The 72,089-nt window shown below is 39.3% G+C and overlaps 3 protein-coding genes across 4 annotated transcripts in view; all 3 read left to right on the top strand.

The window, feature by feature from the left end:
* Positions 1-7,624, top strand: part of LOC307148210 (NLR family CARD domain-containing protein 3-like) — a 22,056-nt gene extending 14,432 nt beyond the window's left edge. Inside the window, exons 4-6 of the mRNA XM_079853564.1 lie at positions 4,169-4,330; positions 6,397-6,443; positions 6,580-7,624. Of these exons, the coding sequence (XP_079709690.1) occupies positions 4,169-4,330; positions 6,397-6,443; positions 6,580-7,109 (739 nt within the window). The 3' untranslated portion in view covers positions 7,110-7,624. The remainder of the gene's footprint in view (positions 1-4,168; positions 4,331-6,396; positions 6,444-6,579) is intronic.
* Positions 7,625-13,964: 6,340 nt separating this feature from the next.
* grm1b (glutamate receptor, metabotropic 1b) lies at positions 13,965-47,981 on the top strand. 2 transcript variants are annotated; one of them, XM_079853241.1, is made up of 9 exons: positions 13,965-14,106; positions 14,632-15,452; positions 17,238-17,487; positions 25,317-25,552; positions 29,692-29,938; positions 30,124-30,292; positions 30,419-30,545; positions 35,013-35,943; positions 46,879-47,981. In XM_079853241.1, exons 2-9 carry the CDS (start codon positions 14,732-14,734, stop codon positions 47,702-47,704), a joined length of 3,507 nt encoding a protein of 1,168 aa, XP_079709367.1. In that variant the 5' UTR covers positions 13,965-14,106; positions 14,632-14,731; the 3' UTR covers positions 47,705-47,981. The 2 variants fall into 2 exon arrangements, with proteins under 2 accessions (XP_079709367.1, XP_079709368.1); XM_079853242.1 differs by having other exon boundaries at positions 46,914-47,102.
* Positions 47,982-50,378: 2,397 nt separating this feature from the next.
* Positions 50,379-56,588, top strand: rab32b (RAB32b, member RAS oncogene family; the record flags this gene model as incomplete). Its single annotated transcript, XM_079854276.1, has 3 exons — positions 50,379-50,592; positions 52,013-52,290; positions 56,104-56,588. 3 exons carry the CDS (start codon positions 50,379-50,381, stop codon positions 56,239-56,241), a joined length of 630 nt encoding a protein of 209 aa, XP_079710402.1. The 3' UTR covers positions 56,242-56,588.
* Positions 56,589-72,089: the final 15,501 nt, after the last annotated feature.

Here is a 72,089-nt window from a genome sequence, read left to right as displayed (position 1 = left end):
GCGTCATGGTTGCGGTCTATCTCTTCCAGCCCTGAGTGTTCTCTGTATGTTACCCATAACCGTTCAGCATACATTTCAAATGATTCGTTACCTGTTTGTTTTATTTCTAAGATTTTGCTCCAATCAATATGCGTCGGTCCCCTAACGTTTAATAATGCTTGTTTTAGACGCTCGTAGATAGCTTCGTTGGTTTCATTTTCGACTCGGTTCATTATGTCGCCAGATTTCATGTTTGCGGTAAGCTTTGATCTAATCTCATCAGGTATAGTGAGTAGAGCGATTTGCCACACATCTCGAGTTTCTAATTTGTACACGCTGGCCTGTAACATCAATGCTTCCCAGTAGGGTTGAAACGGCCCTTTTCGCGGCAGCATTCCTACAACCTGTTTATGTCTTGAACATTCTTCGCATGTTAACGGCCGGCTGATTGTTGTGATTTCATCATCCGCGTTTGTCATGGTTTTAAGCACAGCGACTCTAACTGATTTTTTTGGCAAATCAATCGATTTTGTTCGAGTCTTAACTGGGCTTCGCAAGTTTGATTGTTCGGGCCACAGACTCACAAGAGCTCGGTTACGAGTTTCTCTCTGTGGCTTGTGAAACGTTAGTAACGCGTCGTCATCGCTATCATGGTTAGTATTTAGCTCAAAGGTTTCTTCCAGTGCTGCTTGTTTAACCGCGGCTACTGGGAAACCTGATTTGTCGCAGCAGTCTTCGAGAGCAGATATGTAATTACTGCCGTTTTGAAGTTTTCTTTGAATTTGATCAATTTGTGTTGCCATTTCTTCGCGCTGTCTAGCCCACCCCTGTTGTTCGTAAGCAAACGCTTCGACTTGTGTTCTTAACTTGTACAGTTCGTCAGAACGCGATCTTTTGATTTCTTTAATTTCTGATATTGTTCGTTCGTTCTCGGCTATGGTCTCTAAGTCGTTACGACGAAGCAAATAAACAATTGCAGCGGGAATCTTTTTGTATTTTGATTTTGATTTTAGCTTCGCACCCTCGGCAGAATACCAGGACAATATTTCGTTGTTACTCCAGCTTAGTTGTAATCCCTTGTCGCTTAGCCGAACAAGGAGTTTTTTTAACTGCACGCCTAGAATCTCCATTATCTCCACATCTACGCTGTTGTGATTTCCCTGAAAAGACATGTTTCCCGTCTAATTCTTTTGCCCACCGGATTTTTCGGTTCCGGTCTAAAGGGTATACCGACCCGTACTACAAATGTGTCTATATGTGATGTACAAAACAGTTTCCCTCAGCGCTAAAAGACAAAGAAATCAACTTACCATAGCAGCTGGAGATAGATGGAAAGGAGTTCAAACCTCATGTTCCGGGCAGAGTTCAAGTTGAATGTTGCGCTGGAAAGACGTTGCTCGTCTGTTGCGAGATCACGTCGAGGTCACCACTTTGTAAGCCCGTCTATTGGTCCAATGGAGGTCTCCAATAATACGGGGAAGGTTTCTCTGCGCGTTACTGTCTTTCCTTTTACGTAACACAACAAGATTAAATGCAATATATTTTCTCATATGCAATAGCTCGTTTCATCTGACTCCATAAATGAAAAAGGTTTTAATGATATCTGTGCATCATTAAACGTGAACGAATATCTGATTATTCTTTTAACTCTGATTATAGTTTACCCATCTAGATTCGGAAACTATATCGCTCAGCAGTCCTTCGGATGCACGACACAATCTCGCCAGTCTGGCTTAACAAAACAGAGGTAATTGGCTAAATGTTTGAGATTTGCCGTATTCACACGTACAAAATAACAGACACTTAAATAGCCCCCTTGAATGCCACCTCAGGAACTTAATTCAATTGTTTCAATTAGTAGAGGTCAAGACCACCATTAAAAGACGTTAGCCGATCAACTCACTTTTCTTAAAATGGCTTTGGTGTAGTCAAGCCCGTGGGATATCCACGTACACTTATCTAAAAGAACATTAAATTAGAACAGAGGTTATGGAACGCACCCGAATCCAGGTTGATCAAACAGCTTTAGCTGATTCTGGACGGAAATTAACTCACCCCCCTCATTCAAGTACACTTGAATTTGATATCCAGTATTAGTCGTCACTAATGTCTGACGCAAACTTGTGGAAATATACGAATCCTATAATCTATAAGAGTAAAAACAATCTCAGAGTCAGTCAGAATAAAATCAAACGTTTACAATTTATTAACCAGGTAATGAAGCAATAATTCAAATCCAATTCGCAAGAATAAATCATCAGTTAATCATAACATATCAACAATTCAGGAATCGCAGAATTTGTAAAGATTATTACCTGGCAGCGAAAGATTACACACATGCGGTTGTGTGGGCAGTCAACCTACAGACTCCTCGAACTTTCTGCACCTTTTCCTTATATACCCAGAATTCAATATGCTCACCAAATGGTGGGGTCTGTCATTATAATTAGATTTTGGCTCCCTATTCAGGGATTCACACTGTGAGATCAGAATTTGTATTTGAATAGGTTCTTGTTTTGCATACAGGAGGTACAGTCTGAATGGAGGATCTGGGGGAGGGAAACACCTTTAAGGGACACATCACTTTTCTCATATTTTATAACTTCTTTTAACTTTTCATTATGGTTGGGAGAATGAGACCATTTTACCAGGCGCACTGAGACACTTTAAATGATATCAAACATGCATAGATACTTCTTGTACATACTTTACATTGCATAGGTTTTCAGTGTATTTCAGGTGAGGAGGAGGGGGGATGAGGGGGAGATAGTGTGTGTGGAGTGTGAACTGCACTATGTGCTGCACCTCGAAATCCCTGTTACATATGCAGGAGATAGTTCAAGTGTTAATGTCCAGGGGGGCCTTTTGTTCTATCGGGGGGTCGGCCAGACATACTGGCAGCAGCCTTACAACATTGATTCGTTTTATGTACATTTGCTCACCTGTCTATAAAGTGCATGCAAGAGCGGCGTCTCTCTGTCAAGTCGTGAAGCTCTGTCAAGTCCAAGTTTGACGCGGAGCTCTCTGCATCTCGAAAATGCCATGCCGATATTGATCCTCGTTTTATTTCTACTTTTGTCCCAAAGTCTGCTTGTCATGGTCCGTAATGTTTGAACGAAACAACAACAGCGTGAGCGTGTTGCTACCGCTAGACGTAATGCAGTTGTCCATGTCTATTGCCATGGTTACAATGGCGGTACAAGCGGAAACCAGGGATAACGTGGATATTACGTCATTGGTAGGTGACAAGTGACAAGGGACGGGCACTATTTAAAATTGTGAATTTCTCTGAATTTACAAATTCTTGGAAACATTTAGGATAATGTAAGTACACAATTGAAAGAAATATATAACACTGTGCAAGTGGTTTTTGGATATTTTGATACAAAAATCTTACATATTGTACCTTTAATTCATAAAGAAGGTGCATGTGCATGCTCATTGACAATAAGCTCACCTATGAATTACAGCTACATAAATTATGTGTACTGGAACGCTGTGGGATCTTCTGGACTCCCTTCTCAGGTTTGGCTCCATTATATTGCATAAATGCAATTGGCCATATGCCTAACAAAAATTATTAAATGAAAGTGGACTACTGGTGCTCAGAATAATAAACAAGGAAAACAGGCTACACAGCTGCAAGTTTATTTTCACATTTAGCTCATTGTTTAATTCATTTTTTTATTATATTAAATTCCTAAACTCTACTTCGGGAGGAGTGAAAATGATCTAATCTGGCAAGTAACTGCTGGAGTATATTAGCATTTGCTCACCTTGCTTCGGCATCCCTCCACCTCTCCAACTCCACCAACATAATTTAAGTATCTGTCACATTTGGTTTTGGGGGTTAATTATCACATTTAGGTTTTTATGTCTTTCATTTTCTATTTCACAGTTATGTTTTGTCAAGTGTTTCCCTGACCCCATCACGTGATCCTGACATGTGCCCCTTCTATAAGCTGAAATGTATGCACAAAAAAGACTGCAAGTAATATTAAGAAAAAAAATTGATATCTGAATAACACTTCTGTGTTTTTTTCCCATATCTATTATACTAACAAAACATCGCCAAATAACTAAAGGTCACTAAAACAGATATAAATATATTTGCATGTTGAGGGCTTGAACTTGATCATTTGTAATGTCACAATCATGTTATCTTAATGTTGTGTGTGTGTGTGTGTAGATTATCTCGCTGTATGGTGACAGAGGAAGGCTGTTGTTATCTGGCTTCAGCTCTGAGTTCAAACCCCTCACACCTGAGAGAGCTGGATCTGAGCTTCAATCACCCAGGACAATCACTAGTCAAGCTGCTCTTTGATCCAAACTACAGACTGGACAAACTTAAGTATGTTTAACATGAACAATCATCCTGTCATGTGTGTTTGGACATGTGTGCATTATAAAGTAATTGAAAATATGTACATAGATCATAGATCATAGAAAAAAAGAAAAAAAAAGCACGTCTTGAACTCTGTGACTGAAGATGATCTTGATTCAGCTCAACAGCAGCATCTGAGCAACATAATCAAGTCTCTTATCCCAAAACATCAATTCAAAGGTTGTTGCTGCTTTAGAAAGTAAATTGTCATTGCTGTCAGAGAGGCTGAAAGAAAAACAGATCCCAAATACAGGCTAAGAGATCACAGTCTAAATGACAACCCGTTCTCATACCCAAGGCGTCACTTTCAACCATGCTTCAATATCTGACGCTCAAAGCACCCTTTAGCGTCCATATGAGACGCATAACCCTACCACAGACCTAAACCTACCCAACCGAAGCGTCACATATTGACGCTAAAGGGTGCTTTGAGCGTCAGATATTGACGCTTCCGAAAGCGTCAGTTACATGACGCCTAAACCTACCCATAACCGAAGCGTCACATATGGACGCTAAAGGGTGCTTTGAGCGTCAGATATTGAAGCATGGTTGAAAGTGACAAAAAGTGACGCCTTAGGTATGAGAATGTGTTGTAAATGAGCAGAAATTATGTTTTACCTCATGATACTCATTAAAGCAGATCAGCACAGTGGAGCTGAACAACAGTTCCCTTTCAATCAGTTACATTCGACGTTACGTCGGATCTTAACTGGTGAATTGGGATCTCGCCTGAGAGCCCAATCACTTTTGAGTGTAAACTAAACGAGCCAATGGACATTGGCATGTGAGATTTGCATCCCGCACCCCGCCCCGCAAAGCGGGGTGCATAAATGGTAGCGCGCTTGCATTGCACAATCAAGCTATAGCTTCGGAGCCAAGCGTTTCTCACAATTCTGCTCTGCAATCATCATTAGAGTGTGTACAACGAACCAGGAAGAAGCTCTTCAGAGAGTTTCCCCTGTTTGCTTCAGCACTAAAAGAGCCTTTTCCCTAAAAGAGCAAGTGGATAGTGAGAGTCTTTTTATAGATGCTTCTCTGTCCGTGCATTTCTGGATGCGGTCGTTTCCGTGGGCCCCCCACTCATCTAGTGCATCACAAGCTGTGAAGCTTCCGGATGGGATTGCTGGTCCTTCTCATGGGGGACATAGCATTTCATTCGGGGCTCCAGCGGAGGATCAGATGTCAATCGCTGAGAGGGATCGAAGAGAGGGAAATTATGCTCTGGAAATGAAGATGATGCTGAGCTACCCACTATAATGGTGTGCTCATGTTGAATCAGATTCAGAGCTGACAACCCTGCTTTCCAGGGCTGATACGCGCTCGGTGTCATTCTGAGCTTTCATACTGGTGTCTGGGGAGCGCAGCGCGTAAATCGCCTTGCCCCACCCCCTAGCCTTTCTTCCTGGATGTGCATGAAGGACTTTGGCAGTAAAGAAGCATATTGGCGCCAATATGGAACTTCAAAGATGCCGAAATCTGCATAAAAAGCTTTTCTTCTCTCGCTACCGTTGATGGTGGGGTGGTCAGGGGGTTCATGGGGATTCCCCAGGTGGAGTGTGCAGTTGCGGTGCATGCCACCTGGTGGGTTCATCCACAGCTCCTGTCCAGCACCTGTGAGACAACAGCTGCTCTCGCCACTGGGGCTTACAATGCTGGTCAGGCCACCTCAGCCTTGCATGTGATGGCACCCGGCAAGACTACTAAGCCAAAGCAAAAGAGCTCATATGCACGAGGGTAGTTCTTTGTTATGAATGTACCAAAGATAGGCTCAGGTGAACTAGTTGAAAACTGTATGATGGGTGATAATACAAATGCCCATGAACCATATAAACAGAAGGAAGAGTACTAGCACTAAACTACTAGTGCAAACATGCAACACACTAGCTGATCTTCTGACACTGACAAAGTGTACATTTATCATTGTCAACCACAATAGATCATGTAAAATATAAGCATGAACAACCATCTACTTATATTCTATTATATGGCAATCATTTTATATAAAATTATTGTGACATCTTTTGTTTTTATAGTGTGGATCATGCAGGAGAGTTCAGGATTACAACAGGACCACTGAAATGTAGGTCACACACACACACACACACACACACACACACACACACACACACACACACACACACACACACACACACACACACACACCTTAATAGTGGTTGTTTTGTTGTTATTAATGTTACAATTTATCTTGTGTTCAGATGCATGTGATCTCACATTGGATTTAAACACAGCAAACTCTCTTCTCACTCTGTCTGAGGAGAACAGAAAGATGACACATGTTTCAGAGGATCAGCTGTATCCTGATAATTCAGAGAGATTTGAAGAATGGTGTCAGGTTTTGTGTAGAGAGAGTCTGACTGGACTCTGTTACTGGGAGGCTGAATGGAGTGAGCGAGCTGATATATCAGTGGCATATAAAGGAATCAGCAGGAAAGGATGGAGTTATGACAGTTTATTTGGATACAATGAAAAGTCCTGGAGTCTGAACTGTTTTGAAAACAGATTCACTGTCAGACACAATAATAAGAGAAAAGTCATACCTGCCCCTTCACATCCTTCTAACAGAGTAGGAGTTTATCTGAACTGGCCAGCTGGAATTCTATCCTTCTACAGTGTCTCTGACACACACACACTCACACACTTACACACATTCAACACCAAATTCACTGAACCGCTCTATGCTGGATTTGGGGTTTATTTTAATTGTTCAGTGTCTCTACTAGATTAAATGGCTTCTAGTGAGTCACACATGCAGTTGAGAGAAAGAAATACACTCACATTATCTCTGTATTAACTCACATGAATTTGAATAAGTGATCCAGTTTGTGGAGTTCTTTTTCCTGCTTTTGACATTTATGTCACACTGGTTGTAATAATATATACCTTTTTGTTATTTTTATTTTTTTATCATTTTGTGATTAAAACACTGAAATATAGAGAGAATGTTAAAATGAAAATTAAATAAAAAATATATAAGGTAAAATATTGTTATTCTTAGGCATTAACTCAGCTTAATGTGTTTTACTTAATAATGCACTGAGGTAGAATTTTTGTTAACTCGCTACACTGTAAGGACGAAATAATAATTTGGTGGATGGTTTAAAAATATTCCTTCATCACCTGTAGTGTATTCATACTCTTCATGCTTCATGTAATCATAATGGGTTGCTGATGGCGCTATGCACAAGATCCTGCTTAGCTCGAGCTTCAAGATACAAAAAATAAATACATAAAATTATGTACACTTTTTATCATGTGGTATTCTTCTTCTCGGTTTTAAATATTAATTTAATGGTTATGAACACAAATTAAGCAAGTGTCACAGATTCAGCCAGCATGCCATCAGCCACAGGTCCTTCACCTTCACCCAGTCATTCACAATCACCAGAATACTAACCTGGCACACCTCACAGTGTCAATCCCTCATCAAGCACCCTGTCAGCAAGCTGTGCAGGAACAGAATGAAGAGGCAGATAATGAAGATCACAAGTAATATTTCATAATAATCCATAAGAGAATCCAAAGAAGAGGAAAAACAGAAGGACGAACTTAAATAGTAGACAGAATAAGGCTAAACAGGGTAATTTAACTAAAATCACCAAAAGCAATCAAACAAAACAAAACAAAACAAAACAAAACAACAGCATCGAGACCATGTCGCGATCAAATGCCCAATTTACAGGCTGACCAGCGGGACTTCCCGTCAAATATCCAGCAAACCAATCCTTTGTTGAGCCGAATTTCGACCCCCTGCCAAATTATTACCCCCCTCGTTGAAGTCAGTACCTGATTGCCTAATCCTAACCCCACCCCTAATCCTAACCCCTCCCCCACAACTAATCCTAAACCTACCAATACTAGGGGGGTAATAATTTAGTGGGGGTCGAAATTCGGCACTACACCGGCAACCATGACGCCCAAATAAAGCAATAATGACGCGGTATCCCGCTGACCTAGGGATGCCCTTTATATTCTCTAAATACAGCTCGGTTAATAATCATGTGGCGGAGCTAACCGTAAACGGCACTTCACCACATTTGGAATTCTCATTTCAACATACTACGATTTGGGACGTACTAATTCTATTTTCAAATACTATTTAGGATGGATAGTATGCGTATTGGGATGCACCGTCAGTGATGGAGCAGTGACCTCTGATCCTGAGTGAGTATAATGTGGTTTCACTGTACTGGACTGCAATCCACTTTCACTTATGCCCTTCCAACTCTTATTTCCATACTTTCCATCTTCCACCTATGACTATAAAAAACACAGTCTTAAGGTACAGTAGCAAGAAGTATAATAATAATTCATATAGCATTCACTAGAGTTGTGTGGGGTGGAGGTAAGTTAAACACAATCTTCTGTGACGTTGCATTTTGGGAGAATGTCACGGTTGGTTGCAAATCAAGTTGAATGCAGGATCTAAACACAAGCAATTTTTAGTTTATTTTAACAAAGAACTCAGGATACATAGAACTCAGGACAGAAAAAACTCTTAAACGCAACAATAACAGACAACTGAACAGGACTTATCAAAGGACTTAAGCAAACAAAGGAGCTAGTTAACTAGATACACCTGCACAGAATACGAAATCAATCAGTAACCATAGAAATAAACAAGCAGGGAACGGAGGAAGCCAGAACTGATTAACACATTAGAAAACTAACCAAACTCAGACATGAACAGAAAAACAGATAAAAAAAACATATTCTAAACATGAACAAACAAACTCAAAACATGCCAGACAGAGCTGCCTAAAGAGTACATGAGTCGACTCGCTTTCTCTGTCAAAATCGAGTAGTTGAGGGTCTGTCCACATAAACTGTCCTCACCCACTTGACGAAATGGATTGTACCTCATAATGGCTGCAGGGATTCCTCCAAAGGGAAGTGCTTAGGGAAAGTCATGTGTGTTTGCTTTATTTGTGTTGTGCTCTTTGCAGTATATATTATTTAACAGTCTCTTTACATAAAAAATATACCTTTACAACTCCCAGTGACAAGCCAAAGGTGGTGACTTCAGTAAAAAGTGTTTGTTCAATCAAGCAGCAAAAATCTATCCATGCTTATCTATACGTTTTTATAGTATGAAGAGGAAAAGAAGCATAAAATCTGGTTGTCACAAGCCTGGTTGAAAACAACTCTGAATTTCTGAATTAAAATGAGATTGTTCAGACCAGGCCCAATAAAAACAGTCAAAATGGATGTATTTTTCGTTATCCATTTTGTACTGTACGTCAGGCAGGTTGCATCAAGACTTGATTAATGCATTGATGACAATGAACACAGGTTATCAGTGGCTTGTACAGGGGCCTGGAGCGATGTAGAAGTCCTGTCTCATGTCTCTGTGGGGGTTACCTCTAAATACTGCCCTCGAGATGACGGACAATGTAGATATGCTTACAAAAAAGCAACTGCAGTCGGTAACACTTTATATTGATGGTCCTTTTAGAACATTCTGTTGACTATAAGTAACTTAGCAACTACATGTCAACTAACTCTTATTAGAGTATCAGTAAACTTTCTGCATAATATCTTCTAACTCTTTACTGTGATGGTCCTCCAACAGTCATTCTACTGACTATACTGTAAGTAACTATGTCAACTTATTCTAACCCGAACCCTACCACCGAACACTCTAATGAGAGTTAGAAGACATGTACTGTAGGTGTAATCTCACTTACAGTCAACAGAATGTGTTAAAGAGACCACCAAAATAAAGTGAAACCCTGCAGTCTAAACAGAAAAATCTAATCGGGTCACCTTTGACTTGGAGTTTGAAAATATCTCATTTCCCCTGCAGTTTAAACTAAACCATAGATGTCTGACTGAGTAAGTTATAAAGGACCCATACTCAATTTCATTTTGGCAATGTCAAACGCTGATTTAACACTCCACTTCTTATCGTCCATGTGTTAATGTTAATTATTCACAATTATATTAAGTGCCCAAAATACTAATGCAAATGGAACAATTTGAACCATGTCATAATGTAATTCTGCTGGATCAGTCTTATTGCTGTCGTTGGATTTCTGCTGTCCATCTGCTGATTTAAAGTGCTGGAGAAGATTCACACAAATGCAAGCTGTTAAAAGACACAGAGACTAAATAACTAAAAATGGTCTTGAATTATAAAGTTTAATTAGCATTTACAAGCAACAAACAAACCTCAAACCTCTGAGTAATGACTCCTTTGTCTATTATTATCTTCTTCGACGTGCGTCACCTCACAACCCGTGACAGTTAAACTCTTCCTAAAGTAATGTATAGTCTAAAGAAATATGATGTTTACCTTTATTTAAGCTGGTGTGTGGTGGGCGTTCTGGCGCAATATGGCTGCCGTCGCATCATCCAAGTGGATGCTGCACATTGGTGGTGGTTGAGGAGATTCCCCCATCTATGTAAAGCGCTTTGAGGTCTCAGAAAAAGCGCTATATAAATGTAACGAATTAATTTATTGGTCCAATTACACAGCCTTCAAATCTGAGCTTTCAGGAGTTTCTAGCTGCTTTCTTTCTGATTTACTCACATGTAAAAAATAAAAAATAAAAATTTGTTTCTGAATAAAGAATATCAGTGGAAAAAATCTCTGTCTGAGCTTATAGCAGTTAAGAAATGCTTGTGGAGGAAAAATGCACACCTGGATGTTTTCCTGCGGTTCCTGCTGGGCGTCTCACTGGAGTCCAATCAGAGAATCTTACAGGATCTACTGACACAGACAGTGTGAACAGAGACCATGCAGAGTGGCACACAATATACATCAAAGACATAATCATAAATGAACATCTCTCAGCTGACAGGTGCATCAGTCTGTTCCACTTTCTGCTGGAAATAAAGGATCAGACTCTGTTCAGAGAGATTCAGGAGTTTTTGAAATCAGAGAATCACTTTCTCAGTCTCACTGCTCAACAATAGCCTATGCTTCAGATATCAGAGGGGCTGGATGAGTTTAATCGGAAGAAACACAACACAACAGATAATGATCTGTAATCATATCATTTACAATAAGTGCTTTTGAAGAAAGGGCTCGTATATTCACCAGCCCGAGCTTTATCATTTATACATCTATTATATCTGTTTTTTTTATTTTTGTTTTTCCTCTCACAAATTCTCACAAATCATGCTCACTAATGCTCACAGATCCGTGTTTTTAAAACAGTAAAAGCTCTTTTCATGTAATTGTAATGTTATATGCGTCATGTTTAACAAAATAAAACTGATCAAAAAATAGATCCCACTAAATACAATTTGTTGAACTTTATTATTGTACAAACAGATGCTGTATTAAGCAGTACAAATATTGCATTTATTTCACTTCATGATAACTCTTTATTTTGATGGTCCCCCTATACAGTGTGTGCAGAATTATTAGGCACGTTGAGTTTCTGATCATATTTTTTTCCAGGCACATTTTACCAATTCCAAACCACATTAATCTTAATAACAACTATTCATTTTGTATTTAATCATTTATAAGTGATATATAATTGTTCATGAAGGCTGGAAATGAAAAACACCTTATATTCGGGTGTGCATGATTATTAGGCACATTTTCTTTTATGGATAAAATAAGCCAAAAAAGAGATTTAACTCAGAGTGAAAAGTCAAAAATTATGAAATGCCCATGAGAAGGATGCAATACTAATGCAATACTAGAAATTGCAGTTAAGGCATGACCATTGGACAGTGAAATGCTCATTAGGTCAGCAGGGTCAGACAAAAACAGGTGGAGAAGAAAAGACACATGTTAACTGCAAAATAATTAAGAATTAAGGAGAAGAATTAAGTGTGAAACTATCAGGAACCCTTTAGTTCCCATGACGTCACTATTTTCCAGAACTGCAACCTACGTTTTGAGTCTCCAGAAGTACAAGGTGTCAGAATCTCAGAGACTTGGGTTAGGTAAAGAAACCTAAAAAATGACCCCCACTTAATAAGAATCTCAAGCTGAAGTGTAGTAAAATTCATGAAGACTGGTTTTTATAGGCTTTATAGACAGACAGATTGAGAATGACTCTTGAAGGACTAGCACCACATCCTCTTGTACCACTGTTTGAAGAATACATCTCAATAATCAACAACTAACAGCTATAATCTCTTTATTTTTTGTACTATAGAACACACACATTGACTTCTGTCTAGATGACACACCACAGTCTTCTACTGTGTTTTATTAAGACGTTTGAATGCAGCTGAACAAGAGTTTTGTCTTTCTGATTCTCTGAGCGCCACCTGGAGGAATATTAAGGAATTAAGTTGATTAAAGATGAAGGTGTCTGAAATCGCCCCCCATATCTTTAAATAGGACACTATTTGAGGGGACAGCCATTTGAAGAGGTGTCTGAAACCATAGTGGACATTATTGAGTGCACTCATTCAATCCCATAATGCACTGCAATAACGAGTGTACAACTGATGCAAAGCCACTTAAAGGCAGGCCTGCAACCTTAGCCGAAAAAAGCTGATTGTTCTTGTCTCCATTTAACAATGCTTGGCCCGACCTTTGCGGCCTTTGAAGGATGCAGCCTCTGAATTGGGACACAGATACAAAGCCACTTGAAGGCAAGCCTGCAACCTTAGCTGAAATAAGCGTCAAGTCTGTGGTACGCATGGGAGACAAGGCCTTTTTTTTTATTGATGTAAATGGAGGAGAGGCTTCACTATGCTGAATAAACTGCTTTTGTAAGGAAATAGCTTATTGTTTAATTAATTGATAGTCCATTGGCTAATCTTCAACATATTTGCTCTAAAACATTCGGTTTGGAATCTATTTTTAGAGTTTATACCAACAAAAAAAATAAAAAAAAATGCTGCTTTATAAGAGAAGTCATGGACAATATTGCACAACAGGTATTATTCAGAGCACTTCTCAAAATGTAGAGACACGGCTGTGAAACCTTTAAAATGAACCTTCTTCTGTCAAGATATATATACAGTAACAGTGTTATTGAATTGTGGTCTGAAGACAGAAGGTTTTGGGGTAGTGAGTGATTATGTAATATATCAATATATCAAATATCACTATAAAATCAAATAAAATGGTACATTTGTGTTAAGAAAATTCTTGTGATCATCTGATTAATTTCAAAGTGGACATTTTGTTTTAAATGTTGTTGTTGTCTCCATGTTTTGTCTCATGTCTCCAGAATCAGTGACGGGAAATGGTTTGATGCTTCAAGGTCAAATGAATGTGGCATTCAGTGCATTACGTTCATATCACCACTAGGGGTCTCTGTCACCCGCTTAATGAAATGGAGTGTCTGAATGTCTGTACATTCTGCACACTGTAATATGTAATATATCTCCTCCTGTTCTGCATCATTAGTGTCTCCTTACAAAACCTAATTGTGTTACTTCTGTGCATTTCTGAGTGTATCTGTTTCTTTTTGAAGTGAGTTATCTGGAAATGAGATCTAGATAATCTTGCAGTATAGCCTACTTTTCTGGCTGCCTTCATATAGCCTAATATAACTGAAGTAAACATAATAGAAACACATTTTTGTTTAATTTTCTTCTTTGCAACAAGATACTCATATAGATATCATACTTGATAAAAAAAATTCTCTGTATTTGTGTCTGTGTCTGGTGTTTGACCTGCTTTCACATGAAGTGATGCTAAAGGAGGAGGTTCCTGCGCTCATGTTGGAGGATGAAAACGGGAGGCTCAGTTTGTGCTCCAGCAGCTCAGGAGAGAGATGTGACGACACACGCTGTGATTTCAGGTGAGAATGAGCAGATTAAATGAGCACTGAATGCATGACACAGATATACATCAGTCAGATCACTAAACTAATGTCCTGTTTGCATTTATTGCATGCCGGCTGTTATACCAGGTATTATATTTTTGTTAAATTATAACACAGAACAGCTACAGGCACATGGTGCAATTTTGAGGAAACTCTGACCTGTTCAGATCGAAACTTCCTTTTTCCTCCAGCTGTTTCAATATATATATTTGATTCAGAAATGTCATGGCCATGGCAGACATTTAGGATAATGTGCATTTATATTGTTTATGAATATCAACTATCTGTATCAGAAATAATCTACAAAGCATCAGGATATACTTTCACTATGATTGAATCGCTCTTGACAAAATGAATTTCTGGTTCAACGCAGTCCACAATTCAGTGACTTTAATCTACTGGCATGAATTATAAAAGAACAAACCATTTACAATTAATTTCATCTGTATGATGCTGCAAGAATGCGATATGAAGTGATTCATTCTCATCTTTATTCTGCAGGGAAGCTGTTTGGATTGTCATGGCTGGACTGGAATGCAACAAATATCTATGTCTCTTACCAGCAAGATGGAGCTGATTTGAAGTGAAGACATCTGACACCATGACGACGATGATGCTGAGAATCAATGTCATTATTATTTTGTGTCTTTCAGTCTTATTGTTCTGTACCCGTCCCATCTCATCAGCTGATGTAAATCAGATGTCAGTGATACCCAGGGCAGCGTCCCGCTCGGTGGCGAGGATGGATGGCGATATCATCATCGGCGCTCTGTTTTCTGTCCATCATCAACCGGCGGCAGAGAAGGTCTCGGAGAGAAAGTGCGGTGAGATCAGGGAACAGTACGGGATCCAAAGAGTGGAAGCGATGTTCCACACGCTGGATAGAATAAACGCTGATCCCAACCTTCTTCCCAACATCACTCTGGGTTGTGAGATCAGGGACTCCTGCTGGTACTCATCAGTGGCTTTGGAACAGAGCATTGAGTTCATAAGAGACTCTCTCATTTCCATTCGTGATGACAGAGACGGGCTGAAGTGGTGTGTTGAGGGAAATCTTTCTGCTCAGCCGCCGGCCACCAAAAAGCCCATCGCTGGGGTGATCGGACCTGGATCCAGCTCAGTGGCCATTCAAGTTCAGAACCTGCTGCAGCTCTTCAACATCCCTCAGATTGCGTACTCGGCTACAAGCATTGATCTGAGTGATAAAACCCTCTTTAAGTACTTCCTTAGGGTCGTGCCCTCTGACACTCTTCAGGCCAGAGCGCTCTTGGACATTGTGAAACGCTACAACTGGACGTATGTGTCAGCCGTTCACACTGAGGGTGAGTTATAGCTCTTCTGAAGCTCAGGATACTGTATGACCTGAAGTATCAAGATGTTTCTCCTGATAAATCAAATAGACACATTTTAAAACAAGAGTATATAACTATCAAATTAATGTGTGAAGTAGCTTAGATCATTGGATTTTGGAAGAATTTAATAAGAAATGTTTTGTAAACCAAATCGGAGCATGGTTTGACATGTTAAGATCTATTCTGAAACTTTTGTGAATTTAACTTTCTATTTGCTTTCCATAGTCTCATTGGTGTCCACATTTAAATAGCATGAAATGATCTGATCAAATATCACTGGAACCATGCAGGGTCAAACTGCAAGACATTTTTTAACAGACTTTTTAATCACCATATCATTATCAAGAGATTGATATTGGTCTCATATCAAGCACATTATTCCAAATATAACCCAATCTGTGATTAAAAAGTAAAACTGTAATCTTCTTAACAGCATTTGAAAGCACAATCAGGGTCACAAGCTGAGCTCTCAAATCATTCAATTAAATAAATGCCTGTGTCATAATCTGTAGTTTCATTCATTCATTTGCTTAATTCCTTCAGTCATTATTTTGTTAGTTTGTTCATTCATTCATTGTTAATTTGTTCTTTCAGTTGTTCATTCGTCATTCATTCACTCAAGTCAGTCGTTCATTATTTGTGTTGTGCGTTGGTTCGTTCATTAATTTGTTTGTTTATTCTTTCATTCTTTTTAATCATTAATATTTTTCACTCACCCTTGGCATGATATTGTACTTTTTAAGTAACAGTCATGCTTTTTTAATTGAATTGTGAATTGTGAATATGGATGTTGTTTTCAATTCACATAATACACATATTTTGTCATTTCAATTCAATATCCTGATTTGAAAAGAGACAATTCTTACATTCTGAATACTAATAGACAACTCTGGGTCTGTTTTTTTGTGTAATATTCAAGGTAGGACATGAAAGTTTAAGGCACAGTTTCACAGACAGAGTTTAGATTGAGCCAGGATTAGGCCTTAGTTTAATTAGGACATTAAATGTGACCCTGGACCACAAAACCAGTCACATGTGTCAATTTTTATGAATTGAGATTTATACATCAACTGAAAGCTGAATAAATAAGCTTTCCTTTGAAGTATGGTTTGTTAGGATAGGACAATATTTGGCCAAGATTAAATCTGAATCTGAGGGTGCAAAAAAATCGAAACATTGAGAAAATCACCTTTAAAGTTGTCCATTTATGTTGGCTGGTTTATGAGTGCTGCATTCACTCACAAAAATAAATGTTTTATATATTTACGGTAGGAAATTTACAAAATTTCTTAATGAAACATGATCTTTACTCCTAATGATTTTTGGCATAAAAGAAAAATCGATAATTTTGACCCTTACAATGTATTGTTGGCTATTGCCACAAATATACCCGTGCGACTCGTGACCCAGGGTCACGAATTAGCTTTTATAAATGTACCTTAGAAAAAGAAACATGACTGGTGTGCATCTTGAGACAAAACTATGGCACTGATTTAAGATTAACTCAGTGCAAGTTGCTTTCCGTTAAAACAGCTCAAATATGCATTTTAATCTGGGACTAGCCTTGTCTGTGAAACCGGGTGTTAATAAGTTAAGCTAAAGTCAGTTTGCATTGTTCATCTGATTTTAAGACCTTTGAAGATGCTGTTAAGTTGTCCATCTCACTGCATTTTCACTGCAGTCCCAGGTGAGCTGGATCGAGGTAATGAGAGAAGCTCTGATGCAGATGCTCTTGTGTTGGTGTTCGTTCCTCAGGGAACTATGGTGAGAGTGGGATGGAGGCCTTTAAGGAACTGGTATCTCAGGAGGGTCTGTGTATCGCACACTCTGACAAGATCTACAGCAACGCCGGGGAGAAACACTTCGACCGGCTGCTGAGGAAACTTCGAGAGCGTCTGCCCAAAGCTCGCGTGGTTGTCTGTTTCTGCGAGGGAATGACTGTTCGTGGTCTCCTCATGGCCATGAGACGCCTTGGTGTAGCTGGAGAATTCCTCCTCATCGGAAGGTGACTATATGTTTAGTTTTTAATTTAATGAAATGTGTAGGGACATTAAGGACATTTAAAGGAATTAAAGCATAATCCTTGATAGTTTCATAAAGTACCAGATCTATTCTGCTTAGAAATGATGATTTCCTGATGCTGCAGGTTTCTGTTAATGAGATATTAAAATGATGGATGGCTGTCCCATAGGGTTTTTTTTTTTTTTTTTTTTGCTCTCTTGTTGATGTAAAGTATTTCAAACCTCTGTCTTGATGCCAGTGCAGTCTCTATGAAGTGAAAAGAGGAACATCAATTGGCCAAGGCTGCTTTATTCTGGGTCAAGGAGACAGTTTTAAAGGAGGCTAGTTCAAAGCCATATACTTTAGTTATTTACTGAAAGACATACTAGTCACACCAGGCTGATTTGACTATTCAAAAGTGTGTACACAGCATCAATTAAAATGATTCAGTTTTAATGTTATGTAGGCTATTTGAGATGAATGATGGATTTGAGACACTTTTAGAAACCCCCTGAAACTAAAAATGACGAAAATATTTCAATTTAGTAAATTCTAATTTAAGACATATGACATGTCTAATTTTTTAACGGTAAAATTAGATGTAAATATTTAGGTTATAAAACTATAGTTGAGTATTCAAATTAAGAAGCACCACTTGAATCAGAGAGCTACTACAGTTCTCTTTGGTGTGGTTTATCAGAGTATTTTTATTTCAGGAAAACTGGTTTTACCTCACTACATATCAAAGAGACAAAAACACATATTTTTCTATAACGTTGTACAGTGAAAGAGAGCCGCTCTTTTCTGAACACGGGTTTGGTAACTTACAAAAAGCGTAGATACAATCTGCGTGTCATCTGAAGGTTTTAGATCCAGTCACTGTCTTCCACCAGAGTTGTTTCATATTATGGTATTTTTATTCTTTAGTATAGTCAAAAACATACATACAGCACATTTAAGAGATATAACCCGTTTAGATTGAAAGGATCTCAAGCTAACAAGCTGAAGACGTTACTGTAGCTATACCCATTAATAGACACTGTACTTCCTTGAAAAGAAATTACCCAACACCACAACATCCATAATGAAATGACCCTTTACAATAGATAATGCTTTACAATGAACTCTACATATTGGAATTTATCTGTTCAATAAAATACCTCACTCACCTGTTGAGTAATAAATATGCCATCTCTGTGTCGCTTTTACATTTCAAATCCCATCTCCAAAAATGCCAAGCCAATGTTGATTCTTGTTTTATTACAAGCTCTGTTGCATTCTTCCTCTGTTCGGTGCTTGTTTAAAATGGGTGATTCCCTGTTCGAGGTTTGAGAATTATCTGCTTTTAACCTTTCTCACTCGTTGTGACAGCTTACATATCACTGTAAAAAGTGGTAACCTGAAATTGTCCACCTTAAAGAGATGTTTTTTTTTTTTTTTTTACTTGATTTAACCCATAAAAATGAATTTTGTTGGTATAAACTAATGTATTTAGGTTGATACAACAATATCAAATAATATTTTTGACTTGGAATAAATTATTAAATAAATTAATTTAGATGTTATCATTTTAGGTTACCTTTGTCAGTGTACGCCACTCCTACTCCATGAGACATGCACGGGCGAGTGACGTATGTATGCAATTTCCCGCAAAAACATCCCAAGTCTAAAATCTAAACACATATAATAAGCTTACCTTAGTGACTCACGTTTTGGAAGAAAGGTTGATGATGTATTGACTCATTATTTAAATTTTGTTATTTTTGTCAAGTCAAGTCAAGTCACCTTCATTTATATAGCGCTTTTAACAATATAGATTGTTTCAAAGCAGCTTTACAGTGATAATAGAAAATTAAAGTAACAGAGATTGTTTTGGCTTTACAGCAGCTCTAGAATAAAGATGTTGCCCAGCTAAAGTTAGTTTTGATCGATTCACTTCCGTTGCAAAGATCATTAGTTATTAACTTAGGGGGCGCTTACACGACACTATTCTAACAGAAAACCCTTAATGCGCTCCGGCCTGCTCATTCGCAGAATTATTTATTGCTTCCAAGTAGCCATGTGAACCGGAACTATTTTGACAACGTTTTATCTGTACAGAGGTAAAGAGAAGGAGAAGGGGCCTTCACAGGGGAGAGACTAGTTGACACTTCAGGACTGCGTTGTAGTTGTGTCCAGGCACAGGTCCTCCATCAGATCTGGATACGGCCTGGATACAGCGGACTGTGGTAAACCTCGGGATAAACAGAGAGACTAATATTAGCATAGACACCATTCTTCTTATAATGTAATGAGTACATCAGGATTTATGGGGAGTGTTCCCGGTTCCGGCTGACCTAATCTATGCAGCCTAACATTGACTTATAGAAGTTTATAATATGTTATGTGTATGCTAGGTCAAAGAGATTTGAACTGACAGAGTGTGTCTGCTTCCTGGACAATGTTAGGAAGATTGTTCCAGAGTTTTGGAGCTAAATAGGAAAAGGATCTACTGCCAGCAGTCGATTTTGATATTCTAGGCATTATCAGCTGGCCAGAATTTTGAGATCGCAATAGACGTGAAGGACTATAATGCGTTAAGAGCTCGCTCAAGTACTGGGGAGCAAAACCATTTAGTGATTTGTAAGTAATCAGCAATATTTTAAAATGTATACGATGTTTAATAGGGAGCCAATGCAGTGTTGACAGAACGGGGCTAATATGGTCATACTTTCTGGTTCTAGTAAGAACTCGAGCTGTTGCGTTTTGGACCAGCTGTAGTTTATTTATTAAGCGTGCAGGGCAACCACCCAGTAGAGCATTACAATAATCTAGCCTTGATGAACAAACTAATTGTTCCGCATTTGTCATTGAGATCATATGGCATAATTTAGATATATTTTTAAGATGGAAGAATGCGGTTTTACAGATACTAGAAACGTGACTTTCAAATGAAAGATTGGTATCAAAGAGCACACCCAGGTTCCTCACTGACAACGAAGGTTTGACAGAGCAGCCATCAAGTGTTAGACAGTATTCTAGGTTATTACGTGAGGAAGTTTTTTGTCCAATAATTAGAATCTCTGTTTTTTCAGAGTTACTAGTTACTAGGGAATTACTAGTCATCCAGTTGTATATATCAGCTATGCATTCTGTTGATTTTGTGAATTGGTAAGTTTCGTCACGGCGAGAGGAAATATATAGCTGCGTATCATCAGCATAACAGTGAAAACTAATTCCATGTTTCCTAATGATATCTCCTAATGGTAGCATGTACAGAGTGAACAGCAGCGGTCCTAGTACTGAGCCTTGTGGTACGCCATACTGAACTTTTGATCGATAAGACATCTCTTCATTTACTGCTACAAACTGATAACGGTCAGATAATATGATTTAAACCATGCTAGTGCAATTCCACTAATGCCAACATCATTTTTGAGTCTATTTAAAAGAATGTTGTGGTCAATAGTATCAAATGCAGCACTAAGATCGAGTAACACTAATAGAGAGATACAACCACAATCGAATGATAAGGGCAAATCATTTGTGACTCTAATGAGAGCTGTCTCAGTACTATGGTATGGTCTAAATCCTGACTGGAAATCCTCGCAGATATAATTTCTTTCTAAAAAGGAACACAGTTGTGAGGATACTGATTTTTCTAGTATCTTTGACAGAAAAGGTAGATTCGAGATCGGCCTGTAATTGACTAATTCTGTAGGATCAAGTTGCGTTTTTTTAACAAGCGGTTTAATCATTAAAAGTTTTAGGTATGTATCCTAATGACAAAGATGAATTAATGATATTAAGAAGAGGATCTATGACCTCTGAAAGCATCTCTTTCAATTGCTTAGTCGGTAGAGGGTCTAACATACATGTTGTCGATTTAGATGATTTAACGAGTTCAGTTTAAATTTAATATAATTTAAATTCTTCCTCTCCTATAGCATTGAATGAATCAATTTTTTCCTCAGGGAGAGACTATAATGCCTGATGCCATACTGTAGTAGATGGTTGCATAGTTATAATTTTCTCCCTGATATTATCAATCTTGTAAGTAAAGTGCATAAAGTCATTACTGCTGTGCTGCTTGGAAACTTCTGGGCTTGAAGCTTTATTTTTCGTTAATTTAGCCACTGTTTCAAATAAATACCTAGGGTTTTGTTTATTTTCTTCTTATAGGGTTGAAAAATAAGCAGATCTAGCAGCTTTTAAGGCCTCTCTGTATACAATCGAGCTCTCTTTCCATGAAATGCGAAATACCTCTAGTTTTGTTTTCTTCCAGTTGCGCTCCATTTTTCTGGCGGCTCTCTTAAGGGCCCGAGTGTGTTCATTGTACAATGGCGTTGGACTATTTCCTTTAATCTTCTTTAAGCACAAAGGAGCAACTGTGTCTAAAGTGCTGGAAAAGAGAGAGTCAAAAGTTTCTGTCGCAATATCGAGTTCTAAGCTATCTGGGATGCTGAAACTAATCAGGAATGTTATTAATAAAGCAATCTTTAGTAGCAGAAGTGATAGGTCTAATATATTTGTAACACAGAGTCGGCTTTGCAACCTTGGCTAAATTAAGTATACATGAGATTAAATAATGATCTGAGATGTCATCGCTCTGCTGCAGAATTTCAACGGCATCAACATTGATTCCATGTGACAATATTAGATCTAGAGTATGATCAGTGGTGGCTGCTGGTCTTTCAAAGAGGGGAAGCTCATTTTCGGCCTACATCATAAAAATTGTCCATTTATTTATACGTAAATTCTGCCCAATGTTCCTTTTCAAGAAAATGCTCTGTGACCCTGTCGTTCCAACTAGGCGTCTTTTCCAGTGACTTGACCAGTGTCCTCTCAATGGCCAGCAGAGTTAGGTATAATTGTATAAATGTAATAATATAATAAAGGTATAAATAATAATATAATAAAACTACTAATAATATATTTTGAATTATTTTAATAATTATGTTTTAATTATTACTAATAATAATATAAAAAATATAATAAGTAATAATAAAATAAATGTATAATTGTGTGAAATGTATTATGAAAATTGGCTAGCAATTTCGACAAGCAAATACCAAGAAATAGGTTGCAGCAGTTTGTCTTTTGACTACACTTGAAAAATCCGTGATGGGACTGAGCTCGAATAGCTTCAGCGTCAGCGACTTTTTATTGTATGAAATCACTGTCAATCAAAAGGAGATGCAGCCTTTCGACAGACCCTCCAATCATGTCAAGTCAAGTCAAGTATATTTGTATAGCGCTTTTCTGTCACGAAACAGTTAACGTGAGACGAGGATACAGATGCAGAGGAAATTTATTAGTAACATGCAGACAAGGTACAAAAACTCAAGCTCAGGACTCCAGGAACGGGAAACTCGGACAACGAACCAGCACCAGACTACAAACACAAGGAGGCTAAATAGGGGAAAAAACAAAGGAGGGTAACGAGACAGACAGGTGGGACAAATTAACCAATAATCAGATAACAAGATGGGAGGGGCTAGACCATAGACACGAGCACATGGCCCAAAATAACAAAACACCCATGTGCAGCACAAGACAGGACAGGCATGTGATATTTTCACAATACAGATTGTATCAAAGCAGCTTCACAGTATTAAATTAAAATAATACAACAAGGTTTGTTTCTAGTGGAATTTATTGATTGATAAAATTAAAATTAAAATTAAAATTAAAATTAAATATCCCCAAAATATCCCCAACTGAGCAAGCCAAAGGCAATCATCACGCAGAAGCCTGGAGTCCAGGCCAGCCCACTGAGAGCGTCCGTGGGTGGGACATAATTCAAAGCAGCCCCATTGAAGTCAATGGACGCTGGGCTTCAACAGGGAAATGCACTGTGACGCTATGGGAATGTATGAGAAGGAAATCAAGTCAGCCGACCTGCTATATGTAACTGATTCTGAACGAACTCGTCTTTGAGATGAACGTTTTCTAACGCATATTTAGTCAATAAAATGTTAACACAATAGTACATATTTGACCATTAATTTTTTTACATTATAGGGGAAGTCGAGCTTCCCTTGCAGTCTTAAAGAAATCCCAACTGAGTATGATTACAACGAGTAGGTCCTGACACGTGTTGTCTAACTCCAATAGAGTTCAGAATGTCTTTAAATGCCAATCCCAATGCATCTTTTGCATCTACATGTATATTAAAATCACCAACAATTAGGACTTTATCTGCAGCCAGTACTAACTCTGATAGAAAGTCAGCAAATTCTTTGATAAAGTCTGTATGGTGCCCTGGTGGCCTGTATACAGTAGCCAGCACAAATCTCAAACGTGATTTATCATTTACACTAGATAGTGTTACATTAAGCACTTCAAAAGAATTATATTTGAAACTATAGACTTCTGAGTAATTCTGAAGATATTACTATAAATTACAGCAACACCTCCCCCTTTGCCTTTCAGATGAGGCTCATGTTTATAACAGTAATCTTGCGGGGTGGACTCATTTAAAGTAATGTAATCATCTGGTTTTAGCCAGGTTTCTGTCAAACACAGCACTAGGTTACAATCTGTGATCATATCATTAACAATAAGTGCTTTTGAAGTAAGGGATTGAATATTCAGCAACCCGAGCTTTATCATTTGTTCATTTGTATTATATCTGTTTTTTATTTGTTGAACATCAATTACATTTTTTTTTAGTTTGGGAGTTTTTTGTATTTCCTAATTCGGGGAACAGACACAGTCTCTATATGATGATATCTAGGTGAAAGAGGCTCTATGTGACGGGATTTATCTGACCTCAGTGACATGAGACAGCTAGCAGACGGTCGGTTTAGCCAGTCTGTCTGCTTCCTGACCTGAACCCCAATTAATGTTTGAGCTCTATAAGACTATGTGCCATAATACTAGAGAGAAGAGCAGCACCATCCCATCCCATTTTGAACAAAAAAAAGTTACATAGTGTAGCTTTAAAATCTTCCATGATGTTTCAAATTATATAATATATATAAAACTGTAGTGTTTGCAGTTATTCTTAAAATGGTAAAACATGAGGTCAGTTTATATTGTATTTTTATTCAGTGTTAAACTAACTTCAATTTATATAGAAAGTTAGCTGTTACAGTAGATTTATCTGTAAGAATTGAGAAAAATAAAGTTTTTCACACAATGACATGTCAAAAACTTTCCAAGACAGATTTAATTTGACCTAAAAATCTAAATTAAAATCATCCCCTGGGACATAAAAGTGCCTGAAGTTGAAGAAACACTTGATTATGGTATTTTTTATTTATTTTTTTGGTAATACATTGAGAAGACACAATGCTTGTCAGCTGCTGGTAAATTGTTGTCATCTGTGAAATATGAAGTGTCAACTAATAATAGTCAGTCTTTGGCATTCTGCCAGGAAGATGCTGAGAGGCAGATGGTGCTGATATTGCCATGACCACAGAAAGATACCTTCATTATGAACTCAAGCGCAACACACGTTCACGGTTCAAGCAAGAATGGACTGGGACAAAAAAAACAAAAAACATGGACCAATGCTGGCCTAATGTAGACTACCGCCTGCTATGTAAACGTTTTAATGCTATTTTGATATGCCAGCATTTTATGCATTGCAGAGGCATCTAGTTGCACACTATTTAACTTATTACCTCTTAGCATTTTTTTCAGAGAATATTACACCAATCTGCTGGCAGCCATCATCTTATCACTTATGCTCTAATGATGAAACTTATAACACAGAGTAAGCACTGTAAGCATTACTGAGTCTATGCCAAAGTAGGTCAATGCACTCGAGCATCAGTGTTATTTAGGCATTGTAGGTGAGAGATTGAAAAGGAAGTTGGTGGTAATTTTGTGACGGGTTTCCTTCAGTGATGGCTGGGCAGACCGAGATGAGGTCGTGGAGGGCTACGAGCAGGAAGCTGTTGGCGGCATCACTATAAAGCTTCAGTCGGCCGAGGTCACGTCCTTTGATGACTACTACCTGAAGTTACGCCTCAACACCAACAATAGAAACCCCTGGTTTGCTGAATTCTGGCAGTATCGTTTCCAGTGTCGCCTCCCGGGACACCCACAAGAAAACACGAATTATAAGAAGAACTGCTCAGGTATGAGGAGTGAGAGAGAGGCTGTATATGGGTCATTCCTATGCAGTACATTTCCATGTACCCATCATAGATGACCTAATATATTAGATAAAATATTAATGAATTCATATGAGTTAGTTTTCTTTTATTAAAGTATCACAATTAAAGACTTATATGTACTAATTTCTCAAATGGGGAAAAAAATCATTTAGAAATATTCCAGGTATTTCTTCATATTTTCCTTTCTCTAATTGAACTGTGTCAAGCTTCTAGGTACAGTTTTAATTTGTATTCAGTTAGGTTTTTTTCCCCCTATCCTTTATCCTTTGCCCTCTATAATTTTCTGTGAATAAAACAATTTTCACTATTATAACCATGTGATCCTCTTTAGGGCTGTGTGGTATGGACAAAAAAATTTAAAAATAAAAAAATTCATATCTCTGTATTTTTGGCCTTAATGGTGATAGTGAATGGTGAAACTTTTAACTGGTATGAGGAACACATCTAAGTTTAGTAATTATATTAGCCTACATTTGATTACCCCATTACAATAGTCACTTTACAGTTACTGCTATAATGAAAATGCACTACTTGTAGGCTTAAAAATGTACATGCGGCACATTTAATGTCCAACAAAACATATTTACCAAAATTATTGTACTATTCTATTGCAAATGAGGAGACTCGTCCACTCCTGATAGCAAAATTTAAATATCTGCATGACTTTCTACAGATAGAGAATATACCTGTAAAATGTATGTTATGCACTGAGGAAAACACTGCATTAAACAGCACAAGTATCTGTCAGAGCATCTGACAGGGCGAGCCACGTTAACTATATCTTAACAATTATTTTGAAGTTCTTAATATAAAGCATGGCTCATGTTTAGGACAAACTGGATTATGCACTATTTTCAGACGCACTCATAATATCAAACTAATGTGGGCTCCGTACTCGTTATTGCCTATTATATAGTCTAAAAATTATCTATATATTGTACAAACTCGATATCCCACCCAGAGCTAATCATCTTAAATGGCCTTACTCTTGCACCCAGTTATTATAAAAACCTGCCCAACAATTTACCTGGTCGTTTCTACTATATTTCTTAAATATCGTGTTTTGTTTTTCATCCTGTTTGATTAAATTACGGTCCATGTTTACTAGTCAGTACTTCACTGAGCAATCTTAGTCATGCTGTTAATTTTCTAGTTATTAAAGTGTCTGACCAGAGTATGTTTTATAAACATATCTTAAATTACAATTGCAACAAGCATATAGATTTGAAAGAAAAGTTAAAAAACTGTACTGCAGAACAGGAATGACCCATTTTGCATGCTGCAGTCTAGCTGTTAATTCCCAAAACAGAAGAAAATAAAATATTTGCTTATTAGGTTTATACAAATTTAAAGACATATTTTTGTGTTTTTTGCTCTTTTTGTATCTTTGAAACATTCTCTGCTGACTGAAAAAGGTGATCTAGGTAAATTAACTCTTTTTATGGCACATTTCTGGCTGGCTTGGTTGATATTTAAACATAAGTTATTTATTTATTTAAAGACAACACTCAGCATGTTGTCAAAATGATACCTGACTTTCTTTTCTGCATTTGCAGCCACATCTTGTTTCACAATGCAATAAATATTTTAACGTGATAAATAATAAATTTTTTGAACCTTTATACAACTTATTTAAGTGCCATTATATTTACAGGGAAGCATGCCACTCACTTTATTTTCTGATTTTATGCTATTTTCATGTTAGTTGTCCATATATGTCTGTGTTTTTTTACAGCATTGCTTTGCTTTATAATTTTTTACTTATTTATTTTCTTTTTTTAGTTGTTTTAGGCAAGAGGTGAACTTGGTCAAATGATTTTGAAGCAAAAATGATCATTTTAACTCTGTTCATTTTGGCTTTATGTTCGTTGCACAGAGAAATTGTCATAGTGTGTTGTTCTGTTATTATTTCTTTGTCTAGAACTCCAAGATGGTAAGTGAATATTTTTCTGAAGAGCTAACGTGGAGACACCTCACTTCAGAAATATAGATAGAGGTCGACTGATATTGTACAACCATATGAAAGTAAATTATGCTGTGTGATTCTGTGTCTGTATAAAACATAAGTCTTTTTTCTACTATTTCGGATCACTAGTAAAGGTTATTAAAAAAGAATGTCCTTTACTATTGCCAATAAGGTCACAAAGCAGCACTGTATATCGGTTGACCTCTAATATATGAAGTTATTGGGATGTTTTATCCCCAAAATATTGGCATCTGTAAGGGCACTTTGGTTTTAACTTTACTGTATATCCCAATAACATTAACTAGATCTCTCATGCCAGTTGGCTATGCTGCATGGGGAACTTTTTTAAGCTCCAAGCATTTTTAGTTGCTTGTGCTAATATTAATCAGAGCCTTCAGAGAGAAGAAATAAAGAGGTCACGCTTCTTATTTCTATATATTTGGCTCCACTTACAACATGCATCTGCTAAATATGCACACAAAAAAACAAAAAAAACAAAACAAAACAAAAAAACACTGTATCGATGTCATACTGTGACTGTGGTGGAAGAATTTTAGAGTGTTAGGTGTTTTGTTGTTCACTATATTTTTCACAAATAATAGTGGGACACATTATTATCCAGCAAAATTTACACAGAATTTTAAACATGGTAAATGGGGCCATAATAGTATATGCAGACTATTTCTTACTCCTAAAAAGTAAAATATTACAAAATGTCAAAAATGTGTTAGAAACTTAACACATTTCAAACATTTTATCTGATTATCGTAATAATTTTGATGGGATTTTTTATGAGATATGATGATGCATTTTTATATGATGGGAGGATATTTGAGTTGAAATATCATAGCACAGTATCATATCTTTACTGAGACTTTCTGTCCTAAATATTTCTCTTTGCATGAAAACAAACCTTTGACATACCATAGAAAATGTGTTTTTTTTGCACATAAATGATTGAATAGAGAGCGAGGGTGTAAGAAACACTGAGAAATCCTTCTCGCAATCTGCCTCTATCATTAATAAAACATGGATTTAATGTTTCAGTTTGTCCTCAAAGTGTCACTGCTTTCTTATGGTTTGTGCCCATTTAAAATGAGGGATCAACCAAGACAGCATTTTCAGCGAAGCATGCCTAGGTTTTAGCTTTCGCCTGTTGCTTGCTGCAATGCCCTTTATTTTACACATGTGTAATGTGAGAGCCATGTTATGATGAGAGTTTTCTTTGAAAATGTGTTTCTTAATCTTCAAAATCATCATATATATCAGCTACGGTGCCTGATAGATACTGCTTCCTGCTGGCTTGTTACAGATCACCAGATAATGATCCGATAGGGTGTCCTTTGACATTGCCTGTTCCTTTGAATTAATACTGCGACCTTTTTTTTCAATTGTCAGCCACATTTACATTTGCTTGAGGGAGACGGGCAAGAATGAGAACATGGATGAATAATTAATTTCCTTGCTCAATTAATAATAATGTCAACATCATGACCATTACTAATTAAATGCTGAGTTTGGTTACATAAATGGTTTGCTTCGCCATGGCAACAAGCATTTCCTTTGATCTTCTGTTTTAATGCTGCTGTCTTTTCACTGTCCAATGGAAATAGAAAGAACTTACTGTCCTGTCGCCCGTGGCTTCGGAATAATAATGTGTCTCTGGACACCCTATCGTTCCCTTTCAAGTGCTCAAAAATTATATTTAAAATGTGGTCGGAAAATATGGCTGAACTGTTACAGTGGGGTTTTTTTGTAACAGTGATTTTCATTTCAGTAAAAGTGGAATAATTATTTTGTAGAATTTGCAGGTATTGCTAAATGATTTAGTGTAGTCAATATGAAATCAAAATGGACCCTATTTACTTTCTTAACGCATGTTTCTGGTTTTACTGTGCACGATATTCCAAAGAAAAACTATTTGTCTTCATTGTCTGTATAAAAAGACTTTCCTTTTCAGCTAACATCTCTTAGGCCATGCAGGCTGTTGGACAATGTTAACCAATAGTCAAAAAGGTGTTTAGATATATAAGGAAGTAAATTGGGTTGCAAATGTTGTTTTATGTTGACTAAGACGCTCAATTTGTCGCAGTGATGCTCTAATAATTGCTGTTTGGTTTGCTGATTCTCTCAGGTTATGAAAGCCTTGAGGATAACTATGTCCAGGACAGTAAGATGGGGTTCGTCATTAATGCCATCTATGCCATGGCTCACGGCCTTCATGATATGCATGAGTACTTGTGCCCGGGTTACAAGGGACTTTGTGAGGCGATGGACCCCATTGATGGCAGCAAACTGCTAGACTTTCTCCTCAAGACCTCCTTTACTGGTGTGTCTGGAGAAGATGTGTGGTTCGATGAAAACGGGGACTCGCCAGGCAGGTCAGTCTTACTTACTGGCCTACATAAAGCTACATTTTATGCACTAAATGAATAACACAAAAATAGCTATTAATTAATTTTTAAACCACAGTGGAGTTGCATCCAATACGTCCAATGGCCTGGCTTCAGCAAACACTCACTTGCAGGAATTTCTGGAAATAACTTTGTGTCTTTCTTTTTTGAAGGTATGACATTATGAACCTGCAGCATGTAGAGCCTGGAGTCTACGACTATATAAACGTCGGCTCGTGGCATGAAGGCATTCTGAGTATTGATGATTATATGATCCAGATGAACCGCAGTGAGATGGTCCGATCTGTCTGCAGTGAGCCCTGCTCCAAAGGAGAGATCAAGGTAAGTTTGTATATTTATTAGCATTTAGCAAAAACCCTCATGCAGATGCATTTGTATTGTTGCCGTTATTTTTAAGTTGCTTCTTCTTAAAGAAACTGGGGAAATGTGTGTAATGTGTCCTCACAGGTGATCAGGAAAGGTGAGGTGAGCTGTTGTTGGATCTGTACAGCCTGCAAGGACAATGAATATGTCCAGGATGAGTTCACCTGCAAAGCCTGTGAGCTGGGATGGTGGCCAGACGAAGAACTGCACGGTACTTCATTTGCAATAGTCATCATTTTATTGCAATAATTACTTTGTTTAATGTGGTCAGATTTCACTCTGTCAGATGTTTCTCCTAAAATTCCTCAGGAGAAGTAAAAATAGATACTAATAGTGACTATAGTGGACCAAGTAGAAGTATAAATCTACTGTATAAAGTGAATCTGCATAGTATAGCTGAGAAAATTTGATCTTGGAAGAATTTGATGAGAAATGTATGAGGTTGAATTGAAGAGTGAGATTAAAAGCTTAAGTATCGTAGTTTCTTGTTGAGGTTGAGATCTTTTTTCAAGCTGTTGAAGAGACATGAGATTACTGAGGTCTTTTTCTTAGCAATAAATAAATAAATGCAAATCTGAGAGTCTCCAAAAGTTCTCTGTTTAGTCTCGTAGTTGTCTTAGAGAAATAATGGAGATACTAAAGGGAAATTATGTGACAATCAACCGGTCTTCATTTGAATGTTTTTTGTAAAACTAAATATTCAAACATATAAGCTAGTCTGCATCTTAAAACAATCCATTGTCTGTCAGCATTTATTCTATCAGGCTTGTTGAGGAGAGGTGTAATATTATTTTTCTAAGCAATCAGTCTTACTGTGGTGACTTTTGAATGGACAAGCACAGAAAATTTCTTCAGAAAATGTCAAAATCCAGTACTTAAAGATTTACCTATGGTGCTTTTGCCCAGAGTTTTGGTAATTCACTTTAATCGGTTTTGAGTTTTGAAGTCAAAAGAAAATGTCTGAATCAAAGCATCAAACACCCATGCAGAGGATTATTCTCCAAGTCTTGCATTATTACTGATTTGGCTCTTTAAGAGACCTTCACTGTCCTATTTTCAAAAGGTTTCCCATGACTCCTGAAGGCCATTTATCATTTTTACAGATTGCTTGTGCCGTACAACTTATCGCCTGTGACAGCCCTACTTCACTGCCTACTTCTCTGGCCTATTTTCATACACTATGATGGTCAATGTCAATGCAGCAGCTTAGAGTGTCCTAGCAATGTATTTTTCATTAGTTCTCTCTATAGTTCCATATATGTTTCTGCCGTAATGCACAGATTCACCATAGCTCAAGAAAAACCCATGCGGCAATGTCAGGAATGCTGAAAAATATGAATTTTATTTATCTTTTAGGAAGTTTTTCATATCCTGCTAGATGTAAATGGTTGTGTCCTTGAGTTTTAATCTTTCGTAAAAGGGTCTGGCTTTCATGAATTCTGGTGTTGGTAATGAGGAAGCATTCATTTCCTCTCTCCTGCTGCAGTCTCTCAAGTCTCCTTTGGCTTGGTTCTTTCTTATGGCCGGTCCCTTAGTGGAGGTGCTGTTTATTTTTAGGTGAGCTGGAAACCTACTTTAGCACTTGGTGCATAAGCGAGCTGGCCACACTCAGATGGCCAGTCCTACAAAGACACGCAGCAATGCGAAGTGAACGCTTTTGCCATTTTTATTTCATATTCAACAATGTACGCTTTGATCTCAATCCCCTGTTGGCCTCTTAAAGTGTTTGCATATTGGTGGAGGCATACATTCATAATGCATCACATCTTATGAATAATTTGAGTCCACAGTAAAATGGGAAAAAGCTCTGCAGGTGTGTTGGCCCAATTTTTAAAAGAAAACAGCCCCAATTTTTTTTAGAGGTTGCCAGGGCATTGCTATGTGGTTAAAAGGTGTTCAGAAACATTTAAGTGTGTTGTTATGCAGTTGCCAGGGCATTGCTATTGTCACGGTCACCAGCTAGTCACCACCTCCTCACTACATTTCCCATCATCCTCCCTGGCCCTCACCTGCATGCACTTCCCAATCACAGAGATTGCTGTCACCTGTCACCAATCTTCACTGATCATCATCCAGCACTATATAACTCTTCCCACTGCAGTTCACCATTGTCTGGTCTTGTTGTTCCCTCAAAGAACAGATACCCGCGAGAACGATTTGTCTTCAGCCATCCGCTTCCTTCGTCCGTCTTCAGCCATCCGCTTCCTTCGTCCGTCTTCAGCCATCCGCTTTCCTTCGTCCGTCTTCAGCCATCCGCTTTCCTTCGTCCGTCTTCAGCCATCCGCTTCCTTCGTCCGTCTTCAGCCATCCGCTTCCTTCGTCCGTCTTCAGCCATCCGCTTCCTTCGTCCGTCTTCAGCCATCCGCTTCCTTCGTCCGTCTTCAGCCATCCGCTTCCTTCGTCCGTCTTCAGCCATCCGCTTCCTTCGTCCGTCTTCAGGCATCTGCCTCGATCTCCATTTCTTTACACCATTACTCATCCAAATATCCATCCTGAACACTATATTCATCAGTTACTCACCTGCTTCCATCGTTGCGATCACATACTTCTACAAATAAACCTGTTGATTACTTCACCTGTGTGAATCCTTCTGTTTCATGACAGAAGACCAGACCATAAACATAAAATATGGGCATTTCCCGCATCCATCAAAAACCAATCAATCGTCTGATAATTTGTTTCCAGGATGGCTGTCCGATCGAAGTATGTGAAAGATTTCCTAGAAATTTCACACCACATCAACTGGACAGCTGATGTCCTAAAGAACGTGTTCGGGCTTAGACTGGACGATCCTCTGCACCAGCCAGCTTCAGCCGCAAAACCAGGGATCATGTGCTGTTGTGGAGCGGTTCAGCCTTCACCGTTGGGTTTACATCGCCACTCAACCACCATCACCAGCCATCTTCCTCGCCACACCGCCTGAATGTCTTCACGTCATACCTGCCGAGCCAGAGACTGTTCACGCCATGTCAGCCGTGCCTGAGAATTCGCCGCCGGTTCCTGAGCCCGCTTCAGCCCACAAGCCACCCTTCCAGGGTCTCATCCCGCCGAGGCCACCCTTCCAGGGACTCGTCCTGCCGAGGCCACCCTTCCAGGGACTCGTCCTGCCGAGACCACCCTTCCAGAGTCTCGTCCCGTCCAGCCGCCCTTCAAGATCTTCTTCACGTTGAGACCACCCTTCCAGAGCTTCTTCACGTCAAGCCTGAGCTTCTTCACGTCCTGCAGACTCCGTCCTGGCCGCCCGAACGGAAGGCTCCATCCTGGAGGCCTCTGGTCCCTCCTAACCACGTCCTCGTCAGTCTCCAGGACCCTTCCTCCCTCCCTCCCTCCCTCCGGGTAGACTTCTTGAATTTCTGCCCGCCTTCTCCAGTCCTTCACCCACTCCTGTTGCCAGCCTTCAGCCTGCTCCACTTCCTCCTCCTTCATCCATCTTCATTCATCTGCCTCAATCTCCTTTTCTGAACCTGCAACAGATAAGACCATTACTCATCCAGATTTCTATCCTGAACACTATATTCATCAGTTACCTGCTTCCATCGTTGTGATCACATACTTCTGCAAATAAACCTGTTGATTACTTTACCTGTGTGAATCCTTCTGTTTCATGACAGCTATGTGGTTAAAAGGTGTTCTGAAACATTTAAGTGTATTGTTATGCAGTTGCTAGAATGTTCATTATTATTATTTTTGAGGTTTTGGTGCACTGCTTTGCAGTTGCTAGGGTGTTCAAAAGAGTTGCTAGGGCATTGCTAGGTGGTTGCTTACTGGTCTTAATCAACAGAACACATTCAAAAAATGTCTGGGCATTTGCCAGGATGTTGCTATGTGGCTTTGTTTTTTTGTGCATTGCTATGAGGTTGCTAGGGGATTGTTAGGTGGTTAATTAATGTCCCATGTTCTGAGTGGGGTTTGGTGCATTTCTGAGTAGTTGCCGAGGGCATTGCTAGGTGGTTACTGGTACACTTTTTTTGTGTGTGTGTGTTGCTATGGTATTCAAAGTGGTTTCCTAGGATTTTCTGATCTGTATTTTTGGCTCGGCTCCCCCCCTTCAGTGTAAGTCAGGATTCTTTTGGTCACTTTATTGTACACCAGACAAAATGGAAAGTTTGATGCTTAGAAAATTAATTGCACACCGCTAATTAATTGCACACCGCTAATAGCACAGTATAGTGTTGTAGTCAAGACCACTTAAACCAAGACCAAGACCTGAGTGTGAGACCAAGATCAAGACTTGAGGGGTTGAGACCAAGACAAGACCTGACCAGACCAGCACTCTGCAGTTTCATCTAACAGATAAATGAGAAATGTCTTATATTTAATCAAATTAGAATAGTATAACAATAACAGTGTATACAGTTAGAATAATACACTATGTAGAGCATGTAAAATAAATCTGACAATGCACAGGAAATTAAGTGATGTCCCTGCAGTTGTGGTCTTGACTGTTCTTGAAATAAAATCCAGAATTCTATTGGTCTGAGACCAAGACGAGACCTAATACAATTACAAATGCGGTTGATACCTAGACAAGACTGAGACCTTCAAAAAGTGGTCTCGAGTACTACAACAGTACAGCAATAATAATAGTGATGCTTGCCTTAACAAACAATTTTAATACTAATTTCATGCATTGTTCATACTCTCACATTGATATAATAATTTTGTCTTGTCTCTTCAGTCTGTGAGCCACTTCCCCTGCGCTACCTGGAGTGGAGTCATCCTGAATCCATTGCTGCTGTCGTCTTTTCATGTCTGGGCATCCTAGTGACCAGTTTTGTCACCTTCATCTTCATACTGTACCGAGACACGCCAGTCGTCAAGTCCTCCAGCCGTGAACTTTGCTACATCATCCTGGCTGGCATCTTCCTGGGTTACATTTGCCCTTTCACTCTCATCGCCCGTCCCACCCTAGCCTCCTGTTACCTGCAGCGCCTCCTCGTTGGCCTCTCTGCCTCCATGTGCTACTCGGCTCTCGTCACCAAGACCAACCGCATTGCTCGCATTCTGGCCGGCAGCAAAAAGAAGATATGCACGCGTAAACCGCGCTTCATGAGTGCCTGGGCGCAAGTGGTGATCGCGTCCATCCTCATCAGCATGCAACTGACTTTGGAGGTCACGTTGATCATCTTGGAGCCTCCAGAGCCGATTAAGTCCTACCCCAGTATTCGAGAAGTGTTTCTAATATGCAATACCAGTAATGTGGGCATGGTGGCACCACTGGGCTATAATGGCTTGCTCATTCTCAGCTGCACCTATTATGCGTTTAAAACTCGCAATGTCCCTGCCAACTTCAACGAGGCAAAGTACATTGCCTTCACCATGTACACCACCTGTATTATCTGGTTGGCCTTTGTGCCGATTTACTTCGGCTCCAACTACAAGATCATCACCACGTCCTTCTCTGTGAGTCTCAGCGTGACGGTGGCTCTCGGCTGCATGTTCACGCCAAAAATGTACATAATACTCGCTAAACCTGAGAGGAACGTACGCAGCGCGTTCACCACCTCCGATGTGGTGCGCATGCATGTGGGCGATGGAAAAATTGCTTGCAGGAGCAACAGCCTACTAAACATGTTCAAACGTAAGAAGAACGCATCTGGAAATGCCAAGTAAGTAGCTCAGCGGCATTAGCGCAGTCTTTCTCCGTCCTGTTGCACTAGAGCCCATGGATCCAGTCCTGTAATTCTCTCCAGACCTCAGGATCATGCCATTTCCAGGAGCTTACTCAATTAACGGCTCTCTCAGACATCTTGTGAATTTCAGGTCAACTACAATTAAAACCTGCACACCCAGGGGCGTCTAAGCAGCAGGGCTGAGAGAGACTGTGTGACTATAGTAGCTTTAGATGTATGTAATGGCAAGTGCAAGAGTTATTATTCTTCTACAACCAATTATTGAGTTGCTGGAGTTTTCATGGTGAATATCAGAAAATGGAAGGAATGTGTCAGCCAGAAAAAGATTTTGCTATAATTTTTATTACACAGTAAATATATTTCTGGTATCTACACATGGTGTAGATACCAGAATGTACTGGTATGTACGCAAAAATACAGAGAAGGACTTGTCACAAACAAGTCAAGATATGTATGACCTCTGCACATAGTTGTTTATGGTTGCAACTTGTTGCATTTAATATAGATCATATTATGTATATATGCTGTTTTGCAACAGCTGTTGTCAGAATTTAGAGTTGCAACTAATTGTTTTATAATATTAGTTTTACTGTTACTGTTAAAATACTGTTTACAAGTATTTTTTTCAATTCAAATGTCCCATAGTGCAAAGCTGTTTGTGCACTGATGCCAGACTAATTAATTTGTTATGAATAATCTGGTGTTTGGTTTGAGTCCATCAAGTTCCAAATAAAATGGGAAAATAATAAAATAAGCTGAAGTTCCTTTTATTTGTAATGTATTTTGTTATATAAAGTGGGGACCAAAAGTCTGAGTGTATTAGTAGAAATGCTGCTATTTGCTATTTTTTTAATGTAATATTTTATATTTATATACACACACACACACACACACACAACTGTTTTTTCTGGTTCTCGAATCTGATTGGCTAAGAGCCTTCTCCAGCCATGCGATATTCTACCAGTATCACCAAAGAAGCAGTTTCACCTTTTGTATCACACCGCTTGCAGCATTACTCACACTGAGTGTCATGGCGGATGAGCAAACCCACTATAATTTTACAAATTCTACTGTTGTTCTGTGATGGAATGTAGGTTTAAGAGTTTTTTAGGAGAGAATGTAGTTATTTTGATCTCAAATATGTGACTAACATAGCACCTATTTGACCATTTTGTTTAGATGTTTGCGGACATGTGAGCTCAAGGCCATCAGCGGCCGTTCAGCATGTGAAAGTTAGGCAGCAAAGACTGTCTTTATGAGTGAGTCAGTAGCAAGTTTGTAAGACGTTATTTTCACTTTAAACAACACCTTATAAAAAGCAACCAAAAAATGAACTGACTAGCGCGGTCATGTGAAATCCCCATAACTGTTAAAAGGACAAAGACAAATATATTCATTCATATTCATCAGTGGGCATTCACACTGATTTTGTGATTATAATGAATATAAGATTGACCTGAAGAATATCAGCTAGATGCATGTAATTCACTCGCTTAGTCAATCTCTCTCTTTCTCTCTCTCTCTCTTTAGACTTAGTAACGGAGGCTTGGGCTCAACTGTTAAACTGTCAACTTGAGATTTTAATCTGTGGTTGGAAGGAAGTAGTTCTGTACAAAAGAGGGGTTTTAAAGACACTGTTGTTGTTTCTTATTTATTTACACACTTGTGCCATCGAACTGTTCTATAAACGTAATTGTGATTGGCTACAGCCGAATCACTCCAATGCTGATATAGAGCGATATTGCACTGCTACTCATGTGATATTGTTCATACACATATATATACACATATATGCTGTCGGTGGAGTGGACTGCCCCTCCCCCTCCTCCGGTGCCGGGGACAAATAAGTTCACTTAATCAGAGACGAATAAGTTTATGATATTCAAAGGAATTGCAGGTACCCCCACTCTCCCAATGGGTCATTCAAACAGCTCAGCAGGATTTATTCTGATTCAGGATTTATTCGGTGGAGTGGACTACCCCTCCCCCTCCTCCGTGCCGGTTCTCATACAAACAGCTCAGCAGGATTTATAGTGACCAGACCTGCATGGCTAGAGCTTTGAGCTATTTGCTTGAGGGAGCTGAGCAAGGCCATGTCAGGGGGAGGACATGTGATGAGCTTATGGGGGAAGTACAGTCCACGGCCAATTACATACTATGTGCAACATTGCGCATTAGTGTCTTTGGGTCATGCAATGGCCAGTACAGTGGTACAGTGGATCTGACGCATTTCAGGCGCGGTTTGAGAACTCCAAGAAACAGGCGGAATCTCTGAGGCGTTCACTGCCTAGAAATTCAGCAGACCAGTGCAGTCGTCTGCACAACCGAAGTTTAGGTCGTCTTCCTGACCGCCACCAGCCAAGAGGCCAGCCAGAGTACTTGGGAGGCTGAACGGGCGCACACACAGCCTAAACAGCAGGCGTGGTCGGGGAAGAAGGGTCCGCCCCCGGCGAAAGGGAGATATTTCTCTGCAGGAAAGAAGAGGCAGTCGGATCCCTAGCTCTTAGACGAGGGAAGATCGTCAGTCCAGATGTAGCCGCTTTCTTCTCTATGTGCAAAAAAAGACCCTGCAAGAGAGGAGGTTCAGCTTTAAGTTTGTTATCAATAAAGAAACTTTGTCTTCAGCATACAATGCCTCGTGTTGGTTTGTCAAAACAATCACAATGCATTAGAACCGCTAACCTCACAATCAGGCTGTGTGCTGACATTTAAGAAAAAAGCAGTGATATGTAATATCCAGCATTGTTCACAAAAAGATGCGGAGTTTCCCCAGGTGATGCCAGGGATCCTCACTGTCTGCCTTGAGCAGTGGCGCACATGCGCACTAACACCGTGGGTTCTTCGCACGATTCAGTGGGGCTATCGACTGCAGTACCTTACGCGCGTCCCCTGTTTCAGTGGAGTAATTATGACTTCAGTGTTGGGTGAAGGGTTTTAAAGCTGTTACTTCCTCTTCAAGTCAAGTCAAGTCACCTTTATTTATATAACACTTTTTACAATACAGATTACATCAAAGCAGCTTCACAGTGATAACATGAAAATAATACAACAAAGTTTGTTTCTAGAAGAAAATTGCGTCATCGTCCACCTTAAGTAAGGCAGATCAATAATATTGTTGAATATTAAATGTCCCCAACTAAGCAAGTCAAAAGCCAAGGCAACAGTGGCAAGGACAGTTCTCCTCTGGGAAACAAACAAACAGTGTATGATAATGATTCAGGCAGCATTACAGGTCAGAAGTCAGATTGGATCGGAACATTCAGAATATTTATCCAGTTCCATCTGGTTGAAAGTCGGAGTCATCATGCCGGTATGGAGATGAGTTTGTTGAGGATCAGTGTCGATGACTGTCGTGTCGATGAGGAGTTCACAGGGCTGATGACGCTGGCACTTCAGGGATGCGTTGTGGATGGGTCCAGGCACAGGTCCACCATCTGATCTGGATCCGGCCCGGATCCGGCTGACTTCAGTAAACCTCGGAATAAACAGAAAGACTAACATTAGCGTAGAAGCCATTCTTCTTATGATGTAACAAGTACATCCGGTGTTATAGGAAGTGTCCCCGGTTCTGGCTGACCTAATCTATGCAGCCTAATAATCCTTTAACTGATTTGAATAATAGAAATGTATAATGTTATGAATGCCAGGTAAAAGAGATGCATTTTTAGTCTAGATTTAAACTGACAGAGTGTGTCTGCTTCCCGGACAATGTTAGGAAGACTGTTCCAAAGTTTAGGTGCTAAATAGGAGAAGGATCTACCACCTGCAGTTGATTTTCATATTCTAGGTATTATCAACTTGCCAGAATTTTGAGATTGCAGTAGACGTGAAGGACTATAATGCGTTAAGAGCTCGCTCAAGTACTGGGGAGCAAAACCATTTAGTGCTTTGTAAGTAGTCAGCAATATTTTAAAATGTATACAATGTTTAATAGGGAGCCAATGCAGTGTTGACAGAACGGGGCTAATACGGTCATACTTTCTGGTTCTAGTGAGAACTCTTGCTGCTGCGTTTTGGACCAACTGGACTTTATTATGGGTGCAGGGCAACCACCCAATAGAGCATTACAATAATCTAGCCTTGAGGTCATGATCATGGTCATGAACTAACTGTTCCGCATTTTTCATTGAAAGCATTTAGTCGTAATTTAGATATATTTTTAAGATGGAAGAATGCGGTTTTACAGATGCTAGAAACATGGCTTTCAAATGAAAGATTGGTATCAGATCTTTCCATTTGATTTGGAAGCTTAGTCAGTATAGGGTCTAACATACATGTTGTTGATTTAGATGATTTAACGAGTTTAGACAATTCTTCCTCGCCTATAGCAATGAATGAATAAAATTTTTCCTCAGGGAGACTACAATGCACTGTCTGATGGGATACTATAGTAGACAGTTGTATAGTTATAATTTTATCTCTAATATTATCAATCTTGTAAGTAAAGAAGTTCATAAAGTCATTACTGCTGTGCTGTTTGGAAACGTCCGGTGTTGGAGCTTTATTTTTCGTTAATTTAGCCACTGTTTCATAAATACCCAGGGTTATGTTTGTTTTCTTCTAAAAGTGTTGAAAAATAAGCAGATCTAGCAGTTTTTAAGGCCTTTCTGTATGCAATCGTGCTCTCTCTCCACTAAATGCGAAAAACTTCTAATTTTGTTTTCTTCCAGCTACGCTCCATTTTTCTGGCTGCTCTCTTTCGGGCCTGAGTGTGCTCGTTGTACCACGGTGTTGGACTATTTCTTTTAATCTTCTTCAAGCGCAATGGAGCAACTGTTTCTAAAGTGCTGGAAAAGAGAGTGTCAATCATTTCTGTTGCAACATCAAGTTCTTCTAAGCTATCTGTGATGCTGAGGAGATGAAACTGATCAGGAAGATTATTTATAAAGCAATCTTTAATGGCAGAAGTGATAGTTCTACCATATTTATAACACAGAGTCGGCTTTGCAACCTTGGCTAAATTAAGTATACATGAGATTAAATAATGCGGCATCAACATTGATTCCATGTGACAATATTAGATCTAAAGTATGATTACGACAATGAGTAGGTCCTGACACGTGTTGTCTAACTCCAATAGAGTTTAGAATGTCTGTAAATGCTAATCCCAATTCGTCTTTTTCATTATCTACATGGATATTAAAATCACCAACAATTAGGACTTTATCTGCAGCCAGTACTAACTCTGATAGAAAATCAGCAAATTCTTTGATAAAATCAAAGAATTGAGTTGAATTGAATTGAATTGACAATGAGTAGGTCCTGACACGTGTTGTCTAACTCCAATAGAGTTTAGAATGTCTGTAAATGCTAATCCCAATTCGTCTTTTTCATTATCTATATGGATATTAAAATCACCAACAATTAGGACTTTATCTGCAGCCAGTACTAACTCTGATAGAAAATCAGCAAATTCTTTGATAAAATCTGTATGGTGCCCTGGTGGCCTGTATACAGTAGCCAGCACAAATGTCAAATGTGATATATCACTTACGCTAGATAATGTTACAGAAAGCACCACCACTTCAAAATAATTATATTTGAAACTAGACTTCTGAGTAATACTGAAGATATTGCTATAAATTACAGCAGTACCTCCCATTTTCCTTTTAAACGAGCCTCATGTTTATAGCAGTAATCTTGCAGGGTGGACTCATTTAAAGTAATGTAATAATCTGCTTTTACCCAAGTTTCTGTCAAACACAGCACATCTAGGTTATGGTCTGTAATCATATCATTAACAATAAGTGCTTTTGAAGAAAGGGATCGAATATTCAGCAACCCAAGCTTTATCATTTGCTCATCTGCATTATATTTGTTTTTATTTGTTGAACATCAATCACAAATTTTTACCCTTAAATGAGTTTGTGAGTTTTTTGTATTTCCTAGTTTGGGGAACAGACACAGTCTCTATGTGATGATATCTAGGTGAAAATGTTTCTATGTGATGGGATTTATCTGACCTCAGTGACATGAGACAGCTAGCAGATGGTCGGTTTAGTCAGTCTGTCTGCATCCTGACCTGAGCCCCAGATTGTCATGTTTGATCTCTAAGACTATGTGCCATATTACTAGAGAGAAGAGCAGCACCATCCCAAGAGGGATGAATACCATCTCTTTTCAGCAGGTCAGGTCTGCCCCAAAAACGTTTCCAATTGTCCATGAACCCTATATTATTTTGCGGACACCACTTAGACAGCCAGCCATTGAGTGAGGACAGTCTACTAAGTATCTCATCACTCCTTCGAACAGGAAGGGGGCCAGAGCAAATTACAGTGCCTGACATCGTACTTGCAAGTTCACACACTTCTTTAATGTTAATTTTAGTGATCTCCGACTGGCGAAGTCGAACATCATTAGTGCCAACGTGAATAATAATCTTAGAGAATTTATGATTAACATTAGCCAGCACTTTTAAATTTGCTTTGATGTCAGGCACTCTTCCTCCCAGCAAACAGTGACTACCAGTGACTATGGTGGCTGGTGTCTCTATTTTCACATTCCGTGTTATAGAATCGCCAATAACTAGGGCACTTTCAACGGGATTCTCAGTGGGTGCTTCACTGAGTGGAGAGAACCTGTTTAATGTTGTTATCGGAACACAAGAGCAGTGTTTTGTCCTGCGACTACAGCGTCTCACGGTCACCCAGTTGCCCTGCTGTACGGGCTCTACGGAACTGAACAATGTACAGAGTTCACTAAGCAAGTCACATCCAAAACAGTATCTAAAGCCCTTGCATTCTTACTATCCTCGATTAAAGTTTGGATGCATGTCTCTAGTTCTGAAATCTTCTCTGTCAGCCTGACTATCTCCCTGCATTTATCACAAATAAAACCCTCACGCTGACAGAGAAAGCTATACTATAAATGTGACATGAAGTGCAAGTGACAATAATAGGAGAAGACATGACTCACCATGTTTGTTGGCTGATCCTACTCACCACAGTTGTTTGATGGACTCGAAAAGGCGCGAGCAAAAAAAGACGGCAAACACGGATGGCAGATTAACAGGCTAGCGGAAGGCTAACGCGTTTTGCGAACGATAGTGATTTAGATTAAAGCTAGCGAAGTGACATCTTCCCAAAGAAAAGTGAGGGCTTGCGCCCTATCCTAGATTTACAGCAGTTGAACAAGCATCTCAGATGTTACAAGTTCAAAATGCTTACAGTACGTCACCTGCTATGCTCTCTGTGTCCTTGGGAATGGTATACATTGGTGGATTTGACCGATGCATATTTCCATATCACAATCCGCCCAGGGCACAAAAAATTCCTGAGGTCCTCCTTCAAGGGGACTGCATACGGATTCCAGGTCCTGCCATTCGAGCTGTCCCTAGCACCCTGCATATTTACGAAATGTGCAGAAGCGGCATTGGCTCTGCTGCGTCATCAGGGCATGAGAGTGTTCGCGTATTTAGATGAACTGCTCCTGGCTACAGACAGCAGGGAACAAGCAGTGTTGCAAGCGCAAGCACTTGTCTCCCATTTATGAGCCCTGGGATTCTTAATAAATCTCAAGAAGAGCTCCCTGGGTCTAAATCAGCAGATTTCGTATCTGGGTTTAGGAATAGATTCAGGACAGAACACAGCGTTGCTGTCAGTACGTAAAGTGTTGAGACTGCTGGGGCTCATGGCCTCAATGATAGCGGTCATTCGGCTGGGTCTCCTCTTTATGCCTGCATTCCTGAGCACTGGGCTGAATGCCACGCGACATTTAAACGGACAAGTCACGATAACGCTATTGTGCGTTTGAGCTCCGATCCCCTGGGAACCCAGGATCTGTTGAGAGAGGGAATTTCCCTGGTCAGGGTTACGTCACATATAGTGGTGATGACAGATGTGTAACTACATGGATGGGGAGCTCTATAAATGGGGAGTGGTCAGCGATAGTGCTGAAACAGCCCATGCTAGACAAAGTGCGTCAACAGGTTCTGTCAGGTTCTGATTTTAGTGGGCCCTTGCTAGCCAGCAAAGACATGGTGTGCGAGTATCATGACGTTGCTGTCAGGGACACCATGGTGTCTTCCCTGCTGTCTCAGAAAGGGGGGGCAGATCCTACACCCTCAGCCAGAACTGTGGTCTCAATGAGCCTACACGCTGAGAGGGAGAATCTGAAGGTAGCGGGGCTCCCAATCAATGTTGTGGCCACAATACAGAGCACAAGGCCGCTGTCGACAAGGGGGCTTTATGTGCATATTTGAAGAGTGGTGCAGGCGAAGATCTTTATTGCCTTATTAATGCCTAATTGCGGAAATATTGAGAATTATTGGAGGAAGGTCGCTCCCATTCCACGCTGAAAATTTACTTGGCGGCCATTTTGGTCTGTCATGAGGGCATTAATGTTGCTGTGGCAAGCGTGCACCTGCTTGCCATTCAGTTTCTTGTGTGTTGTGTCTATGGCCTGTTACAAAATCAATGCTGCCATCATGGAACTTGATTGTAGTTCTGGAGGCTATTTGTGAACCACCATTTGAGCCATTAGAATCCTTGGATCTAAGGATGATGTCTTATGAAACAGCTGTTGGCACTGGCATCAGTGAAGCACGTTGGTGATCTCCATGCACTGTAAGATGGGTCAAGAATGGTATTGCGTCTGAACGCGGCGTATACAACTAAAGTCATGTCAGGGGTGTATAGTGCGCCCTTGTTCTAGCTGCCTAGCCTGTCAAACCTCTCTATTGACTCGGAGGAAGGAAGGAGACTCCATGCCTTGTGTCCTGTGCGAATTTTACGCATGTACATCAAGCAGACGGAGGTTGTGCTTTCTTCTGGCCAACTTTATTTATTTTTTGCCAACCAGGTTCGTGGGAAACCACTATCTAAACAGTGCCTTTCACATTGGATCGTGGAGGCGATTTCTATTGCATACAAGAGTGAAGTGTTGGCTCTGCCGGCAAGAGGCATGATGACATCATGGGCGCTATTTAGAGGGGTGTCTGTAGAGGACATTTGTGTGGTGGCCAGTTGGGTATCGCTGCACACGTTTGTTCAGTTTTACTGACCAGATATCACTGCGGCGACGATGGCTCAGTCCGTGCTTACCGCAGGAGCTTTAAGCCAGGGGCTATCGCTCCCTTGAAAACATGGAGATAATATGTTGCGGTGCTGGTCCCTTTATGTTTAGTTCAGTGGACTAGTAGTTATATGCATAACTCAACGTTTTGAGCGAATCAACCGGGTGAACCAATGATTTATAAAGAGCCATTTACTTTATTCCTGAATGAATCAGCCATTTAAACGAATGACTCAATGACTTACTCATTTAGACATTTACTGCCACCTACCAGCAGTTTTAGTTTCTCTTTTATAGTTTCATTTCATTAAAAAAATTATTTCAAATATTGGGGATAGTTTGCCCAAAAAGGAAAATTGTTTGTTTAGCCTACATTTAGGCTACTCGCCCTCATGTTGTTTCAAATCTGTATGATTTTCTTTCTTTTGTACAACATAAAAGAAGATATTTTGAAGAATGTTGGTAACCAAACTGTTTTGGTCCTCAAAGATATCTCAATACCAATTCAGATGCAGCTCCTGAAAAAAATCATGGCTGTTGTAGCCTAAAAATGTATGTGTAATAAATTATATGTTAAATCAAATAAAATATGTCTTTCTAAAGCTAATTTTTGTAATGTCTATTTGTTGCTTTTCTCATTTAACACAATTAATAATGACTTATTTCTCAGCCAAATTTTATGTGCGATGAATTTGCGATTAATTAGCGTAATCTTTGAGTGAAAAGTTTAATTGAATTTTCCACAAATTTCTGAATCTTTTAGTATTTAGTTTTACTTTTACTTTAAAGGGATCATTCACCCAAAAATGAAAACCATTATTTGCTCACCCTCAAGTTATATTAAAAAATATCCTTGCTCTTCCAAGCTTTATAATGGAAGTGACCTGATTTTGAAGTCCAAAAAAGTGCATCCATCCATCATTAAAAATATCCACACAGCTCCAGGGGGTTAATAAAGTCCTTCTGAAGTGAAGCGATGCGTTTTTGTAAGAAAAATATCAATATTTAAATCTTTAGAAACTATAATAACTAGCTGTCAGCAGACAGCCTTTGCACTTAGGCCAAAAGAGTAACCTCTGACATGACGCAAAGGATAGTCTATAACAAGAATTTTTAAAAAGAAATATTGGAAAATTTCGATATAAGAAAAGAGTAGCTTGAGTTTGTTGCCCAGCCCTGTCTGTTTGAACTGCGAGAGGCGTCTAAGCTTACGCTACATCCTACGTCATACATTGCGTAAGAAGTTACTCTTTTGGCGCAAGTCGACTTGTGTAGGCCATCTGCCGGAAGCTAGACATTTTAGTTTATAAAGTTTTAAATATGGATATTTTTCTATTGTGAAAATATAAAATTATATTTTACAAAAAACCATCGCTTCGCTTCATAAGGCCTTTATTAACCCCTTGGAGTAGTATGGATTACTTTTAATAATGGATGGATGCACTTCTTTGGACTTCTTAATCAGGAATAATTTTCATCTTTGGGTAAACTATCCCTTTAATGACATCGGGACTGGAGCTGATTTGAACAAAACCTGATGATCATATTCTCCATGTTCCAATGAGCATTTAATAGAAAAACGTCTGACTGTCTGTACAAAGAGTCACATGATCCAGGTTTAGCCTATGTGGAAAAATACCACATTTAAGTTAGTTTTAGACTTTTGGTCCCCACTGTAAATCATTATGTAATATAAAATTGCTCATTCTGTGATATAAGATTTCCACCCACCTGTAAACATAAATATTGTAAGGAAACTCTAGATGTCTGAATAATAATAATAATATTCAGCATAATTTTTGCTTGTTCAAACTTTTTTTACACGAACGAGAAATGTTGTTCTTGTGTTCACCTTTCTCGGTTCCTGTGAAATAACAGTCGTCTTTATTTTGTTCATAGTTCTAATGGAAAGTCTGTGTCATGGTCTGAACCAGGTTCAAGACATCCTCCGAAAGGGGAACACATGTGGCACAGACTGTCTGTACATGTGAAGAGGCAGGAAGCCGGATCCAATCAGACGGCTGTCATCAAACCCCTAACTAATACCTACAATAACCCAGGCATGGAGTTTTCCGATTTAAGCACCAAGACTCTATACAATGTAGCCGAGGAGGACGAGGGCGACCCGATAAGATACAATCCCTCGGGCAGCCCTCCTCTGACGGCTCTCAGGCTGTCGCCTCTTAGCAAGCCTATGAAGGAGGTTGGCCCTCATCTGACTTTTTACACTTCTGAGCAACACGTGCCACAAAAAAACAGTGTTTTCCCCCAACATGTTATTGCAGACCACTTTCAGCAAGAGATGGTCAAGTTCATACCCGATCTGGATGAGATCATAAGCCTGCCTGAGCCAGGCGACAGGGTGATGCTGCCGCTTCAGCCCCAAACATTGCATCCACATCCGATTTTGCCCATGCAACTGGGTGCTTACCCAGACGAGCCTGTCTCCCCTTTGGAGGAGGAAGAAAATGAGCAGTTTGGACTTCTTCATGGCTACATGTATGACAATGCACAGATCCATGATGAGGAAGAGTTGGTACAGATCAAAATGTCAATGGAGGACTCTCTGGATCTGATGCCACCTTCTCCGTTTCGTGATTCTCTCGGCTCGGGCAGCCCCGTTCCCAACTCCCCAGTGTCTGAGTCCATCTTATGCACGCCGCCGAGTGTGACGTACGCGTCCGTCATTCTCAGAGACTTTAAGCAAAGCTCCTCGACCCTTTGAAACATTGAAACACATTTATTTTAAGAGATCATGTCAGCTATTGTGAAATAATAGCTACTAGTTTGTACAATGGTGTGACTTAAGTCGCTTGCACTGGAGAGCTTTAATATTATATTTGTTTGATAGCAGAGCATTTAAAGAAACTGTATGGAAGTGGATGTATGTTGACCAGGGTCCAAAATTAACAAGTGCCAAATGCAAGTCAAATTTTGCCAGTACGTCTTTTAAAGTTTCATATAGGCATGGAGAAGCTTGTGCACAATATATTTATTTTCAATGAGCCAGTGTTTGCTATTTTAGTATCATTGGTATACTATTATAGTTTGTATTATTATTTTGAACTAGTTTTTATTTTGGGTTTTAATTTTAGATAAAGTTTTAGTAATTTTGTTATGTTTTTTGTCATTTTCATTATTTTAGTTACTTTAGTACTTCAGGTTGAACTAAATGAAAATGAGAAATGTTGCCTTGGTGACCAGCTGAAATAAAAAAGTTTACATGTTTTAATTTTTTAATTTTATTTCAGTTAATGTTTATTTTATTTCAAGTATTTTCTATGTTGTATCATTTTAGCTTTATTTTACAATAACTAACTTTAAAAAACAAAATAGCCTACTGTTTAATTTCCATTAAATATTCTCAATTTACCCACAATTGACAGGTGTGGCCAAAAAAAGTTATTGATATAGTTTTAATTAGTTAGTTAGTTACATTTTTAAGTTTTGGTAATTTTGTTGTGTTTTGAAATTTATATTAGTTGTTTTTTATGCATTTATATAGTTTTTATTTTAGTTATTATAGTAGCAAGTTAAACTAAATTAAAATGAGAAATGTTTGTCTTGGCAACCAACTGAAATAAAAGTTTTCTTTTTTTCTTTTTTTTTTTTCCAAGTAATGAAATATTTTTTTTAATGATTTTATATATAGCAGGTACATTTTCACAATTCACCCACAACTGGCAGGTGCCCCCCCAATCCCCCCCCCCCCCCCCCCCCCCCAAAAAAAAAGAAAGTTAATTTTGGACCTTAATGTCAATGCTGGATTGAGTAAAAGCAGAAACCCAAACATGCAGGATCCCTTTGATTTCTGTCACTATCACTTGCTTTAGTATGGCAGCAGTAGTTGACATGAAAACAACACCAGTCATTGTAATGCTGTATATTCTGCGCTGTTTAAGCTTTTAATTATAGATCAAAATATCTAAAGGACCAGCAGAAAATAACCATTGTAGCAGAAACTGAAGATTTAGAAATTTAAAAAATGTGCAGTGACTCTTATGAGTGACAATTTAATGTGTTTAATGTGTTTAATGTGTTTTATACAATCAGTCTACATGACTTTTATAAACTATATTTTAAAACTGAGACTGTATTAAATGAACATGATTATCAAACAGTTTTAGGTCTAGTTAAAGCATCATATCATGCAGTATATGTGTGCTGTAAACTAAGTGTAGATAACCAATGCCTACAAGTACAATGTAGCAATTAATAGTGTTTAAGTGCCAATGTCAATATTAACTGTATTTTTCCATGCTGTATTATTTTTATGTAATTTTTGTATAGTTTGTGTGTTTGAAGTACAATAGAAAGTGTATATATTAATTGTCTTCCATGTGATTTTGTAAAGTTATGAAGTAATGTAAATATTTATAGCTTTGGATTTAAATGGTCATAACTTAAAGCCAGAGTTTGAATTATTACATAGACCTTTTCAATAGACAATATTGATCTTTCAGTTTCAATGCCTGTATTTAGTAACTTCTCTTTATTGTTGGTTGAATGTTTTCACATCAGTTCCGAATACTTATATGCTTCATACAGATAGTGTGTTAATGAAGATTCAAGAACCCCTAATGCTCAACAGGGCCACCGACGGCAGTTTCACCAGAATGTATCATGAGTCCTCATATGTGTGCCTCATACCTGTAGACAGTTACATCCTCTTGTTGTTATGACCATTTAAGTTCTGTATGATTACTAAATTATTATTATTAATAGAATTTTAACTTTTTATGCAATTATAGAAAGTTGTTGTAAATTTTAGATATCAATGATTATGCTGTACGTTTTTTTTTCTTTTGCAATGCAATATGTGTTTGTTTCTGATCTTGTCAGATTGCATTCTATTGTCTTGAAACTACAGTTTATCTTTAAACATTTGTGCTATTATATTTTTGAAAAGAATCATCGGTGTCCTATTGCATACCATATAGATGTAGATGAGCTACATGTTTCTACAGATTAAATATACAGTATAGTTCTGTATTTGTCAGAATTGCTTAGCTTATAATAGTGTGAGCATGTTTTATTGGGTTTATGTTAAATATTGTACAATGTTAATAAGCTCTCAGGGTTGTTGCTGGAGTAGGTGTTTAGTTAATAATTTCCAAAAATGTGACTAGTTGTTGCTTTCATATGACAATGTTAAAGAACTGTCTACAACACCCGTCTGTCTCACTGTCACTTTATGCATGTTTTTTTCATATGAAATGCTCAAAATGGCCTTTTATACCTTTTTTGTGACTTATCTGTTTTATGTAACTTCTTTGTTTTATCGTTTTGATGCTGGTATGGAAACTGCCTGTGTTAGGTAGTTGGAAAACAAAAGAGGGATTTCAACGGCAGAATAAACCTGAACTAGGTCATTTGTTGCAGATGAGATTTGTTAGAAAATGTCAGGAGACTCAGAATTAAGATTCACTGAACATTTATTTAAAATTTTAGTGATTGGAGACCATGAAGTTGGGAAAACCAGCTTTGTTAAACGATATGTGAGAAATCAATTCTACGAGGAGTTGAAAGCGACTATAGGTGTGGATTTTTCTATGAAGGTGATCGATTGGGATAGTCACACACGGGTGAGATTACAGCTTTGGGATATAGCAGGTAAGTCGTATTACCTTGTTTAAACGAAATTATGTTAATAGAATTATGTAGATTACATCTGTTATTTTGATTTGTCATAATAGATCATCAATGCATAAAACTAATCATGTTAATGTGCATCATGAGAAAAATGGAATCAAGTCAAGTCACCTTTATTTATATAACGCTTTTTACAATACAGATTGTATCAAAGCAGCTTCACAGTGATAACATGAAAATAATACAACAAAGTTTGTTTCTAGAAGAAAATTGCGTCATCGTCCACCTTAAGTAAGGCAGATCAATAATATTGTTGAATATTAAATGTCCCCAACTAAGCAAGCCAAAAGCCAAGGCAACAGTGGCAAGGAACCAAAACTCCATCAGGTGACAGAATGGAGAAACCAGGCTCAGTCGGGGGCCAGTTCTCCTCTGGCCAACGAACGAACAGTGTGTGATTATGATTCAGGCAGCATTACAGGTCAGAAGTCAGATTGGATCGGAACATTCAGAATATTTATCCAGTTCCATCTGGTTGGAAGTCGGAGTCATCACGCCGGTATGGAGATGAGTTTGTTGAGGATCAGTGCCGATGGCTGTCGTGTCGATGAGGAGTTCACAGGGCTGATGATGCTGCCACTTCAGGGATGCGTTGTGGATGGGTCCAGGCACAGGTCCACCATCTGATCTGGATCCGGCCTGGATCCGGCTGACTTCAGTAAACCTCGGAGTAAACAGAAAGACTAAGATGCCATTCTTCTTATGATGTAATCAGTACATCAGTTGTTATAGGAATTGTCCCTGGTTCCGGCTGACCTAATATGCAGCCTAATAGTCATTTAACTGACTATTTAACTATTTGAATAATAGAAATGTATTCTGTTCTATATGAATGCCAGGTAAAAAGAGATGCGTTTTTAGACTAGATTTAAACTGACAGAGTGTGTCTGCTTCCTGGACAATGTTAGGAAGACTGTTCCAAAGTTTAGGTGCTAAATAGGAGAAGGATCTACCGCCAGCAGTCGATTTTGATATTCTAGGTATTATCAACTGGCCAGAATTTTGAGATTGCAGTAGACGTGAAGGACTATAATGTGTTAAGAGCTCGCTCAAGTACTGGGGAGCAAAACCATTTAGTGCTTTGTAAGTAGTCAGCAATATTTTAAAATGTATACAATGTTTAATAGGAGCAGAATCAGGAGCAGAATAAGACAGAAATTAAACACTTGTAAAAAATAAAAAAAAATAAAAACTCATGGCACAGTTTCACTTTCATATTCATTCATTTTATATTCATATTTATTGAGTACAAAGCACCAGGCAAGAATTACATAATATCCGAAATGCAAGTAAGCTGATCAGTGTCTGTTTTTCCATGAAACTGGAGAATTGGGACCATAATTTGCTTTAAAAATATTTGTATTTGCTGTTATTTATTTAGGTCAAGAGCGTGTGAGGGGACTGAACCGAGTGTACTTCAAGGGATGCAGTGGTGCATTTGTTGTGTATGACGTGGCAAACGGGTCAACATTGGATGGAGCTCTGAACTGGAAACATGAACTTGATTGCCAAGTAACGTTGAAAAATGGCTGTCCAATCCCTACTGTTCTACTGGCCAATAAATGTGATGAGACTAAATTGTGCCAGAGGAATGCCTCTCTTTTGGAGAACATCTGCCAGGAGAATGGTTTTACTGGATGGTTTCAGACATCAGCAAAGGTGACTGAACTTTTATCATGCTAGTTTCCATATTTAGACTATACATTTAGGATAGGAAGCTGGGGTTCCCTTTTTGAAGTGGAACTTTGAGGCAGCATCATTGAGTTGGCGCTATGGTGACAAGTGTACCAAGCACAGCAATTTTACTGGCTGATGGCAGTCTATGACATCATGAGCAGGGTTTTCTAAGTAGGACTCAAGCTCCCCGGTGGCACCCTCGGGTTGGAGCCTAGGTGATCATAGGTTTTTGGGCACACTATATTATGCACTGCTTTCATTTTCTCCCTCTATGGTTAATATAGAGGACTAGGCTTCCCCTTGAAGGAAGAGCATGTTGAATAGAACTGCAGAAATTCACATCTCCCTATCTTTCGTTTATCTAACTCCCCATTATTATTGGGTTCTGAAGTAGAAGTTTCACTCTTCTTTGGATAGGTGCTCTACTTAAACTAATTGCTGGCTATAGCAGTTATGAGCTGCTCTCCCCCAATGACATTGGGTTTTAAGTAGGGCCTGAGCTCCCCTGCGGCTCCTTTTGGGTTAGAGCCTGGGTAGGAGTTACTGGGCACATTGCATAATGCCCTTCCTATTTGGCAAAGTACAGAAGTAGGCTTCCCTCTCGGAGGAGCAGCAGCTCTAAGCAGCCTTGCTTGCTAAATTTGTGATAGCTGCTTAAGTACCCTTAGGGTAGAGCATGGTGAATGAACCATGCTTTATTTACCTCCTTCCCCAACTATTGTTGGGTTCTGAAGCAGGAATATGGCTCCCATTTGGTTAGGTGTTAGACCATGGTGACAGTACTAACGAGTAGAGGCGGTTCGCCCTTTGGCATCCTTCCTTGTTATCTTTCATATAATTTAAGGTTGTGTGCCTTTTCGCGTACTGCACGCAGACACGAAAGGTGAGAATCCAAATGCAATATTTATTGAAGGGTAATCCAAAGATGTAATCCAGAAACAGGCAAAAGATCATACACACAGGCAATCAATCTAAACAACAACAACAACAACAGGGGAATAAACACAGATAAAAGGGTATTCCAGAATAACAGGCAGGAAGTTAAAAATAAATTTAAAAAAGACATGAAAAAAGGAAACGCTCAGAATTGTAGAGTGACGTACGGCAAGACTTAGCAATGAATGACTAAATTGACCAGGCTTTTATAGACAGAGTGAACAAGGCTAATGAGCAACAGCTGAAGGCAATGAGTGCTAATGAGCCTGGGCAAAGGATGATGGGAAAAGAAGTCCAAAACTGAGTGGCAATAGTCTGGGGTGGAGTGCCCTCTAGTGAACAACCAGGGCACTCCAGCTGGTGACCTTGACACCTTTATTAAAGGCAGGTTTCAGCTGTTCTTTCCCAGTTATATTGGGGGTTTGAAGTAGAACCTTAGCTTCCCTGCAGTTCCCTTGGGGTTAGAGTCTGGAACGATCAACAGGAATAAGGACTAGGCTCCCCCTTGGAAGGGCAGCAATAGTGAAGGTTGTGGCCTGGAAGGCTAATGACTAAGTTTTTAGCATTTGGCAGGCTTCCTTACCTAATCTGCTCTTAAGCTAAAGGGTGGACAGAACTACAATGGGCATCTTACAAGATTCCCCCTGTTTCGTTTACCTCTGTTTCCAATTAATATTGAGGCTTGAAGTAGGGATATCGTTACCCTTTTGAAAGTGTGCTCTACTATGGTCCACAATGCTAATACATAGAGAAAGTTCACCTGTGATGCGTCCTTACTTGTTAGCTGTCACATATGGTCTGGTGTCAAAAGAAAGAAAAAAACGAGGCGCTATCTGTAGTGGATTCTAGGTAGAGTACTTTTATTCAAGGCAGGGTTCGAGCTGGTCTCCCCCAGTTACATTGGTGTCTTAAAGTAGGGCTCAAGCTCCCCTGCAGCTTTCTTGGGGCCTAGAGTCTGGGTAATGAGAATGGGCATACTGCATTATGCATTGCTTTCATTTTCCTCCTTCCCTGAGTAGGACTAATGCTGCGTTCACACCAAACGCGAATAGAGCGTCTGGCGCCAGTGATTTTAATGTTAAGTCAACGTAAAGATGCTCTTACGTGCGTCTGGAGGTCCTGCGGCGCGAATGAGGCGTTTAGCACGGCGCGGTGAACGCGAATTCGCCTCAATGACGCGAATTGAGCGTCTGGCGTGAATTCTTTTATTTGGTGCTTTTTGTGCGAATTCGCGTCTGACGCCCGAGTTGAAAAATCTGAACTTTGGCGTCTGTTCGCGCCACGTTAACCAATCAGGAGCCTGCTTGCTGCTGTCACATGGTGTAGTGACAGGATAAACTCACTCCCGGAGTCACTCATTCAAAATGGAGTATAGCAATATAGCAGTATAGCAGAATATAATATTCAATATAGCAGTTAACTGTATTACTAGAAAGTGAGTATAGTGAGTATCACTAGAAAGAGCACCAACAGTGGTATCCGTACCACAGTTTAAAAAACATTGATAGTTTTTCATTATTTAATATACTGTATTTAAAATTTCATATACAATTTCTATCCGAAGACAGATGGACAGGCACTCTGCAGCTGGGATAGAGCGCCTGTGGTTGGTGTCCTGAAGGGTGATCCTCGCTCCGATGCGGTAACTCTCTCGATGAATGCTCGATCAACATCAGCCATCTTGCAAACAGACAACCGGATTTCGCCTCAGTCGCGCATCAATTTCGCTTCAAACTTTTGCTTTATACGTGCGTCAATTTCGCTCTGGACACGCAAATGGATTCAAAATGTTCAAGCATCCAAGTAGATGCGAATTTGACGTGTTATTCGCGTTTGGTGTGAACGCACAGTAAGGATTAAGCTCTCTCTTGGAGAGGCAGAAGTAGTTAATAGTCTGAAGGAATAATTACTAAGGGTTTGAGCACTTAAGCAAAAACATGAACAGAGTAGGAAGGATGGAATTGTGATAGGTATTCACGAAATGCCCCAGTTTTTTTTATTCCCTCCCCAACTAAGGTTGTGTTTTGAAGTAGGACCTTATTCTCCACTATGGCTGCAAAGTCTCTAGTTGGTCCATGCTGGCCTCCCTTCTTGTTAGGGCCGCACTCTGATCAGGCGAGTGTATGGAATCTCTTAGCAGTTCCTGGATAGGTTCTTTGCTCAAATAGGGTTAATCACTCTTCCCTATGAAGACTTTAGGGTGAATAAGTAGAGCTTAAGCTCCTCTGCAGTTTCCCTAGAGGTTGAGTTGCAATGGCAAGAGTTTTGGCATTTATTTTATGCCACTCTTTCCTCTGATGAAAGTGGAGGTTATATTATCCCCCTTTGAAGTAGTGGTACATTGAAGGTTGTAGTTGATTTACTCCCTTTGATAAGCTACTCCCGAAGAGCTTTGTCTAATTATTGACATAGCTAGCACGTTATTAAAGCTTTTGATATCATAGACTGCTGTAAACCAATAAAATTGGAGTGTTTAGTACACGTGCTCAGACATCGGTGACCCTGAGGGCATCCCCATAGTGTCAACTGCATGACGCAGCGTCTCTTTCCCCTTCTCAGGGAATTCAGGGTTGCAGTCGTAACCTGAGATGTTTTTCAACCTTCACAGAACCAGGGTTTTTTCATACTACTTAATTCACATAATTACAACAATTTGTATTTATTTATTGGAATGTCATAAAACTTAATCTGATATATTTTCAACTAATATATATATATATACACACACACATACACACACACTGATGAGCCAATACAAAATATGATCCAAAACATACAATTATGTCACTACTTGTCCACCTAGATTTAAAATTAAATTTAAATAAAAGTTTTGTGTTTTGTCTGTTGTGTTTGTTTTAGGAGAATATCAATGTGGATGAGGCTGCTAAATTCCTCGTGAAGCACATTCTCAAGACCAATGAGGAGTCAGTGAAAGAAGAGCAGACCATGCAGATAAACCTGAAACAGCAGACAAAGACCAATTCTGCCTGCTGCTGATTTTATAGTCCAACTATCATTCTTTCTGTACAGTATATAATTTTGAAATTTGTATTTTTTATGTATTTTATTTTATTTTCAATGATTAATATTCATCTGAACAATTTTGGGGCCATGAATGAGTACCATGATGAGTATCTAATAAATACCCCTGTGGCGATGCGTCTCATTTTCACTGCTAATCCGCTACATACTTACTGGTTATTAAATACATTAGCAGGGAAGGAAACTAACTGAGATCCGCTGTACACACTTACGCTGTACGCCTAAAACATTTCATCAAGTGAACAGAAATACTGTCATGATGCCAGATTCATTATGTTTCTCTCTTCAGAAAGGACTGTGCACAGGGACATGGCCTATATTTTGTCATAACTGTTAATTTGTTTATTTGGAAAATAGCAATAGGAGAGAATGGGTTTGAAAAAAAAAAAAATCGAAATAAGTTGATGAAAAATAAAAGTATCTTCAGGGTAAAATTCATCAGGGCGTAGAGGCTCTCTGTTGTCCCATCAAGCATAAATGCCTCAGAATGTAATCAGATCGCATACTAATAAATCTATCTGTGATCTTAAAGCTCTTTTTACATTATTTGACAAATAAATCAGAATTTCCATTTCAGTGCATCATTTTCAGACATTTCTGCAAACTTAATTGAGAAGTTAGAAAACAGACTCTAATATAGGCCAATGCCCTGCCCTATTTATCCAGTTTATTAAATAATCAAATACATAAAATGTAGAAGTGAAATATCCCTCATACAATGATTATTTATCCAGGTCAAGGGAGCGATCAAACATAAAAAGGGAGCTTCCATACACAACGGCTGATGTCACAGAAATAGGAAACAGTTCCGAGCATGACCCATTTTTGCTGTGCATTTTTGAGGGAATGTTAAGAACTCTGGCGTTCTGATACTCCCCCTAGAGATCTGTACTATATTGAGCAAACAATACTGTGTTCAAGCCTCCACACCAGCCTGGACTGACTGTAGGCATCAGCTGCCAGCAGATTCTGAATTCTGTGGATGGAAGAGTGGGTTTGAATGCATTTATGTGCTCGTACACAAACATCCATCAAGTAGTACGGGTCTGATGGTGCGCAGTGCATTGTGTTCCCCCAGAGGCACGAAAAATGTTCCCATCTAGGCCCTAAGCGCTTCCCATCTGTTCACGCTGCCAGACAGGTTGTACAGGTGTAGCGCGTTTACATTTTCTGGCAGATTTCCATGTGAGTATTGTGAGCAAACGAGAAGGCACTGTTGCATCCTTGTGTTTTGATAAAGATGAGTTGTGACTCTTTGAAAAATTCAGTAGAAAGTGGATTATTTATTAATTGACTCATCACTGTGCTGGTCTCATTCTTGTCTGACTCGTTACTGTGCTGGTCTCATTCTGGTCTCTCTCATTACTGTGCTGGTCTCATTCTGGTCTCTCTCATCACTGTGCTGGTCTCATTCTGGTCTCTCTCATCACTGTGCTGGTCTCGTTCTGGTCTCTCTCATAACTGTGCTGGTCTAGTTCTGGTCTCTCTCATTACTGTGCTGGTCTAGTTCTGGTCTCTCTCATTACTGTGCTGGTCTCGTTCTGGTCTCTCTCATTACTGTGCTGGTCTCGTTCTGGTCTCTCTCATTACTGTGCTGGTCTCATTCTGGTCACTGTGCTGGTCTCTCTCATCACTGTGCTGGTCTCGTTCTGGCCTTTCTCATTACTGTGCTGGTCTCAGTCTGGTCTGACTCATTACTGTGCTGGTCTCGTTCTGGTCTGACTCATTACTGTGCTGGTCTCGGTCTGGTCTGACTCATTACTGTGCTGGTCTCGTTCTGGTCTCTCTCATTACTGTGCTGGTCTCGGTCTGGTCTGACTCGTTCTGGTCTCTCTCATTACTGTGCTGGTCTCGTTCTGGTCTCTCTCATAACTGTGCTGGTCTAGTTCTGGTCTCTCTCATTACTGTGCTGGTCTCGTTCTGGTCTCTCTCATTACTGTGCTGGTCTCATTCTGGTCTCTCTCATTACTGTGCTGGTCTCGTTCTGGTCTCTCTCATTACTGTGCTGGTCTCGTTCTGGTCTCTCTCATTACTGTGCTGGTCTCATTCTGGTCTCTCTCATTACTGTGCTGGTCTCGTTCTGGTCTCTCTCATTACTGTGCTGGTCTCGTTCTGGTCGCTCTCATTACTGTGCTGGTCTCGTTCTGGTCTCTCTCATTACTGTGCTGGTCTCATTCTGGTCACTGTGCTGGTCTCTCTCATCACTGTGCTGGTCTCGTTCTGGTCTCTCTCATTACTGTGCTGGTCTCATTCTGGTCTCTCTCATCACTGTGCTGGTCTCGTTCTGGTCTCTCTCATCACTGTGCTGGTCTCGTTCTGGTCTCTCTCATCACTGTGCTGGTCTAGTTCTGGTCTCTCTCATTACTGTGCTGGTCTCGTTCTGGTCTCTCTCATTACTGTGCTGGTCTCGTTCTGGTCTCTCTCATAACTGTGCTGGTCTCGTTCTGGTCTCTCTCATCACTGTGCTGGTCTAGTTCTGGTCTCTCTCATCACTGTGCTGGTCTAGTTCTGGTCTCTCTCATTACTGTGCTGGTCTCATTCTGGTCTCTCTCATTACTGTGCTGGTCTCATTCTGGTCTCTCTCATTACTGTGCTGGTCTCATTCTGGTCTCTCTCATTACTGTGCTGGTCTCGTTCTGGTCTCTCATTACTGTGCTGGTCTCATTCTGGTCTCTCTCATTACTGTGCTGGTCTCGTTCTGGTTGCTCTCATCACTGTGCTGGTCTCATTCTGGTCACTGTGCTGGTCTCTCTCATTACTGTGCTGGTCTTATTCTGGTCTCTCTCATCACTGTGCTGGTCTCGTTCTGGTCTCTCTCATTACTGTGCTGGTCTCATTCTGGTCTCTCTCATTACTGTGCTGGTCTCGTTCTGGTCTTTCTCATTACTGTGCTGGTCTCGTTCTGGTCGCTCTCATCACTGTGCTGGTCTCATTCTGGTCACTGTGCTGGTCTCTCTCATCACTGTGCTGGTCTCGTTCTGGTCTCTCTCATCACTGTGCTGGTTTCATTCTTGTCTGACTCGTTACTGTGCTGGTCTCATTCTGGTCTCTCTCATCACTGTGCTGGTCTCGGTCTGGTCTGACTCGTTCTGGTCTCTCTCATTACTGTGCTGGTCTCATTATGGTCTCCCTCATTACTGTGCTGGTCTCGGTCTGGTCTCTCATTACTGTGCTGGTCTCATTCTGGTCTCTCTCATAACTGTGCTGGTCTCGGTCTGGTCTGACTCGTTCTGGTCTCTCTCATTACTGTGCTGGTCTCATTATGGTCTCCCTCATTACTGTGCTGGTCTCGGTCTGGTCTGACTCGTTCTGGTCTCTCTCATTACTGTGCTGGTCTCGGTCTGGTCTGACTCGTTCTGGTCTCTCTCATTACTGTGCTGGGCTGCGTTCTCCGATAACGTTGTCTCTTAGCGCGCTACGAAGACTCAAAAGGTACACCTTAACTACAGGTATACCTTTCCTACGTGTGTTCTCCGAACTATACCTTAGGATGTTGCTTAAGGTAAACCTTCTTAAGTTCGACCTTAGCAGGCGCTGTCCATGGTGGAGGTGCTGAATAGGTTGATATCGATGCCTCGATGATCGATTGTGCGCTCTTTCCTTCACAGCGGTATAGGTAAAGTATTGAGAAAACAATGTTCTTTATAAAGAAGCGTTTTAGAAATAGTACAAACTGCATTTATCGGGGCTCATTGAAATATGTACATGCAGAAATAAATATGAGTATGTGTTTATAATTTAGCAAGTGTGCAATCCCAAACCCTTACGGCCATAGGTGTGTTAATGTTCTCCACAACGTATGCTGATTATCCACCAGCCATGTAGTTGACATACACTAACTGGCTCGGCGCCGTCTTTGATTTAAAACAAGTACTCGCTGTCTTGCTGCCATAGCTATAAAGTTTGTGTAAACTCATCTTTCTTTATATAGACTCCTAAGCCTTTTCTGTCAAATGGTTCGCCAGCTGATGTGCCTTAGGATAGTAATTAAAAAAGCTAACAACCATTAGTGTATGGAAACTTTATTAATGAAAACACTTCCATACACTGGGTGTAGGCTATAACAACTTAAGTATTTTATGTGCAAAATTTTAAAGTAAAGTAAAAATGTAATTTTAATACTAAATCAGATTTTATATTAAATGTTCATATAAAATTGTCTATGTGTAATTAAACTGCGATGTAAAAAAGCTTTTTGCGTAGTGGTGGCCACTAGCGGTATGAACCGTCAGCAACGATAAGGTATAGCTAAGAGCGCTCCAGACCAACCTTACGAACGTATGACTTACAGAAGGTATACTTAACTAAGAAGGTTTCGGAAACCACGTATTAACGATAAGGTACTTCTTAAGGTACAACTTAAGAATGACGTAGCGTTAAGGTAGTTTCGGAGAACGCAGCCCTGGTCTCGTTCTGGTCTCTCTCATTACTGTGCTGGTCTCGGTCTGGTCTGACTCGTTCTGGTCTCTCTTATTACTGTGCTGGTCTCGTTCTGGTCTCTCTCATTACTGTGCTGGTCTCGGTCTGGTCTGACTCGTTCTGGTCTCTCTCATTACTGTGCTGGTCTCTTTCTGGTCTCTCTCATTACTGTGCTGGTCTCGGTCTGGTCTGACTCGTTCTGGTCTCTCATTACTGTGCTGGTCTCGTTCTGGTCTCTCTCATTACTGTGCTGGTCTCGTTCTGGTCTCTCTCATTATTGTGCTGGTCTCGGTCTCGGTCTGGTCTGACTCATTACTGTGCTGGTCTCATTCTGGTCTCTCTCATTACTGTGCTGGTCTCGTTCTGGTCTCTCTCATTACTGTGCTGGTCTCGTTCTGGTCTCTCTCATTACTGTGCTGGTCTCATTCTGGTCTGACTCATTACTGTGCTGGTCTCGTTCTGGTCTCTCTCATTACTGTGCTGTCTCGGTCTGGTCTCTCTCATTACTGTGCTGGTCTCGGTCTGGTCTGACTCGTTCTGGTCTCTCATTACTGTGCTGGTCTCGGTCTGGTCTCTCTCATCACTGTGCTGGTCTCGTTCTGGTCTCTCTCATATCTGTGCTGGTCTTGTATTGGTCTCTCTCATTACTGTGCTGGTCTCGGTCTGGTCTCGTTCTGGTCTCTCTCATATCTGTGCTGGTCTTGTTCTGGTCTCTCTCATTACTGTGCTGGTCTCAGTCTGGTCTGACTCATTACTGTGCTGGTCTCGTTCTGGTCTCTCTCATTACTGTGCTGGTCTCGTTCTGGTCTCTCTCATTACTGTGCTGGTCTCGTTCTGGTCTCTCTCATTACTGTGCTGGTCTCATTCTGGTCTCTCTCATCACTGTGCTGGTCTCATTCTGGTCTCTCTCATCACTGTGCTGGTCTCATTCTGGTCTCTCTCATCACTGTGCTGGTCTCGGTCTGGTCTCTCTCATTACTGTGCTGGTCTCATTCTGGTCACTGTGCTGGTCTCTCTCATTACTGTGCTGGTCTCGTTCTGGCCTTTCTCATTACTGTGCTGGTCTCAGTCTGGTCTGACTCATTACTGTGCTGGTCTCGTTCTGGTCTCTCTCATTACTGTGCTGGTCTCGTTCTGGTCTCTCTCATCACTGTGCTGGTCTCGTTCTGGTCTCTCTCATTACTGTGCTGGTCTCATTCTGGTCTGACTCATTACTGTGATGGTCTCGTTCTGGTCTCTCTCATTACTGTGCTGGTCTCGTTCTGGTCTCTCTCATTACTGTGCTGGTCTCGTTCTGGTCTGACTCGTTCTGGTCTCTCTCATCACTGTGCTGGTCTCGTTCTGGTCTCTCTCATCACTGTGCTGGTCTCGTTCTGGTCTCTCTCATTACTGTGCTGGTCTCATTATGGTCTCTCTCATCACTGTGCTGGTCTCGGTCTGTGCTGGTCTCGTTCTGGTCTCTCTCATTACTGTGCTGGTCTCATTCTGGTCTCTCTCATTACTGTGCTGGTCTCGTTCTGGTCTCTCTCATTACTGTGCTGGTCTCGGTCTGGTCTGACTCGTTCTGGTCTCTCTCATTACTGTGCTGATCTCTTTCTGGTCTCTCTCATTACTGTGCTGGTCTCGTTCTGGTCTCTCTCATTACTGTGCTGGTCTCGGTCTGGTCTGACTCGGTCTGGTCTCTCTCATTACTGTGCTGGTCTCATTATGGTCTCTCTCATTACTGTGCTGGTCTCGGGTCTGGTCTTATTCTGGTCTCTCTCATTACTGTGCTGGTCTCGTTCTGGTCTCTCTCATATCTGTGCTGGTCTCGTTCTGGTCTCTCATTACTGTGCTGGTCTCATTCTGGTCTCTCATTACTGTGCTGGTCTCGTTCTGGTCTCTCATTACTGTTCTGGTCTCGTTCTGGTCTCTCATTACTGTGCTGGTCTCGGTCTGGTCTCTCTCATTACTGTGCTGGTCTCGTTCTGGTCTCTCATTACTGTGCTGGTCTCGTTCTGGTCTCTCATTACTGTGCTGGTCTCGTTCTGGTCTCTCTCATTACTGTGCTGGTCTCGTTCTGGTCTCTCATTACTGTGCTGGTCTCGTTCTGGTCTCTCTCATATCTGTGCTGGTCTCGTTCTGGTCTCTCATTACTGTGCTGGTCTCGTTCTGGTCTCTCATTACTGTGCTGGTCTCGTTCTGGTCTCTCTCATATCTGTGCTGGTCTCGTTCTGGTCTCTCTCATATCTGTGCTGGTCTCGTTCTGGTCTCTCTCATATCTGTGCTGGTCTCGTTCTGGTCTCTCTCATAACTGTGCTGGTCTCGTTCTGGTCTCTCATTACTGTGCTGGTCTCGTTCTGGTCTCTCATTACTGTGCTGGTCTCGTTCTGGTCTCTCTTATTACTGTGCTGGTCTTGTTCTGGTCTCTCTCATTACTGGTTTTATTCTGACTCAGTTTTGTGAACGCTGAGCCTGAAGGCAGGTTTTTGCTGACATGGTGTGTATAGGAGGGCAGATATTTTTACTCTCCCATCTGTTCCGCACTGTCCCGTAGTTTTACTTTGTAGCGTCCTTGGTGTGCGTCTAGGGATCTGTTCTACATACCACTTATTTGAGCCCCTCCGCTGCAGTTGTTTACAAATATTGTGGAGTGAATACATCTGTCCTGATAGAGCAGTCTTTATAATTAATCTCAGCACATAAAACTTTTACGATTTTCTTTGGTACTTTGTATCAAATGTGACTGATTCATACTGCTTGAAATGTTCTGCTCTGACGGATGCACATGCATTAAAACTGTTTCTGATTGCATTTAAAGTGGATATTTTGCTAAGAGGAAAAACAGAAAACAGCCTGTGTCCTACTTCAGACCTAGTTTCAGAGACAGAGTGAAGGATTATCTGTAGGAAATACTAAAATAATAAGCACAAAAATATTACATGTATAATATATTTCAAAAACTTTAGAATTCTTCTCTCTTAAAGGTACGAGTTTATTTAATTTTGATTAGCATTAATGTCAGCCAAGGACACATTTGTCATATGGCTTAGGTTGCTTTGCCTAATCTGAGACAAAGAGCAATTTATCCACTTGGAGAGAGTGGTTAAGATGTGTCAGTGGTTTTTAAAGAATTATTTCATGAAAAAAGAAAAAGTTTATTAAACAGAATTTTGGTAACACTTTACTATAAGGTTCCATTTGTTAACATCAGTTCTGTCAGGACCACTATCGTCAAAGATGATAGACAAATTTTGGATTTGCGGTATATGATTCCGTTCTGGGCGAGAACTCCCGCGCATCTATGCAGCCTAGCATGGATAAGAGCAGGGAGAGCAGCGATAACCCCCCTTAGGGTAAACAGAACAGAACCAACATAAATGTATTGCCGATATCATTAATGTTCAATAATTTAATGTAACAACATAATTCAAGAAAACTGAGTCTGAATCGAAGAGGAATTTCAGAAGGCCAAGTTCTGACTGAACGAGAGGAGCTGGGGATGGAGTAGCCATCCTCCATTAGCTCCTAAACAATGCAATAAAGCTGCTGATAATACTGAATGGACCTTATATAGGGATGCTGTGATGGGCGTCGTATTCCTATTGGTAGACGTGGATCAGCTAAGAGTCAGCTGATGTGAGTTTGACTGACATGACCTGCCACAATGCTTGATTTATTTGCATTTTATAAATGGACCTGAGCTAAAATAGTATTTTTATTAACTAAAATGAACAAAGATTAATAAATACAACAGTTGTATTGCAGCTAGTTAATGTTAGTTAATCAATTAAACAAACTAATGGAACCGGATTGCAAAGTGTTATCAGAATTTGCTAGAAATTGCTTGCATGGTAATATATATATAGACATATATATATATATATATATATATATATATATATATATATATATATATATATTAGACACACATATATATACATAATTTACATGGTTTATATACATTCTACATGATACATATTTTATACATGTTAGAGACTTTCTAATGTATAAACCATGAAAACTGTCTGGCTAAAAATCAATGAATGATTAAATAAAGCCCAAACTGGTATCTGTGGGGTAAAGTGTGTCAGTGACAATTACAAATACAAATTTAAATACTATTGTATTGGTCTCATTGTCAGTACTCCATCCGAAATCTCAAAGGGGCAAATTCATTTCTGAATATTAAACCCTTTCCGGTCTTTTTCGGATCATAAATCGGATCATAAATCATTTACTACATATTCCCATCAACTTTTCTCCGGACACAAGACAGCTTACCCCTAACAAACTGTGTCAAGGGACACAAAAGGCACTGCATTTGTGTCTTGTGGGTAAAGCGGCAGCTCCATGTGTGAGAGCAGATGGCCCTCATGGAGAAGCGGATGATGACTTTGCTGACGTAAGGAGACTGAGAATCGCGCAAGGAGGGATGCTGGACAGAAGAGAATCCACAGGATGCATGAAGAGCAGCACTGAAAATTATTCTACTGCAAACCAACAAGACCTTTCTGCACTTCAGTTGTATTTTTGTTCTTGATAAGCCATTAAATGTATAGTTGGGGTTGACATTAAAATATGGGATTTTCACAAGCAAAAATAAGTTTTAGGCGTTAAAAAAATGTTGTTGTTTTTTTTTTTTTAAATTTCATAAATGCTATGCTGATAATGTATTTTCACTACTGTACAAAGAAGAAAAAAAACATTACAGAATATCGCTGATGATGCTATAAATAAGTAATTGACTTTTTGGATATAGTGATTGTTTTTATTTCATTTAAAATCCAGCATATGAGGTACCTAGTCTGAACCTAATTTTTGGCAATGTTAATTTGGGCATCTAAGAATGATTATGACACCATCTAGTGGGTAAAACACATACTGCCCTTTAATTCAGCGCTTTCAGGAAGCCCAGTTGCCTATTTGTGCTGTAGTGAAATGTGCTGTAATAGTTTCTCTGACTTTGTTTGTTGCAAAAATTAAACTGGTTTGTCTTTTGGCCACAATATATAGTGAAAATGTTAAAAACTCAAATGTAAAAAAAGTACAGTTGAGATTAGTTTGAAGCTATTATAAAGAACTGCATGATTAATCGTTAAAGATCGGGATCTCGATTCAGCTGTGTCTATTAACCTTTAAGGTATGAAACATCTTCACAAACAGCCTTTTCAACCTCACAGAATAGTTATTTCTGTTACAAATATTAAAATGATCACAGAACCACTGGAATAAAAGTTTATAGCTCTGATATAAACACTGTGTGACTATATGTCTATGAAATCGATCAAAAGAGCAAATCCTTTTGAAACTTGGCGCTTCAAATAATTGTATCAATTACATTGTTATAAATGACTTAAAAATGTATTTGTCATTGAATCATTCATTAAAGAGATTTGTTTAAAATCTCTGTTTCATCCAGTAATGAAACAAGTCAAGTATTTATGAGTGAGTCACTGAATCAGTCATTCAAACCATTTTTTAAAAATAATTCATTATTAATTAAACATTTTAAATAGACTGCAGCAATTAATATTTTGTCAGAACCTCTTGTAAATTACATGTTATTTTGTTTAATTGTTTGTCCAGAATCGTGATCTGTATTTGAAAATAAATAAATAAATCATAAATCTCAATTTCTCCAGAATGTGCAGTTCTGTAACGTGATGATATACCAATATAAACCAATATAAAAATGATTGCAAATGTATTATTTAGCATTTTTACACACTAGTGTTGGATTGTAAATTGCAACATTAAACTCTTGAGACACTGAGAGGAGACCCTCTTCTCTTTGGCAAAGGTTTGACCCTCCAGAAGCATCCGGAAAAAGTGACACCAGTCATTACAGGTGGGAAGTGCCAAATGAGTCTCCCACAGGATTCAATGAGAATATTTTGTACCCAGACTGAGGCTCCCAGATGATTTGATAAACTCAGTGATCACTCATGTCTCAAAAAGAAAACGTGCCAGCGATGATAATATCCAGAAATTGATGCAATTGCATTAGCCTATAGACTAGAACAGAACTTACATTAACATCAATACATTCACAAAAAAAATACAAATTTAGGAATAAAATCTCCTCTTGATCAACTACACACACAACACTTCTATCTGTCCCCAAAACTCACAAATTTGCAACCAAATTTTTAATTAACTTCAAAAATAGCAACCTCTGCTTTAATCCTTGCAGAAACAAAAGCCTTTAAAATAACTCCAGGTACAGTCGTTCCACTATCCTTCTGCTTATTTTTCCTTGTAATCCATATTGCCAGCTTTGCTTTACCAATCAAAAAATTAAACAGAATCTGTGGCAACATACTTTGGGCCAAATATAAATATATTTTCATCCATATCTTCTCCAAGTGTTATAAGCCACCTCTTTAAATTCTGCAACAAACAATCTAAAAATAGATGCTTTAGGGTTTCTTCATGACCACAAAAAGAACATTTTTCCCCACAGTGGGTCAACACGTGCCAAATATCTATTCGTCACAATTGCTGAATCCTCCACGGAAGATCTGCAGTGCGTTTTTCAATGGGTGACTTATACAGGGACTTCCAACATCATAAGAGATGAGTCTTGCCCAAACAGATCCAACCACTTTGGTTCTTTACAATTCTTCAGTTCAGTTTGATGATAAATACAAAGCTTTCGTTGAAATGTCTTCAAACACATTCAGTGTTCACAGAAAACAAGACGTGATCCTTTTTATCTATCATAGAAATCTGAGATTTAGAAAAACTTTCATTTCATCCTCGTTTACCACTGCTTTTTTCTTTTATACTTTGTCTGGATATGGAAGAACTGAAAAAAATCCTTCATTATTTTTTCCATAAATTTCACAGTCTTAATGCCTGTCAAACTACACAATTCTTGGGGATTTTTCCACTTGTTCACATTCTTTAGATTAGACAAACATAAGCATTCTGCTCTTGCCATTGAAGTTTGCAAACTTCTCATTTCCAACACATTTATTATGGGGTTGTTAAAGAGTGGTTCATTTTTTCATCCAACCTTCAAGGTTTGAATCTCTCTTTACTTGAAAGACAGAATTCCACACTTTCGAAATTGATTTATAAAATGAAGAAAAATCCTTCCATTCAATGTCTTTCATACTGATTAAAAACAAATTAAAATCAAATTTAAAACAATTCATACTGCGTATTAAGGAACAAGCTGTCTCAGCCTAACAGATTTTTCCAGAGTACAGCAACTTCTGTGCTGCCTGCATCCTGAAAGCCTTGATTCTGCTTTTTATATCTATTAAGCCTTGTCCACCTTCACTGACTGGTTAATATAAAATAGCAGACTTTACCCAATGCTGACCCGGCCAAAAGAAGTCATTTATATTCTTTTGTAGTAAATGAACTACTTCATCAGGTGGATTCAACACATTTAGTTTATGCCAAAGTGCTGAAGCAGCCAGATTGTTTGCGACTAAGACTCTCCGCCTAAATGATAACTTGAGGCATCACCCATGTCCACCGTGACAAACGGTCACACATCTTATCATTCCTTCCCAGTTCTTCTGTCAGTTCCTAAATAAATATACCCAATATTTTCAGGCCTTCTTTACCCCATTTCACAAGGCTGGTGGCTCTTCTTCAGACCAATTTCTTAAAATAAAACCTTCACTTCACATTTTCATACTTCTTTAAAACTTATTTTAAAACAAACACATCTCTTTTGTTTTTGATAAACACAGTAATGTCATCAGCCAAGGCAGAAAACGTAGGTTTAGCTTTTTGTCCATCAATTAGAAAGCCATCCAAAACATTTTTCCCAAATGACGAAGCAAAGGTTCGATGGCTAAAGAATGTAACATTCCTGATAAAGGACGGCCTTGTCTAATACCTCTACGTACTGACACTGGTTGGCTTAGCCCTCCTCCAACCTTTAACATGGTAGAAACACCAGAATATAAGCGTTTGATTCATGAAATAAAAAGATCACCAAAACCAAAAGCTTTAAGGGAACTAAACAAATAAAAGTGACTGAATCAAATGCATTTTCTTGATCAACTGCACATATTCCAATATTGTCACCAACCATCTCTTTTTGCAATATATTATATCACGAACAAGAAAGATGTTATCCATTATAGTTCTGTCAGGAATGCAATAAGTTTGATAACCATTTACTATATGTTCTAAATACAATTTTAATCTACTTGAAAGACATATCGCTAAGATTTTATAGTCAGTACACAAAATTGCCACTTGTCTCAGTTCTTTAACAGACCAAGATCACCTTTCTTTGGTAACAAAGACAAATCGGCTCTTCTGCAGCTTGTTGGCATGCAGTTCTTTTTTCCTGAAAGATGATTTAAAAATCTCAAGCAAATCGTCTTTTAATAAGTACCAAAACTGTTTATAAAACTCAGCTGGAAGTCTATCAATTCCAGGTGCACAAGCACATCCAATGGATAGCTGGTTAACAGCCTTTTGTTATTTCATCAAAATCAATTTCAAATTCCAGTTGATTCCTCTGTTTATCAGTCAACTTTGGTAAATCTTTAAAAAGGTCATCCATACAGCCAATGTCACATGGACCATCTGAAAAGAGTTCTGTGTAAAAATCAATAACCATTTATTAGTTGTCACAGTTCTATCTGATTTCTTTAGATGTAGCATTGACTTCCGTGCTCCTTACCTCTTTTCAAAACTAAAAAAGAAAGAACTTGGTGCATCAGATGGATCTCTTCGAGAAAGGAAACAAGCTCTTATTAAAGCTCCCTTAGCTCGTTCATGAAAAAGTGAGGCCAAAGCTTTTTTTTCATTCAGTCTTTCAGTTGATTCACCATTTCGGTTAATTAGCCTTCTTTCAGTTGATTGGATTTCATTTTCCAATTCCATAAAAGTTAAAATATATATATATATATATATATATATATATTGTATTAGCTGTATCATGTTTTGACCAAAAATCATGTGTGCTTTTCCTATATTGCACCAATGCACTCTTTCGCGCTCTCCATTTTGCCCAAAATAAATTACATTTTTCACAAAAGAAAGCATCCTGCATGGCAGCAATTTTACATTAAAATGCCAATAATAACTATGACATCTTATCTTTTGTAAATGAAGAAGAATCATACATAAATGGTGATCTGAAAAACCATTCGGGTAAATAGAGGCCTTTAAAATTCTAAAACGATCTAACCTAGCAAAGCTGATGTGGTCACTTGAAGACTTACACCAAGTATATTGTTTTTTCTACCGGATGTTGTAATCTCCAAACATCACACAAATCAAAATCTCTTATGTAATATTTAATTTATTTAAACAAGTAGCGCAAAGAGGAGTGTCAGAATGAGAGTCGTAGATCCAAATGCAAGCAAGCAGTTTATTGAAGACAGGTTGAAACAGGGATAATACTCAAAACACCACATATAGCAGGCAGGCGACCAGGATACAAATTCTCAGGAGAGGATGAGTGATATGAATAAACCCAGCGCAGATGCCAAACTGGAACTGGATGAGGAGAAGTCTGGAAACACAGACGAGATCGAGGAAATAACTCTGTAAGGAAACTCAGGCACCGGAACTGGGTAAGAGAGCTCAAACAAGAGTGACGAACCGACACCAAGCAATAATCACGCCCGCTAGATATAGGCAGCTAACAACAGAAGTAACTAGCTGCAGCTGCGGGCTGATTAAGTGATCAGCTGGTTACAAAGCAACAAACAAGCACTACACACTCAGACCCCACACCCACAACAACAAACAGATACACAAAATGAACACACGGATCGATGAACCGTGACATCCAGTCATCACCCAAAATTCTCTAATTAATTTCTTGATACAAGAGTCATGCTAATTTTCTTTGAGAACAAAATAACAACACCACCCTTATTATTAGAGCCATGCTTTAAAAAAAATATGCCCTCCCCAGCACTTTTCCATTCTATCTCATTATGTCACTATTTGTCTTTTGTAAGACAATTATGTCCATATCCTTATTTTCAATATATTCTTTCAACTCTGCTCTTCTTTTACCATCCCTTCCTCCATTAATGTTAAGTGTTCCTATATCTCAATACTCCCCATTGAAAGAAAGGAAAGATCAAGAAATAAGACTTCATCATTAGGGAGTTGTTAAACCTTTTTCAAGGGCCATTTTTATTCTCAATTTCATGACATGTTTTTTCTCTAATCTCAATAGTTTTTTCCAAATGTCGCATCCAAGAAGTCATTAACCTCGTTTACAGTATAATTAATCTTCACCAATTTGAGAAAGAATAGGTTGGAATATCTGATGCTTCTGAAAAGTTATCATCATCCTCCATGTCATCTTGTTCATCAGTAGTATCAGTTAACTGGGCCAACAACAAAAATCTGCCCAGTGTTTTGTGCATCATTTGTCAGAACCTTTGGTAACTAAGACCCTCTTAATATCACCATCCTCCTAGACTCACACACAAATTTTCTCTCTTTTCAGTTCAATTACCAACTACGCTGCCAGTTGAGTTTCCTTTTCTCTGACTTTTCCAAACCTCAACAATGTTTAATATGAAGGGGGGGGCACATTAGAAATCGTGACTCTTAACAGATTGTGACACAAACGGTGAAACAACACGCTCCATTTACCCAAACGCATGTTTCAATTAATTTACTCACCAAACTATCATCTTTAAGGAAAACCACCACAGCTTTGTTCATCATTGACGCTGAAATTATATTTTCGTATCCAATTTGTTCACCAACAGCGCCAACGTCTTCCACCTCCGCGTCCATGGCGGAGCGAGAGTGAGGAGACACCCCCACTATGGCGAGCCTCCATCAAGTCTTCCCGACACCGAAAATGATATAACAACACTCGAAATTAAATTAATCAATTTATACACAAAGCAAAAGTACAACAGAATGGAAGAAAAATAGAAAGAAAAAAAACCTCAAACTCCTCTAGCGTTTCGTCGCTCCCAAAATCCCAGTATGCAAAGCGAGAGAGAGACAGAGACCGTTTCTCAAATACCAAGTACGCAAAGTTCGGACTTGGCAAGTTTGAGGAGAAGGATCCCGAGGACGAGATGACGCTAAAGTCGGTAATTCTTCAAATGGAACAGCAGCGTTCTAGATAGCGTCACTAGCACTGGCTGGTTATCTCTATTTTAGGCAACAATAATACGAAACATGTTATAAAAAACCACTCTGCCTCTTTTCATTTTCATTTAAAAAATCTTAAACATATTAATAGCCACACAAATGTGGTTCAGGCAACACGTATGCTTACATTGATTATCTTCACTGCATGTAGGCTATATTTATAACAAAACTAAATGTAAAACACAACCTTGCCTTTTTTGTTTAGCCTACATTTTAAAAAATATTAAACATAGGCTATGTGGTTTCATATCACCCACAAAAGGGGCGCTCTTCTGAAATGACAAATGGGA

This window comes from Squalius cephalus, assembly GCF_949319135.1.
Source record: "Squalius cephalus genome assembly, chromosome: 20".
NCBI lineage: Eukaryota > Metazoa > Chordata > Actinopteri > Cypriniformes > Leuciscidae > Squalius > Squalius cephalus.
The sequence above is the reverse complement of the archived record's forward strand: the minus strand, read 5'-3'. Positions and strand labels throughout refer to the sequence as shown.

Bases quoted from the DNA above. Each gene is read 5' to 3' on its own strand.
- grm1b (XM_079853241.1), top strand. From the start codon at position 14,732: ATGACGACGATGATGCTGAGAATCAATGTCATTATTATTTTGTGTCTT. The intron at 29,939-30,123 runs GTCAGTCTTACT...TCTTTTTTGAAG, and splicing joins AACGGGGACTCGCCAGGCAG to GTATGACATTATGAACCTGC. The intron at 30,293-30,418 runs GTAAGTTTGTAT...GTGTCCTCACAG, and splicing joins GCTCCAAAGGAGAGATCAAG to GTGATCAGGAAAGGTGAGGT.